This window comes from Galleria mellonella, unplaced genomic scaffold (genome assembly GCF_026898425.1).
Source record: "Galleria mellonella isolate WM207_F2 unplaced genomic scaffold, CSIRO_AGI_GalMel_v1 utg132, whole genome shotgun sequence".
In the NCBI taxonomy this organism is placed as follows: domain Eukaryota; kingdom Metazoa; phylum Arthropoda; class Insecta; order Lepidoptera; family Pyralidae; genus Galleria; species Galleria mellonella.
The window spans coordinates 654,394-726,482 of NW_026441989.1; the positions used below are offsets into that span (position 1 = coordinate 654,394).

General features: G+C 32.7%; 3 protein-coding genes across 16 annotated transcripts; 2 read left to right on the forward strand and 1 right to left on the reverse strand.

Moving 5' to 3' along the window:
* The first annotated feature begins 5,579 nt into the window (after nt 1-5,579).
* On the forward strand, nt 5,580-36,286 carry LOC113518500 (voltage-dependent calcium channel subunit alpha-2/delta-4). Its single transcript, XM_026903464.3, has 19 exons — nt 5,580-6,143; nt 10,163-10,244; nt 11,153-11,263; nt 11,704-11,989; nt 12,083-12,606; nt 13,331-13,556; nt 16,810-16,946; nt 17,435-17,473; nt 19,352-19,498; nt 21,860-21,934; nt 23,613-23,794; nt 26,542-26,745; nt 28,659-28,813; nt 29,610-29,886; nt 30,495-30,795; nt 32,369-32,611; nt 34,595-34,700; nt 34,946-35,376; nt 36,103-36,286. The coding sequence occupies exons 1-19, from the start codon at nt 6,067-6,069 to the stop codon at nt 36,211-36,213; spliced, it is 3,714 nt and encodes a 1,237-aa protein (XP_026759265.2). The 5' UTR covers nt 5,580-6,066; the 3' UTR covers nt 36,214-36,286.
* Nucleotides 36,287-36,929: 643 nt separating this feature from the next.
* Nucleotides 36,930-57,637, forward strand: LOC113518501 (voltage-dependent calcium channel subunit alpha-2/delta-3). Of its 14 annotated transcripts, none has more exons than XM_052902937.1 (29): nt 36,930-37,270; nt 37,680-37,761; nt 38,975-39,350; nt 39,439-39,570; nt 39,646-39,905; nt 40,008-40,154; nt 40,229-40,348; nt 40,939-41,121; nt 41,199-41,333; nt 41,883-41,975; nt 42,354-42,410; nt 43,090-43,116; nt 44,111-44,191; nt 44,322-44,396; nt 45,388-45,492; nt 46,084-46,155; nt 46,830-47,035; nt 47,441-47,598; nt 47,921-47,983; nt 48,586-48,679; nt 49,143-49,175; nt 50,594-50,698; nt 51,230-51,497; nt 52,221-52,343; nt 53,281-53,406; nt 53,508-53,619; nt 54,191-54,208; nt 54,903-55,306; nt 56,609-57,637. In XM_052902937.1, exons 1-29 carry the CDS (start codon nt 37,164-37,166, stop codon nt 56,708-56,710), a joined length of 3,864 nt encoding a protein of 1,287 aa, XP_052758897.1. In that variant the 5' UTR covers nt 36,930-37,163; the 3' UTR covers nt 56,711-57,637. The 14 variants fall into 14 exon arrangements, with proteins under 14 accessions (XP_052758897.1, XP_052758880.1, XP_052758885.1 ...); XM_052902920.1 differs by having other exon boundaries at nt 42,354-42,409; nt 43,062-43,116; XM_052902925.1 differs by having other exon boundaries at nt 40,229-40,342; nt 42,354-42,409; nt 43,062-43,116.
* Nucleotides 57,626-59,610, reverse strand: LOC113518502 (peptide chain release factor 1-like, mitochondrial). The gene is made up of 2 exons (XM_026903466.3): nt 58,534-59,610; nt 57,626-57,973 (listed from the first exon to the last, which is right to left on the reverse strand). The coding sequence occupies exons 1-2, from the start codon at nt 59,572-59,574 to the stop codon at nt 57,737-57,739; spliced, it is 1,278 nt and encodes a 425-aa protein (XP_026759267.1). The 5' UTR covers nt 59,575-59,610; the 3' UTR covers nt 57,626-57,736.
* Between the last annotated feature and the right edge of the window lie 12,479 nt (nt 59,611-72,089).

The following is a 72,089-nucleotide window of genomic DNA, read 5'->3' on the forward strand; positions in this document are numbered from 1 at the left end:
ATTCACAGTAAGCTGAGAAAGTTCCAGCTATATAGTATTAGTCTCGCCAAGGAGGCGCCTCATCCTGCGACACAATGACGCCGTACTCTTGGCCTTGGCAGGGCTGCTATTTGCTCTACTATTTCAAAATACTGAGTTTTAAGCGGGTTAAAAAATTAAGAGGTCATAAATTTCTGTTTAATTACTTACCTTATAATTTTTTTTTTGCGTCAATGTAAGGACTTGTGTACGATCGATAAGTAGGACAGTTTTTTTTTTAATCTGTGCGGTCCATTTAAAAATAAATATATAAAGGAATAAGCAGGGCATTTTTAAGGTGATTAATAATATTAGATATAATATTAAAAATATATATATAAATACTTAAAGATTATATCTTACACAATGTTATGGGAGTGGATACAAAAATATCTAAAATTTAAATTACCAGGGAACTAACTTCAGATATTTTGTTTGCATAAAGAAATGTAGTAGAAAGTTCTGTAAATGCGGCAACCCTTGCCTAGCAAGTTATTTCCATTAAACGCCATCGTAATGCCACGGTAATGGATGAAAATGTAATACTGGAAGCCAACGTAATAATATCGTTTTTACTAGAAGAGTTATTGCAATGTTTTATATACAAAGAATAATATTACATAGCAGTATATCGATCGGGTGAAATTGATTGTTGGAAATGGGGACTAGCAGTCCCACTGCTAGCAATATGTCTTCTTAGGTCGACCTCTTCCGGATCTACATTTGAGACTATCTGATAGGCCAGCTGACCCGTCGACATCCTCATCTGTAATCACTCACTGGAACCCAGTGCCTGCGTATATATTCATATATATTAATATATATATATATATATATTTTCATAAACAGTTCGTCTATGGTTCTATAAGTAGTTATGCTATTTTTATACTAAATTATTCTATCTTCTAATTGTTTAGTCAACGATGCTTGGTTAGTTACTTATGTATAAAATCTAACGTTACTTTTTTGATCTGATACGATGAGAAAGTTGTTTTATTCGTATTTTTACTAAAAGTTTAAAAAAAACTTTAATAATTCTATTATTTTAGCATAAGAGAGAAAAAGAAAATAAAATATATTGCTATACTGAAGTGGCAATGGGTGAGCCATATAGTTCTAGAAAATTGACAATTGACGAAGATAGGTTCTTCAAGGCTTCATCTCTCTATCGGACTTCAGATGTGTCGTAGTAATCCAATAGATTCAGATATGTCTCAGAATTGTTTCTTATAGCAACTACTATTGAAGTTTGTATTGATTATTAATGCCTGAAGTGTAATAATAGTAATTATTGTTCCTGCAATTATTTCATACAGGTCGTGTTAACATGGAAAACTTTTTTATAACGTAAACCAGCATCAAAAACCTGCAGAAAAACTGACCGTACAATTCGCGCTTAGCCACTTTTTATATCATAACGCTGGCTATAACGACCTTCCACGTCCCTTCGTTAACATCCCAAAGGAATAATTGGAGCGGCATTTCACCCGTGGAAAACTCACCCTATAGGACGAGTCTTTTCCTATAATATATTGGAAGAAATTTTGTTTACACATAAAATAATATTGGGTAAAAAATATTTGATTCTCTAAAGACTAGGTACTTCAAATATTTCACTATGAGTAAGCGCGTACTTTTCAAGTAAACCAAAGAGAGAACAAGAGAGAGAGAGAGAGAGAGAGAGAGAGGCTGTGCTGATGTCAGTACCATAATTTATTTATGAAGTAACCTCACGTGAACTGAAAAACTCTTCTGAACTGGAAAAATTTTGGATGTATGATTATCATGAATGACAACTGTATAAATGCGAGTATAAACCTAAGTATTTTAACGAACATATGAGTATGATGATCAAAGTTTTGACTGAGTTTAATGTGAATTTCCTCCTATTCTTTTATATTGATTATTTACAATAGGTTAGAAATTAGTTTTCATATGGAAAAAAAAGGGATGGAAGACTAATGCAATCTAGGAGACGTAATACATTCCGTAAATTAGAAATCCTATGATTTAGAGAGTGGTAGTTGAAAAATAATGTTTAATGTTTTTTTTTGTTTATTATTGTTAAGGAAGCAAACGAACACACGGCCCATCTGATGAAAAGCAGCTACTGTCACCTATGAACACCTGTAACACGAGAGGAGTTGTTTGAGCGTTGTCTGTCTTTTAGATGTTTGTAGGCACGTTTTTTAGAATTCCCTATTTTTTTCAATGGAACACTCTTCATTGTATAGCCGATAGAAAATTGATAAAAAGGCAACATTCCGCCTCAAATCCAAAACGCCCGTTAACATGGGATCGTCGACAACTCGTACCGTTCAACGCTGTATAGAGTCAAGTGGAAAAAGCTGATATTGGGATACTCCTGCCCAAAGATGTGAGCAGTTTTCTAAATGTATCTTATTAATCTATATCAAACTTTATAAAACATCTGTAGGTCGTACGAGTAGTTGCGATTAATGCTACAACATTTTTGTTTCAATCGTAGACATAGTAAATTTTCAGTAGCGATTTATCTTTTTGGGATGAGTTTTATTCAGATGAAATGCCAACTGAGGGGAAAATACGTTGAGCACTGTTAAATATTTATTATTGAATTATGGAGATACGTTTAGTATTATGAAGGTAGGTTTGTAGGTACTAATCTATTCAAAACTCGGGCGAGCGGCTCCGTCAACCGTCTGTGAAATATTGATACGCTTGAAATAAGTTTCAAACTGTATTATAATGTTGTAGGGCTCTGTAATTACTGCGTTTTGTTCTCATAGTATAATTAAGTAAAATATAAACTTACATAATTTTCAAGTTTTTTTTTTATACAACTTAGAATGGCAAACAAGCTGGCGGCCCACCTGATAGACAGTGGTAATCGTCGCCTATAAACATGAGCAGTACCATGGACATAACAGAGTATACCTACTGTTTCGCCCATGATACCCCCCATACGTTGCCATTCCTGAGGAATAACATCTGAGTGATGTTATTCCTCTGTACCCTGTAAATTCACGCCATATCCCACCCTTCAAACCGAACTGCACAGCCATGCAAACACAACCATTTCACGGTAGAAACACGAATGGGACAGAGGTACCCAAGCAATCGACTTTTGTGCAGTCTCCCTCTGGTGAGTCAAGTACATAAATTAAGGTTTTTGTATTGGAAGAAATATTAAATATTCAACTTACTATTAGTGTATGAGTAAATGAAAAACAAATTAAATTTATACTAATAATTTATTAAATTAATTAATTTTTTAGATGAGATTAATGTACACAATTGTCTGCTGTACTGAAATTGTTTAATAACATTTTTAAGTATTTACCAAAGTCGTTTGAAGAAAGGTCAGCAATTTGTGTGGGTCTTCTCCTCATTAAATCTCATAAATTCCTGCGTTGGGGAAAAGCGGGTGGGCACGCCCGATGCGGGAATCCGATAATTTTCCGCATAATCATGAAATGAATTGAATACCTAAAAGTGCACCACTGGAATTTGATATTTCATTTTTGTATTTCTTTGAATGTATATAGTATTCGTCGTCTATAGACATAAATAGATATATGTTTGCATGGCTGTGTTTCGGTTTAAAGGGTGGGGTATGGCAGTAAATTTTCAGGAAGACAGTACAGAGAAATAACAATGACAACGCATGGGAAGTATCACGGGCGAAACAGTATACTTTGTTATGTCCATGGTATTGCTTTTGTCTATATGAGACGGTTACCACTTTCGGTCAGGTGGGACGTCAGCTTGTTTGCCATTCTAAGTTGCATAAAAATAAATTACAATAGTATTTTCACTACCATATTTTACCGAAATATTTTTTTTTTAAAACGGAATATCATGAAAGCACAGAAGGTTGGCAGCAGAAAAATATTTTGTTTGCCATACATGAACACTACAATGATACTTGTATAAATAAATATGCAAGTACATTTAGTCCTAAACTAGATCAGAAAATTTCTTTATCTGCTATAAATCCAAGAAGGTATTTAATTTAATGATGATTATCGGATCCGTCGGATTTTAAGGCGTGTGGTCCCGACATAGAATGAGCTATCTCTTCTTTTCTCGTGGATGGCATAAGAGACGTCTAAGGAAACTTAGTCGAGGGATAGACTGCAGCGTCCCTGTTAAAACATCACCAAAAGCAAAACAGCGGTTGCCTACCCGTCTGCCAAGCATGGCAACTACTGGCAAAATCTTCCCAATGACAAACTGGCATAAGATACGACCTCGTTCCTTATAAGTCTATGGGGGAGACCTATGTTCAACAGTGGACAGTTAACGGCTGATATGATGATGATGATGAATGATTGGGTCAGAACATTTACGCTACCTTATATTACTCTTATATCTTGTAGATTCTATCTATCAGTTTTAATAGTGTTCCATGTTTTTTTTAATAGGTGAAAATGAAATGGTTACTCCACCCGCGTTATTGGTATACACCGGTGGGGCACCAGTGGAAGATGATAGGTGAGAATGAATGCAGATCAGTTAATCCACCATGATGAATTCGACAAGAATTAACCATGATGGTTTCCAGGGGGAACCGCGTGGAGGTCGACCTTACAGAGTAAATTGCTAACAATGAGGCTATTAGACTTCATTACTAATAATCCCTTTCACCCCAGTGTTCCATGGTTTTGATACTTATAATTTTGTATCTAATTGAGTTATACTCGGAAGACAGTTGTATGCAAATGTTTTATCGATTCTTCATCTCAATATGCTTAAAGCTAGATTCGTCATGTATTATATGTGTTTTACTGGCGGCGTGTCCTCTTAAGGCTCTCAATGACAAATTGTTTGCCTGCTTCCATTCTAGATACGTCAAAAGCAAATCAAAGCGCTATGGTATTATTAAATTATTGGAAAACTGAACTTGTTCTATGTACATACATTTTACGGTATGAATGAACGTTTTTAATTAAGTAGGCATGTTTACAAAAAATACTTTATTTACTCAACTACTTACTAGTGTTATCAATATAGAAGCGAGTTTGTTTATTTGTTTGTTACCTCTTGGTACCTTGAGTAGGAAATAGAATTTTTTTTATCCCAATCAAAAAATATATAAAATTAGTATAATAAAAAAAAAATAAAAAAAATATAGTATTAAATGTTAATGTCCTTCATCGTCCCTTTTCATTGAAATTTTTAGTACTATACTCTAAACATTTGAAAACTAAATCGTTGATATGCGTTAAGACGTATAGCAACTCATAGCAATTTTTAACTTTCACTTTCAAAGCAAAGTTTTATATTTTCAGATCCATCAGTTTCGTTTGTGTGTTGTTTAGTTAGTTTATAAACTTTCAATTTCAACTTTCAATGTGGAATACACAGTGTGTGTGTTAGTGTGTATACTGATTCTATATCAATTAATAATAGTTTATCGAAAAGAAGACGACGAGAAGAAATATAAACGTGACATTGTATATACAAATCCCGTAGGGCGGGCGAGCGCGGAGACGGACATGCAGCCGACCTAGTTCGGGTCCGCTCGATGGCGGCCGAGCGCGCCCGCCGCGCCGCCCGCCCAGACCAGAATAGACGCAGCACGTGCGTCCGCCGCGGCACACGTCGCCGTCGTCGCGCCGCCCGCCCGCACGCGGCACACACTACGCTACGTCGCGCTGACATGCACTGCAAAAACTCGCACAAAACTAACAATAAGTAATCGCGTTGTGACTTGTGAATGTTACGTGTTACTAGTTTCGCTAGTTATACTTCCGACTTGTAGATCAAAAGTACACCTAACTATTTATAGCGTCGTCTGAAAGTATTTAGTGACTATTTGTACCATTCGGTAGCGGCCTTGTGCGTTATCTTGTATCGTGCCGGTGAAAGCTTTCACGTTCCCCACCTTTTCAGTTTACGTTTATAATGTGATTGTTGTTGTAGTGTAATATCTCGATATAGTGTCGAGTGTAGCCTTATACGAGTAACAAAATACAGTAACGATGTGCCTTATCGTGTAATAATCACGTGTTCGTGGGAATATTGTGTCCGTTCGTTGTATGCGCGTGATTCACTGCTTGAACGATGCAATGTCTCAAGCTTGTGCTGCTATTCGCGCTTATTGTGTTCCCGGAACCCGCGCCCGCCTGGAGAGGTGACATGTAAGCATTTTTTTTAATACATACAAAACCTTCAGTAATTGAATAATATTTTAATTAATAGTGTATTTACTTTGTTCAAATTAGGAATTTATTTCAAGTGTAGGGGAGACTAAACTTTCTGTTTCTCCAAAAAGGGCGTTAAAAGTTATGGTTAATAGGTTTTTTCAGCGTCGGCAACGGGTACGTTTACCGTTTTCCATAAAGCGGACCACATGTCTAATTCCCACCATTGTTAGATGAATTCAATTTTCATATAGGTATATATCTACCTATTATTGAGAATCGCAAACAAGCTCATTTGAAGGAAAGACGAGAAAGCGAAAGGGAGACTTTGTACAAAAGTGCTTGGCCACCTCTGTCCCATCCGTGTTTCTACCATGAAGCAGTTGTGTCTGCATGGTTGTGTTTTGGTTCGAAGGGTGGGATATGACAGTGAATTTACAGGGTACAGAGTGACAGGGTACACCTGAGTCCTCAGGAATGGCAACGCATGGGGGTATCATGGGCGGAACAGTATACTCTGTTATGTCCACGGTACTGTTTATATCTATAGGCGATGGTTACCATTTTCCATCAGGTAGACCGTCAACTTGCTTGCCATTCTAAGTTGCATAAAAACAAAAAAAAGCTAAGATATGAACAGCACATAGAAACATCATTACGCTGTGATAACATCGTTTTTCTCTTATTAAGACTCCTTATATTAATTTCTTTAATATATTGTATGTAAAATATTTAAAATATCTAGCTACAATTTTATTATATATATAGATTTGTAACTGATGGTCAAAAACAGTTCGAAAAACGGTTGGCTAACGTAAGGTAATAATTTTAGCCAGGTCAGCGTCACTTCGAACAAAAATCACTTGCGTGTGAAATTTATGCAACTATGTTATTCACTAAAATTAATTTTTTTACATGATAAAGCAACTATCTTTACGATATCAATATTTTGGACAGAGGATGTTATAAATAGTTGCATCTAAAACACTATATTCATTTATTTAGTTAATAGGTACATCTTTATTCTGTGCTTTAAGTAGACACCTACTTTTTAAAAACAAAACGTCTCATTTCTTAATGTTGCAAGTAAATTGATCAAAAAATCATTATAGTTACTATTTCTTATATATATATATATATATATATATATATATATATATATATATATATATATATATATATATATATATATTTATTATTTATTATTATGAACGTATCATTTTCAAAATTTTATAAATTATTTTTATTTCTCGGAATAAACTCTAAATTACCAATTATTTATTAATTTATAATATTTTTTTTTAATCTTTGAGTTTCGGACCTCGGTATATTCAGCGTACTTTTGTCAAATCAATATAAATTTTTCGCGCCAAAACTATAATTCGATTTTTAAAAATAAAAAGTTTTAATGTCATATTTGAATTTTCTTAATAGAAAATATATTACTTAAGTATATAACTATAAATTAAGAAAGTGAATTTTATGTTATTCATAAATAAATAATTCAAAGTAAAAGTTGAATTTAAAAGAAGACGAAATGAGTACTCGAGATGTTGATAAGTATTTACTTTATTACGTTAATGAGTACTTACTCAATTAGATTAATTTAATAATTTCCAAGCAGATCAATCAAAGTACAAGTAAGTAGCAGAAAATATTACTTATTTTTAATATTTATTTGTATTTGTTATATTCCATATATTTTGCAAAAGGGTTCTTTTATATTTTCCATTCAAGGTAATTACGATTTCCAATCTGTTAGGTATCATTCACTTTAAACATTCATTCTTTCCTCGATGAAAGTATTATTTTACTTATCTAATTCCTGCTGTTTTGTTCGCATAAAACAGTATATTTTTTGTACATGTATTTTTTTTTTATCTTTTTTCATTTTGCATTTGTGTCTGTTGCTGTTTGTGTGCTGTAAGTAATGCAAATAAATTATTTATCTATCTATCTATATTGTGATTGACCTATAAACACACCACATCTGAACATATGAACATCTTTACAAACTTTCAAATTTTTTATATTTATTAATGAAATGTAGTCATGGAGTCAGTGAGCCTCGCTATGAACAGTGAGATTGCTACAGTGAATATTTAGATCCATAAGCAGGATATTATTTATAGAATCATATGTGTAATTATATAAATACAGATGAACTATAGTTAGTGATTTAACTCTCTTGTTTATTTTTGCCTTGCACTATTCCTAGAATATATTATTCATATTGAGAGCGTGTTAATTAAACTCTAATTTATTCCATTGAAATTTCCATTCAATGTTTGTATCGAAAAAAGTTTACAGGAATGATCAAAATAGCTAGAAAATAATAATATAAAGATAGTTTAGCAGGGCTCTGGCATACTAAACCTTTCGAAAATCGTTTATCTCTCATCATCATCATCATCACGTCAGCCCTTAATTGTCCACTGCTGAATATAAGCCTTCCCCTTGGGAGGTTTTGCCAATATTTGCCACGTTTGGGAGGTAGTTTGGCAATCGCAGTCAGGTTATAGAGATGTTTTAAGAGGGACGCTGCTGCCCATTTCTCGTTCTGCTTTAGTCAGCTCTTACGACATCCATGGGATAGGAAGGGGTGGTCTATTCTATGCCGGGACCACACGGTTATCTCTATTCTTAGGGAAATGGCCATGATAGGGATAATATTAGATACTTATTGGCATCCAAACTAAAACAGGATCAGGTTTCAGTTTCGTCTTAACACACGAGAAAGTGAAATGAAGCTCACTTACATGTATTAATCTTCTCGTATGTGTGTATATGGGATGGCTGTAAGGGTAAATTTTTAAGAAAGGCTTCAATTACTTATTGTGACATATATTAATACCGTGAGTAATTTTCTGTAAAACTATATGATCATATTATGTTATTTGTCGGTGCATTAAACTTGAAATATAATTATTAATGATTGGTAGCAAACATAAATTCTACCTTTATGTTTGCTTTACGAATATTTACTCATATGTAATACAGGTATATAATTATAACTACGTATACTAACTACTACTAAAAATATTATGATCCTCTCTTGCAAACGGTGTTTCCATTCCCCCATAAGTCCCGAGAGATATTTATATTTGATGCAACGGTTACCGAATACAAATGTTGACGTTCTTGGCATATACGCGGTACATTTACGTTAATTGTTCCTAACATGCAACATGTCACTTTTCAAGATCTAAGTAAGTTATTATTATTATTCTAACTAAACTTTAATATTGATCTCAGGATATAAATTGGTTTAATTTATGGGTCTCGACAGTAATCTGAAAGTTTGTAAAGATGTTTAAAACTTTAGATGTTTGTTACTCAATCATGCTTAAATAGCAGAATGAATTTGAATAAAATTTGGTATGCAGATAAGACAATTTACAATATACAATAGGTATATAGTATAGATTAATTTATACAAAAACTAAGTTGGACGTTACTAAACTCTTGGCCTTTGTGTTACCGATATAATTTATTGGTATCATACTCTCCGGAAAATGACATATTTTCATTAAAACTCTATCGGTTGTATGTATACATATATAGATACTCTTTATTATTTCTTCCAAAAGACTACAATAGTAAATTTATTATAGATAAAAATAATTACAAGAAATTATCACAGTGAGAAAACAATGGGCGGACTTATAGCTAAAAGCGATCTCTTCCACGCAACCTTTGGATGAAGAGCAGTAATTATAAACAGTTTGAAAATTCTATCCTCCTTTTTAAATAAGAAGATGTAATACATAAAATAATGTAAATATATATTTCTACTCATTATTATATATATATATTATATAATGAACTACGAATATTTATTCCTAAGTATATAATGTAGTATTTAGTTCTTCATACAGGAATGTATTTGTACAATAATTCTATGGCTTATTAAAGTTTGATAATTGAATGATACGACATTATTTACTCGAAATCAATTGATAAATAATGCCACGATAATAACAAATCATTAATTGGTCAAATTTACTTTGTTACAGAGTCAAAGCATGGGCAAGAACCTTGGGAAATGAGCTGTGGCGTCTTAGTGAAGCTTTGACCAAATCAGACCAAATAAGAATCGTAAGTCAATTATTATTTATTTATTTTATAATTGTACTTGACTTAAACATAATCTTAAGCACATCAAGTACATCATTTATACATCTTGTAACTAGATATTTCTGTATAAAAAGAGTTTGTTAACTAAGAATTGATGTTTTTTTAGTACAAGACCGTCTTGTATCAGTATGAATTGGTAGGCAGTGGTTGGTAATCAGCTACACAGTTTTCAAAATCCATAACGTGAATAGGATAGAACTTGTTTGCTCGCGTCTGTAGATAAATATACTTTACTAAGTAAAACATATTACATATACATTAATGAAAATTCCAAGTTTATCTGCCGCGTTTGGGATTAAAGTTATGAGTATGGGTATTACATATATTTTAAGCTTAATAATTGAGATTGTAAATGGTAATTAGAATCGTAATGGAATAACCTTGCTCGAATTATAATCCTTATATAATTCATATAATTATTCTTTATATAATTACCAGAGGGAGACTTTGTACAAAAGTGGTTTACTTGGGCACCTCTGTCCCATTCGTGCTTCTACCGTGAAGTAGTTGTGTTTGCATGGCTGTGTTTCGGTTTAAATGGTGGGATATGGCAGTGAATTTACAGGGTATAGAGGAATGACACCTGAGTCCTCAGGAATGGCAATGCATGGGGGGTAACATGGGTGAAACAGAATACTCTGTTATGTCCATAGTACTGCTCATGTCTATAGGCGACTTTGTGTTGTGATGGAACTTCATTATATCGACTATGTAATATATTTAAAATATATTACTTTCAGGAAAGTGGTTCAAAATATTTTATAGAGTATTACGTAGTCGATGTAATCTTTATATATTATCTATTTACTTTGTAGATTTAAAATAAATCACATTATATTCCCAGATATCCAATAAACAATTTCTTTCAGAAATACAAACAAATGAACGCGAGCGTGAAGAAAAAAGATGGAAAGCACATATTAGATTCTTCTTTGAGTTCCGTGAGCACGATGCTCACGAGAAAAATCAAAGCCGTAAAGGTAAATAACATTGTTATGAAATAAAGTTCATCTCTATGAAGTATTATTGTTGAAAATTTTTTTCTTCATTAATATTTTTGCATGTCTGTGTTTCGATTTGAAAAAGGAATTATGGAAGGAAAATTATTTAGCATGAGAAATATTTTTAGAGTTAGGTTTTAATACAAATAAGTAAACAGTCCATCTGTTGACAAAATCAATTCTGGCACTGCTGTTTTGTTTATTTTGTACTTGGTAAACAATTATATGGCAGTGAAATAACTGGGTATGGAGGCATAACACCGTAACTCTCAGAAATGTATATGCGATTCCATGGACAGTGATTTTGCGATGTCTGTGAATAGGTAAGGCAGGGTTTTAGCTTGTTTGACATTATAAGTTATATGAAAACCTTTACTTGTAATTTTTTGAATATGTAACTTAATTACCTTACATTACAGTGCATCCATGCAACGGCACAGAAATTAGCTAGAGAGTTTAACTACACCGTAGCTGAGGACGAAAATTATAATTTCTCGTACTGTTCGGCCAAATATTCTCAATTTAGGTACGAAGATGGTACAATCGTAGACGACAGTGACAAACCAGGGTCGTACATACCTAAATTTGCTGTAAATAATTCCAATTATATGGATGTATCATTAGAAAAAGATTCGCATTTTTATGATATTAGCGTCAATACAAATATAAGTTGTGTACATGTTCCAACAAATATATTTTATAAAGGTAAATTTATTTATTATTTGAATTTGAAATATAGTTAATTTATGTATATATCTTACGTCTTTCATGATGGTATTAAACAATGTTGTTTTGCAGAAAGTAAACCTCTAACCGCAATACTGTGGTCTAAGGATCTCAATGAAATTTTCACAAAAAATTATCAATCCGATCCATCCCTCTCGTGGCAATATTTTGGAAGCTCGCACGGTATATTAAGGTTTTATCCTGGAATGCCCTGGAATAAAAATGAAGTCGATACCTACGACTGCAGAGTAAAACCTTGGTACATTGAAGCTGCAACGTGTTCTAAAGACGTTATTATCCTGTTTGATGTATCAGGGTCAATGACAGGGTTCAAGAATTATGTAGCGAGGAGAACTTTACATTCTCTCTTGGATACATTATCTAACAACGATTATGTCAACGTATATACGTTTAAGAATACAACTGCAGAAGTAATAGCATGCTTTACATACTTGGTACAAGCAACTCCTGAAAATTTGAAGACGATCAAAGACATACTAGAGCCGACTGACGATGGAAAGACGCATAAAGTACCTCTAGAAGGCAACGCTAATCTAACTGAGGCTTACATTAAAGCTTTTACTACATTGAAAGAGGTAAATCGTATTTTCATGTCTACTTTAGAAAACATTTCTATATTTAGATAGTAGGTATGTTCTCGTTGAGAAGTATATTAAAGGTAAAAAATCAAATAGAATAAAATGTCGCGTTGCTATCTAGAGTGCAAAATTATGATTGATTTATTCGTTATAGGCATTGGCGTTAAGAGGGATCTATAAGTTTTGTGTTGCGAGAAAAAATTCAGTCTTATGAAAAATCGTAGTAAAAGATTATTCTTAAATGCATACACTTTCTTTTATTTATATAAAAAAAAGGTTTAAAGGTCTGGTTATATCAGTTGTTTATGATTTTCTCGTGTTTTATTCAGATTTATTCATAAGCTTAAATTTTAATCATATTATTAAATTTTATGATCTGATACTGCTTAGTAGTTTGTATTTATATAAATGTATTATTTATATAATTAAACTTTTTTAAAAAAGAAACCATTGCGTTCCGAAAAGGCGAAAATGACTATTCAAAAATGCTTAAATCTAAGTTTACTTGAATAAAAACATTTCTTTCTTTCTTTCAATCTATTTTTTCATAGAAAATGATTTACAAGACAATTAGGTACATAAAAAGATATTTCCTTAGACAACTAATATTTTTGTATGACATAAAAAATTTTGAAGCATTTATACAACAAATAAAAATCATAAAAAAATTACTATCAGTGTCTGTTCACCAAAAGAGTTAATGGAATTTTAACAATTACAGAGAAGAGATGAGATGAGATGCAATGTGAGCAGCACACAAGGCTGCAATCAACTGGTGATGGTGATCACTGATTATGTACCTGGAAATCTTACTGAAGTATTCGAAGAATATAACCGAGAGGTGGTCGGTGGAAACACCTATATACCTGTTCGGGTATTCACTTATCTTATCGGAAAGGAGGTCACAAATGTACGGGAGATACAATGGATGGCGTGTCTGAATAGAGGTGAGAAATTATGCTAATTTTACTAAAATTATTAATGTGAAATTAATGTCAAAATGTGAAAATTAATGTAAATTTGTTTTAAAAGATGTTTAAATGTATGTTTTTCAATCGTATTTAAATAACTGAGTAAATATCATCATCATCATCGTATTAACCTTTAACTGTCCACTGCTCAACTTAAGCCTTCCCCTTGGGGGGTTTTGCCAGTAGTTGCCACGCTTGGCAGGTGGATTGGCAACCGCAGTTAGGCTTTAGAAACTTTTAAGAGGGACGGTGCTGCCCATCCCTTGTAACCCCTTAATCGCCTCTTACGACACCCACTGAAAAAGAAGGGGTGGCCTATTCTATACCGGGACCACACAGCGAATAGCTGAGTAAACTTGAATTTAATTGCATACACAGATTTAATCTGTTATATATTTTTTTAATTACCTTAAGAAAATGTATAGTATAACTTAATATATTAATTATAAAATTAGTGAGAATTGTGGGCGTAAAATTTCTAATCATTTTAAAGCTGTTTCTATAATGTTATGTGTGGATCAAAGGATAAATTACTAAAGTGGGCAAGTCTCTTAAGGTTTTCGCCGAAGTTCTAACAACAAGAATAACTCAATTTGATATCAGACTAACGATAATGAAATAAACCATTAGCTAGCTGTAGTATATACATATTTTTATTGGGGCAAAATTTTTTTTTGTCTTTATATATACAACGATCTGTCTCCTTGCTGGGACAATAAATAATATTTTTGACGTATACTTTAATGGCGTGCTCAGTATGCGACTTGAGTCGCATCCTACTTTATTTTATAGAACCATGTCTTGGGGCATTTTGCGTTTCAGTCTGCGAGTTGTGTGATTTACGTCCATAAGATCTCTTGCCGGTCTTTTAGGGTGTTTTGTTATCCTCTCCTTGTAAGATTGTGTGTGTTGTAGTATTTCCTATCTAACAGTTTTAATTTTTAGGTCATGATGCAGTTGCTCGTTTGTGACAAACCAAGGAGCATTGGTTATATGGGGTATTAATATATTACTATTTTTACTAGGTATGCTGTTGAAACTAGTATAATTTACTGTAAATAGTTTTGATTTATTTAAATCACTATCTTATGATAGCAATGATTTGAATAAAGGCTTAGGATCATGAGCTTCTTTACTTATTTATTGAATAATATACCTTGATAGATAGATACTCTTTATTGTTTTCTTCAAAAGATTACAACAGTAAACTTATTATAAATACAAACATTATACGAAATAATTACAAGAAATAATCACACTGAGATAATAGTGGGTGACTTTATCACTAAAAGCAATCTCTTCCAGACAACCTTTGGACGGAAAGGACTAATTACATATAAACAGTTTGATCGGAGGTACGACGAAAATTCTATCATTTCTAAATATGGAGATGCAATAGATGTAATAACGTAAATATATTCTGTCCAATTCGTGTTTCAACCGTAAAGCAGTTGTGTTTGTATGGCTGTGTTTCGGTTTGAAGGGTGGGATATGGCGTGAATTTATAGAGTATAGAGGAATAACATCTGAGTTCTCAGGAATGGCAACGCATGGTATGGGTATCATGGGCGAAACAGTATACTCTGTTATATCCATGGTACTACTCACGTCTATAGGCGACGGTTACCACTATCCATCAGGTGGGCCGTTAGCTTGTTTGCCATTCTAAGTTGTATAAAAAAATATCAGATACTGAGCTAATATGTGATAACCTTATACGTAATAAATCATAATGGATTTACTAAGACAAAACCTAATGATTGGTATACATGAAATTGCACAACTTTCTTCTAGGAGCGTAGTCGAAACCTTGAAATAAATAGTAAACATTTGATACGAACTGCCGCACGGTTGCACGATCGATCATAGCCCAAATAACTCCATTCTATATGTTACTATTATACTATAATCATACACGGTTAACTATACCCCTGATTTATAATTGATATATCCATTATGACTAACTCTGTACCTATATAGGTTTAGATTAGTAACTAGACCGTGTCTATGAATGCACACGCACGCTAGGCAGGATTTGGTGTGGTGAATAATTTAGCTCATGGAACATTACGGAGTACGTTTCGCTGAGGTCTTATTCCTAAGGGAAAATGCCTCGCTTTATTATTAATAATTGGAAAATACATAAACTCACCGTGCGAAGGGTATCGCTGGCTTAGCAACTAGTTAGGTAGTTTAATTTTTAACCGACTTCAAATAAAGAGAAAGACACGAGGAGGTTCCCAATTCGGTTGTATTTTTCATGCTTGTTAATTCTAAACTTCGTCATTTAAAAACCAATTTGAAAATTCCTTCTTTTTATCCAAAGGGATATACATTTAGATTGGTCCCATAGATTTTTTTTTCAAAATCGATTTAATAGCTTAGTTTTTAAAGCAAAGTAACTGGTTTTGGCATAACTGAAATCAATTACTTTTATTTTTTGGTACAAAATTTACTTATATGATATCAAATTAGAATTTGCGATTTATGGCGTTAAACCACAATGCGTGAATCATTGTACCTATATTGTAATATGAATGATAACAAGAATGCCAGTGGGATTACTGATATAAGTCCTGAGGAGTGGCAACGCGAATGGAGTGAGAGAGGCGTCACCGTATAATTTCCGATATCCATAATGTTTTTATGGCAGTGGGTATGTAAGCGAAGGCTGCCGGTTTCGTTGATATATACCGCTAGCTCTTACGCCATTTTTTGTGGGAAAGAAATGTAGGGATAATTGATTTCTGTATTTGTAGATGGGAAGATATAAATTGTGGTGGAATTTTGTGTAAAGCGCCTGGCTTGATACCGTTTTATTTATTGAGCATTGTATAAACGAGTATATTTTACTATATTATTTTTTGTATTTAAAGTCAGTATTCACTATATCTTATCAGCATGTTTGTTATTCAAATAATAAGTATGAAAAAGAGTTATTATTGGAGAGATAATTTCTATGTACTATTGCATGGAGGACGCAAAAGTCGCTGAAACCGTGTGTATATATAAAAAGAGATGTGCGTAAAAAGTAAGGACATATATCTTTTGGTACTTTGTTTTTTCTATTTAACCCGTGACCTGAAATGAAAATGGTCGTTCTTGTATGAATGTTGTTAGATAAGTACATGTACGTCGTGCTTGTTTCCCATTGGGGTAGGCAGAAACAATGGAATATCGCAATGTTTTAGATACCTACACTATATTGATTTTAGTTTACCTTTACTAGGTTTCTTCGTACACATACACTCCGTGGAAGAGGTGCAACAGCAAGTACTAAAATACATCAATGTCATTGCTCGTCCGATGATCCTCGAAGGCGAGAAGCCACCACCTACCTGGACCCACGCTAATATTGACTATACGGTATTTATTCTTCTATCCTTCTATTTAATCTTTTTTGACATTCGTTTTTTTTTCTATATATAATATAAATGTGCTATTTATTATGGACTCATTGGTATAATTTCGGAAAATTTTGAAGTAAATAAAAAATCAAATAATTAAAAATTTCAAGTTTCCAATTCCCGTTCAGTTTGTGTGTTGGTATATTAGCACAGTATAAGTAATACTTCTTTTAGTTAATGTTAGAATTATTTAGTTTAGAATAGTATTTTTTTACTTAAAAAACAACTCACATAGGTCCTAGATAGGGTTTCAATTCGTACTACATGATATCTTATTCAACTCTTCCACTTTAATAATTTTGTTTGCAATTAACAGGATTTTTTTATAATTATTATGAAAGATTCAACGGGAAATTTTTATTCTTTATCACCATAATATGTAATGTTATTGTTTTTTTTTTTATTTTCGAAATAAATTTTGACTTATGCTGCTTATTTTTTTTACAGCGAACGACCAAATGGGACGTCAGCGATGATGCAGTCAAGGTAGAATTTATGTATTTTATTATTAATATGAATCATTATTATAAATTACATACCTACATGGTTAACGCATTGCAAATTTTCTTCACGCGATTGCATACTTACTTAAGTATTTATAAATATAGATAAATATCTATTTTTTTAATTTTCGAGTTATTCTTTTCGAAATGCGCTATTGTTTCATATCATTTTCATACAAAATATTTTATATACAAAATACGACTTTGCGATGCGTATTACAGTTAAGCTGAAATGTAACAATATAAAAAAGATCAAACAACACCATATATTAAACTATTATTAAGTGGGTATTAGAGTTTTTGTAAATAAAAAACTAGTGTTGTTACGGAGCGTTATTCCTGTTTTTATTTCAAAATTAATGAGACCGCTCTTTTGTGTGGTTACATAACTGCCTTTTAAAACGTTTCTGTTATTTTCATATTATACCTTTTCCTTTATTTTACGGATTTTGCGATGGTCGTGGGTGAAAAATTGTTTTGTGAGTTCATAATCCTCTAAAATATTATATATATGTATTTTTAATGTGCTATATATAAATAGAGATATTATAAAACAAAATATGTATAGTATAAAGTTCCAAATTGTTATTTGTAACTAGGTTGGTATCTACTTATAAGTTATGTTAAATTTAGCAAGTATTGACAAATATTTAGTTCAAGGATTAGACACCCTCTAGTAATTAGTAAACAAACAGTAGATATCGAATATCGATAATTCCTTGTTTTGCTTCAATGGGAAAGGTGTTTTTAAGTATTTTCCTATGATTTGAACTTACCATTAGTTCGTAGTTATATTTGTTAATGAATTGAGACTGTAATTATTGTAATAGTAGTGAAAAAAATGAGCATTAGGCTGTTCATGAGGCTGTGGGGTAGGCTGGCATTAACTGATATTGTTTTTTGTGAATATAAACTGCACTTATAAAAGCTGATTTATATGGAAATTATGTCGTGACGTGTCCCCGATGGGATTCAGAATCGATTTAAATTGATGGAGTTTTCATATAGGCACCCATGGTATTATTATCTACTCAGATTTTATTAATTTTTTTATTTAGTCGTACAATATTATGATATCTATAATATACGTAAATATAGTTAAATGCAAATAGTAAAATAAGTCATCAGGTTTAATTAAATCTTAATCAATTATTTAATTTTACGTAGCACGTTTTTACATTATAATAACAGAAAACAGCATTCTGATAATTTCATTATTAATAAAATTAAGTAGTTACACAGTTGAAGTCAAACGAACAATATATCACATATAAGTACGACATTTTTTTTTAATAGGTGAAAATGGATTAGTGAGTCTGGTTTTTTTTAATGGAATATAATGGAATGGTAACCGCGCCTGTGCTAACGATATACGCTGGCGGGGCACTAGTGAAGGATGATAGATAAGAATGAAAAAGGCAGGTTAGTTAGCCCATCGTGATGAATACACCTGGAATTCAGCACGATGATTTCCAAGGAGGATCACAGAGACGTCGATTTGGTTGCATATATTGCTAACAATAGGCCCCTTAGTTTCCGTTACTAACAATTCTTTCCCCCCCTGGTGACTCTGGTTATAAAAAAGTTTTTACAAAAAGGTTTTTTAACACAATCTATATACAGTACAAGTGCCGCTTCGTTTTAGTCATAGTCATGAGGCTATAGTACTGCCCATGTCTATGCGACGGTTAGTACTTTCCATCAGGTGGGTCGTTAGTTTGTTTGCCAATATGTTGCATACAAGAAAAGTCTACTATTGATATGGTACTGTATTATATGTCAAGTGGTATTAATTAATGTTATAATTAATAATAATGATCAATCAAGTGACCAAAACAATACATAAAAAATATAATTACAGCCAGACGAAGACAAGCTGGTAACATCGGTGGCGATACCAGCATTTGACTTCAAATACAATGAAGAGAATAATGACGCTATGCTGCTGGGGGTGGCCGGTACGGATGTGCCCATAGACAGTATCGCGAAACTAGCTCAGCCTCATCAGGTATGATTATTTTTAATCATCATCATCATATTAACTATTATCTCTCTACATCTGAATATAGACCTCCCCCATAGACTGTCATAGGGAACGGGACCGTTCCTTATGGCAGTTTACCATTGGGAAGATTTTGTCAATAGTCGCTATGCTTGGCAGATGGGTTGGCAACCGCGGTTTAGCTTTTCGTGATTGTTTAAGAGGGACATTGCTATCCATCCCTCCACTATTAAGTTCTTTTAGTCGTTTCTTACGACACATACGGGAAATAGAAGGGGTGGCCTATTCTATGTTAGGAACACACACAATATATTTTTCTCAAACATGCTTGGAAATGTGAACATTATTTATTATTCGTCATTGAACTTAAAAAGTAAAATCGTGTTTTAGATTTCCGCGCATTGTTTGAGAAAAGTACTATACAAGCCTTGGCTACAACTAGGCATTGATGGACTTACGTATATGTGCCTCGGCTACTCCTCGGCCCACATTTGCACGTTCGTCTATCAATGCCTCAGTCGCTGGCCGTTGCAGTAATGTACTATATTTATATTATATATATATCCTTGCTAGTTTTATTACTTTCTTGTGAGCTTTATGTGTGTAAATACTGTAACAAATTCACAACTAATCGTTGTGAATTTGTTACAGTATTGGTATACAAAAGTTATTTTAAATATACCTACGTTATTTACTCACCGTTGTTCTCTACTCAACCCTAATTAAAGTTATATATAGATAATTAAAGAGATAATAAACATAATGAATGGTGTAACTCACCGGTTTCATCTAAAACTGTCTTAAAAGTCGTAGCGATTTTAAATACAGTAGGAAATTTGAATAAAGGGCTTTCCTTCCTCATTAATTACACGAGACAGTAAGGAGCAAAAGGTTTAAATAAAATTATCTGTATTATGAAAAGGATCTGTAGCTACCTACTTAGTACGTCTGCAGCTAGAATAGGAAATTGGATTTAAGAGGAATGAAAATGAATTGAATTTACATAATTGAATGAAATGTTTTCCACGTGAATAAGTTACCAGCATATTGTGTATCCCAAACTCAGCGAGATGAAATATGAACGAACAATGGAATTTTGAATTAGTGTGTGCCTGTATTGCGAATAACTCGGTAGAGCAGTGATTACATACGTTGCTTTGCATAATGACTTGCCGGGTTCGAAGCCCGATTGGGCGAGTGGGAAATAAAATCTTCTCTATTGATAAAAACTTAATAGGCAATGGATAAATTAGTCCACATTTATCCTAGATAATGATACCCTTAGGTAATAAAAAAAAAAACAAGTAAAAGGTTTTGGTTAAAGAATTGTGTGGTCAAATGTGATATATAATTTATAAAGGAATTCTGTAAGTACTGAAAGTTGCTATTATTTTTATATTTGTTTTCTTTTTATTAATCAATAATACATATCACGAAGATCGTTAGCTATTGATATTATTGGAAAACCATTTGTACTTTTTCACAAAATTTATAATAAATACCTGACCGGGTTCATAATTTAGGACAGTTTCAAAGGGTTTTTTTTTTTATAATACTTATTTTATTTTTAGAATACTTATTGATTGTCAGTAATTTTGGCCCCCATGCTAGGAAAGTCCTGTGTTAGTCTACTGTACATTAAATTTTTAATTTTATGTAAGTTTAAAGAATGTTTAATAAAAATAATTACAGAATTAAAGGTTAAATTGTAAAGGAAATAACAATAATACTAGCATTAAATAATAAATTTACTGCCTTTATTTATATATTGTTAAATGTTAATTTTACACTAGTTTTATCCCGTGCAATCAATTGAAAGATGATCGATTTGTTAGCTATACTATTATTTACTTCGTTGTTAATTATAATATTTAGTTGATTCTTTTAAAATATACGAAATAAGAATTTGGGAAGAAATAATATTATAATTTTAATCATTTAAGAATTAACTCCAGTGGGAAAAGAAAATAATTAATTTCTTTTATTGTAGATGTTCTAACTTTAATCCAATATTAATTTATTATAAACGCCGTCTCACTTAGATATTATTCGTAGGTACTTCGAGCTTGAAATCTATACTCCTATAGCTACTATTGTTTTTTTTCTACAGGATAATCTTTCAATATAGATTAGATATTCGTTTACGTATATATTTAAAGAATAATTATTACTAATATTATTATATGTATATATATATATATATATATATAGCCCGATAGCGCAGGCGGGGTTACCATTCCATTATCAACTATTAAAAAAAAACCTAGTTATACTATTATTATTCAATTAGAGCATTATTTATTGTATTCGTGTATACATTACGATTTTAATTGGTTCTGCTTATAAATAAATTTTACATTGTTCCAGCTTGGCGTCAATGGATATTCCTTCATTGTGAGCAACAATGGTTATTTACTCCTACATCCATTATTGAAAACAACTGTAAGTACCGTTTATCTATTTTTACTTACTGTAAAAGCACGTACATTGGTAAATAAAATTAGGTTTAATTAGTAAATCTCAACCTCAGAATTTACCAACAGCAATTGATAAATGTAAAGATTTTATAAAAAAAAAACATCATTTTTGGGGCTTTTGCCGAGTCAAACCTAGGTTAAGTCTACCTATCTACCTTTATATCTTACTGTTTTGTCTACAACGTCTATCACGCACTAAATATGTCTAAATATAATTGTCTATTTTTGATATTTACCACGTCTCTAGGGTAAATAAGTATGATCATAAAATATTTCGAACATTTAATATTAAAAGTTAGTAAATCTTAAAATTTACTAGTAAAACCTAATATTTATTTATTTATAGGAACACATGATGACACATAGAACAATAAGAATTAAAATTAATATTAAAAGATATATATATATATATATATATATATATATATATATATATATATATATATATATATATATATATATATATATATATATAATATATCTAAAGGATATGTTTATAAAAGATATTTATATAACAGGTAGATATTCTTTTATATGGGCACGGGGGTGGTTAGGAGGAAGGGGGTGAGGGTGTGTACCTACTGTCCAACATAGTAAGTTAGTCGGTTTCTACGATCATCAGATTTATTGTGCTCGGAAGCTTGCGGTAATCGATAAAGTGACTGCGTGTTCTCTAGATAACGTACTTATCTATGTGTGTCTCTCTGTGTGTTACAACACAGTGCGGCTAGAGGATGGGATTGTTAGTAATGCGGATTAATATACTCTGTCAAGTCGACCTCCACGTGGTCCCCTCTGGATATCATCGTGCTGAATTCCAGGTGTATTTATCACGATGGGTTAACTGATCCCTCTTTTCATTCTCACTTATCATCCCTCACTGGTGCCCCCACAGCGTATACCGTTAGTGCAGGCGGTGTAACCAAATTACAGTCATTAAGCACAGTTACTTCACGGCAAGAAGACGAGTGGGACAGACGTACCTAAATAGATGACTTTTGTACAATGTCCATAATTGAGGGAAAATATAATAAAAGAAATACACAACATTTACATGCAAAAAATATGAATAATGTAAAGAACTTTAAGCTATCTAACTGTAATAAATTGCACAAAAAAAAAAAACTTTGTAGGCGTAGGAGGATTGGGTCGCGTATTGTGAAAAAGTTTTGAAAGAGTTCGTCAAGTCCGGTACTCGAGGCGTCGACGAGATATTTATTTCCGAAGCCACTTGTTTTCCGATCGGTTACTTCGCAGGTCACGTTTCCTTTGCGATTTGTTTGGGATTTCTAAGAGTAAACCGATAATGATTGGAAAAACAAAATATTTTTCTAAATGTATTTTTTGTAGCCCGTTGATAAACAAAAGCTACGTGTTTAATGTGTTAAAATTGTGAACATTCTCAGTTCAGACTCGTATTAAAGGCATTGTATACTCTGTATAAAAAAAAAAGGATATATATATATATATATATATATATATATATATATATATATATATATATATATATATATATATATATATATATATATATATATATATATATATATTCTTCTATCTCTAACTATTCCACTAAGGTTTACAATATTTATTTTTGTTTTACGGTAGGTAATACTTGTAGTATTGTATTGTAAAACCAACAGATAAATGACGAGTTACAAGATAACTACAACAGCGTAGATTTCGTGGAGGTGGAGCAGGTGGACGACGGGAAGGGGGCCCGGGAGCTCGGCGACGAGATCAAAACGTTGAGGGAGAGCCTAGTGGATGGCGTCAGCGGTGACATGAGGGAAGTCAAAGTGCTTTTCCACTATGACGACATGAGGTAATGATAGCTTTTTATTATTTGATTATGTGTGTGTGTATGTGTATCTGTATTTATGAGAAAAATTGAATGAAATATTATGAGCCCAGTGAAGCAGTAGCTTAACTGGTAAGAATATTAATTCCTTGTCGAAGGAGGGTTCGAACTCCACTTCTACATTTTTTTTTGTTAATAGGTACATAAATTTTCTGTTTTACGGTGTTCGTTCATTTTAATCTTCGAAAGTGCTCAACCGATTTTAATGAATTTTTGAAAACGTGTATTGTAAATTGAGAGATATGATAATCCTTATTCCAATAAGAAAAAACGAACCCGATAGGTGGTGGTAAAAATAACGTTTACCGAGCCAACTAGTCTCACAATAATTATTGGGATATAATTTTTATCTAATATATAAAATTCTCGTGTCGCGGTGTTTGTTACCAAACTCCTCCGAAACGGCTTTACCGATATTTATGAAATTTTGTGTGCATATTGGGTAGGTCTGAGAATCGGCCAACATCTATTTTTCATACCCGTCAGTGATAAGGGTGACCCACCACAAAAATTTTTTTATTTATTTTTTTGACCAATTTTTTATTTTAATTTTATTATAATTTAGCATTGAAAAATACATACAACTTAAAATTTTCATCGTTTTACGACCAACCCCTGTATTTTAATCGCGATTTTTATATTTCGCAATAAGTGGTAAAACAACGCTTACGGGGTCAGCTAGTATTTTACTAAATTGGCAATTGTCTAGTCATATATAAATGTTTAATATGTGTTACTTCGATTATCTGGAGTCCATTTAGTTAAACTATAAGTAGTACAGAACTACGAAATTATACGACCACTACGAAGAATTATGGTGATTTCCCTAAAGGCTTTATATATTTTTTCTGGAAAGTTTCCAAAAATAATTTATATAAGTTTAAATGTTTTTCTCTCGTTTCTGTTGTTTTTACTATTCTTTGAAAGTCTTTGAGAGCCTTTTCTAGAATAAGAATTCATTTATTTGCTAGAATAAGATACATTTACAGATGTTACATTAGAAGACATGTCCATGGCACTGCTCATGTCTATAGGCGACGGTTACCACTTTCCATCAGGTGGGCCGTCAGCTTGTTTGCCATTTTAAGTTGTATAAAAAAAAGACAATTATAGTCAAATCTTATTCTGCCATAATATAGGCATGCAAATATTAAAATTTATGACACAAGAAATTAAAAATAATTAACTCATCGGAATTTAATACATATATATTGCAATAATATTTTGTTTCTTTTTGTGTATTTATTGCTTATCTAGTCATGGTTGCCAATTCATTAATAATATAAATTCAATATTAAAAATACCACTTAATTAATTATAAAAACTGCAACATAATGAACACGTGTACCAATTTATGTATTTATCATTTATCAATTACAAAGAAAAATATCATATTTTATATGCATAAGGTTTTTTTTTATCATCATATCATGGATTCGTTTCATCAGCACTTAGTTATGGTTTGATTATTTGGGGGAATTCGCCTGACATAGAAAGAGTCCTCAAAGCGCAAAAAAAATGTATAAGGGCTATTAGCAATGTGGGGTGCCAGGAATCTTGTAGGCCATTATTAAAAAAATTAGGAATCCTTCCCCTGACTTGCATGTATATATTTGCTATATGTACTTTTATTAAGCAACACCCTGAATTATTTAATACATGTGGACAACTCAAAGAAGGCATTAGATCACACAGAAAAAACAAACTTGTGATACCAAAAAGTAATTTGACCTTGTACCAAAAAAATGTTTCATTTATGGCCCAAAAAATATATAATAAACTTCCTTCAGATCTTTTAGACCTTCCCCTGAAAATATTTAAGAAACGGCTTCATCTATGGCTTCTGGATAAGGTCTTTTACAGTATGGGAGAATATTATGCCTACACATCCCAAAAATAGTTAACATAATTATTAATAATATAAATCCTTAAGACTTGACATAAATTTGCTATTGACATAACATATGGAATGTAATTTGTATTTAATTAATAATAATAATGTAATTGTTAATTTTATTTGACGATATTGAATATGTAATTTGACTTGATAATTGTTTGAGCATTGTTTTCTTTTTTTTTCTTTTTTTTTTATTATTCTATGATCATAATAATGTATTAGTATAAATTAAATTTGTAATCTTATTTAAGGAATAAATTAGATTTGCATGCCTACAATTTTAAGGCAATTAGACAGATGCCAAAAAGTTGTGTCACATGGCCCTTATAATGTCAAATGTCTGTTTAAAGCAAATAAATATTTCATTTCATTTCATTTCATTTCATTTCATTTCATTTCATTTCATTTCATTTCGTTTCATTTCATTTCATTTCATTTCATTTCATGTCATTTCATTTCATTTCATTTCATTTCATTTCATTTCATTTCATTTCATTTCATTTCATTTCATTTCATTTTCATTTAAGAGTTTCCTTTTATCGGTGCAACTAATTCACATAAGATTCAATAAATAATAAATATATAATGAATGTTTTTTTTTTTATTCTGAATACTTCAAATATTTCAACAGTAATCTTCAATATTAACAGACATTTTTATAATTAGTAAAATGATTTATTTTCAAGTCGTAACTCAGTTACGATAACGGAATATTGCCCTTTTAAGAATAAGTCAACAATAATTCAATTAAGCGAAAAAACCTGTTAAATCTGGCAAAAATCAACATTATCTACTAATGGATATTATTTCTCAGGAGGATTGCTCGAGTGAAACATGATTACTTCTTCAACAAATTGGAAGGTACACCTTTTTCTATGGGCATTTCTTTACCAAAAGGGTATGGGGATACGGAACTTTTGCTCAAGGATAACCCCCTAGAGGCGAAACAGGGGAAGGAACTGACGGGCATCAACGTCACGGATTACTTCAGATTTAGCTACAGAGTACATCCCGATTGGTAAGTTTTATCTGTTTGTATTTGTAACATCTATATCATTAAAAAAAAAATTTATATGTTAAATAACTTTTCAAAAAAAAATTTGAGTATTTGCCAACGGATATGTAGCGTGTTTGAGATTATTTTTAGGGGAGTCTGGCCCTTTAAAAAGATTAATATGTACTCTTAAACATGTCTTTGTGAATCTTAACTCGCTTCCTGGTGTTAACACCATTTTTGGGGTTTTTTTTTGATGGGTGGAAGTGGAATGGTAACCTGCGCTAACGGGATATGCTGGCGGAGCATCAGTGAAGGGTGATCGATGAGAATGAAAACAGGCCAGTTAGCCCATCATGATGAATTCATCAGGAATTAAACATGATAGTTTCCAGGGGAAACCGCGAGGAGCTCGACCTGGTTGGGTATATTGCTAGCAATGGGATTCTCAGTCTCCATTACTAACAATCCCTTTCCCCCCTACCATTTCTGGGTAGGTACGGTCCACACGGTATTCACTAAATATATAAATACATTTATGCTTCCGATAGCTGGATTCTCATATTAGTATTACATTGATTAGAACTCATATCTTTTTGTTATCCGGGTTGAGTGTATTCCCAATTACACTACGAAAGGAATATTATCAATTGGCAAGTATTCCAATCGTCCATTTAAACGTCATTACGTTTAACGTTTTTCAACTTATTATTTAGTATTTCCATTTGCAATGTTACTTCTACGCCTTTATAAAATCTCAAATATTGGAAAGTTTGTTTTAATTACTGAGTAGTAAGTAAAATAATTTTGGTTTTTATTTTGAAAAAAAAAATAACAGTTGGTCCCATATTACTTTTGTCAAGATATGGCAAATAAGGGTAAATCTTGGACTGCAAAAAGTAATATTATAATATTACTTTTTGCAGTCCAAGATTTACTTAAGATTGCGTACTTAAAAAACTATTAAGTTTGGCAAAATCTGTTATTTTGATTTAAAAACTAAAGTACTAAATCCATTTTGATAAAATTTCTGTGGGACCTATTTGAAAATATATCCTTTCTGATAAAGATAGTTTTCTGAATCGGTTTAAAAATGACGGATTTAAGCGATAACAGACAAACATAAAAAAATACATCTGAATTGAGAACCTTTAACGTTTTTGAAGTCGGTTGAAAGATCCCATTTAGAATCACCAAAGATATCACTAAATATAGACACAAAAATACAGGTAAACGGAGAAGTCTTTCTTTTTGAAATTCTTTCAAAATATAAAACGTGGTAATAAAGACAGATTTTTTTTTATTAATGTTTCCAATTTATATAAAGAGTCTTCTTATTACTTTAATACATACATTCTTGTAAATTGTTTAATTGTCCTTAAAAATTCAGTCTGCTTGTTTAATAACCGTAATTATTTTCATTGTTTTGGACCTTTGTATACGGACAATAATGGATGATCAAAAGGAAAAAAAAAAATAGCATGAGAAGTCATTAAATTCACGCGAAAGATTTTAATAATGTATTATGTTTGCGATAATAAATACGTAAGAAATAAGGTACATTGAGCATGTGGGTATGTCGTAAGTACCTCACATTACTCAATTCATCATCATCATCATATTAGCCATTATTTGTTCACTACTGTATATAGGCCTCCCCCATAGACTCCCATAAGGAACGGTCCTGAGCTACCTGCATCTATTGATTCCCTGCAATGCATTTGAGATCGACACTCCATCAAGTCCTACATTGCATTTGCCCATATGGAGTCGCCACTCAAGAACCTTTCTTCCGTATCGCTTGTTGGTTCTTCGAGCTATGTGTCCAGCCCATTGCCACTTCAACTTGCTTATCCTTCGGGCTATGACATATTACTTTACAATACATTACACAATTAGAATCATTTTAATCTGCAAAACTTAATTTATTATTTTAGGGTATACTGCAAGTATCATTATTTAGAAGGCCACGAATCGAAAAATCCCGAGGAAGAGATTTGGAAGTTTCTGGTAAATTTGTCGAAGAATCAAATTGATATTACAAAGAAGCAGTATATAGAAGAGGCGGAGACTGATGATTTTGATGTCGAAAGTAAGTATACAGGAATATGACACTTTTAATGTGATCAATCACTTATCTCGCCGCGCGAGTTGATGGAGATGACTAAGGGAATTTTCTGATAGCATCACACCCACACGCAAATAAGTGGCTGACATAAAAGAAAGAAAATAAAAGAAAAAAAAATGACGAGGGTGTGTGCACGGGATATTTGATAATGTAATTGAAAATTCATCGGATGCTTTTCAGCGGGTTACGCGAAAATTGATTTAACGGCAGGTTTTATATTTACTTTATTATGTAAAATATTTTAAAACTCACCTCGTCAAAAGAATTGGTTATGACATTCCTTTTTTGATGTCGGAAGCTAATAAACAGGAACATGTGGCGCGTATGAAAAGATATGAGACCATCTTTATTTTATAAATTTATGAAATATTCTCTTTACTTTTAAATACAATTTATACTTTTCTTGACATTCTACGTAATTTTACTTATATATTTTATTACGTGACTACAATGGCATATTGCTTTGCGAAAATGAGATCGCAGGATTGATTTTCAATCAAGGCAATTTATGAAATAAAATTTCTTATGTTGGCTTGGATATGGTTATTATAGGCTGTGTTCATTATTTCAGATCAATGTTCACATAATCTCTTAGTTTGAGGTAGAGGCGATTGCCATTATGGTACGGTTCTGAATCTCCTCGGGTCTGAATATTTAGGATTGTGCTAGATATTCATTCTTTGGTTTTTCAACACAGGGAAACCTAGCTTAAGGTCCAGATGGTTGGAGCAATGTGGTAATTAATTAATTACTTCAACAGCTCATTGCGGAAACGCTACAACGCAACTTGGCAAAGATGATTATTACTGCAACGAAGACTTGGTCAAGCAATTGGTATTCGATGCTAAGTTGACAACTCCCTATTTCAACACATGGAGTAGGAGTGACGAGGAATTGGAACTCGCGAGGAAGTACAATGTCAGCGTCCGTTTCATTGCTACGTCAAGTGGTTTGACTAGATGGCATTATATTTTTGATTCAGATAAAAACGAAGTAGTCGACGATTTCGGAAACAGATTGAAAAATTCTACCAAAAAGTAAGTGAAGGCAAATATTTTATAGAAATTTAATTTTACAATAACAGATTGCAGACAAGTGATGATACTGTAGCACATTTTGCATATTATGTAGATCTAGACACTTCAATGTTTCCGACAAGTTTCGTATTCTCAGACAACAATCTTACGTACATATCTAATTTCACATAGCATGTTACCTCTGTTTATGGATCTGACATAAGTTGTGATTCACTTCTGTTTGTATTCATAGCTTTATACAATAGAGTTTGGTAAAGAAAATTTGTATATATAATTATATAAATATAGTGTCTCCATAGAAATGCCTCGAGAAAAACAGGTCAATTATTTCATACAATTTTGCGTGATAGTTATGGGTGTTTCCTTTATAACCCTATATTTATTTTGCATTATAATTTCTGCATATTTTTAATGCGTAAACATTCATTTTATTTATTAAATAATACGTGAGGATACATTTTATGAGTAATTATAAGTAAGAACACTGATTAAAGCAATTTGATTTGACAATTAGCTGACAAAAAGTTGACCTGTTTTTGAGGTTCGATGCTCCATCTATATAATGTAAGGTATATATAATAATACAAAACAATTTTATATATTTTCAGAGTTTTTGGAGACAAAAATAAACTTGCTATCGAAGAGACCTGGTACAAAGCAGCAGTACTACAGCATATGATAAACAAGGAATCCGTAGTTATAGCCACGCCTTTACCTATTTTGGACGAGAGTATCAAAAAGAGACCATCTGTGCTAAACAAAGATGGAGATATAACAGTGACGTCCAGTTATGCAATTTTCTACAAAGACGGCGAATCTGAGACTCCAGCATCAGTTGTCGGCTTCCAATATTCATATTTGAAATTTCAAGAGAGATTCCAAGAAATAACAAATGAAACATCGGAAAAGGTATAAATATTATATTCACATTTTATACTCATTCGAATACCTTAATCGTCCAGTAGTCACATTGCTTTCCGTAAATGGGATCCCGGATTCGATTCTCGGTCGATTCTAGGAAATATACTTTTCGAAATTAGTTTTGGTTTGACTGTTCTAATAAATGATATTAAATGTTTGATGTATGATTTTACTTGGGACGGGGTATCCTAGTTTAATAACAACAACTACTTGCTACTACTAGTTATTTATTCTTACTATTATTTATGTATTAAAGACATTCCGAGCATAATCTTAAACAGGTATCTTAAATTCGAATAATCTTTAATGCTCGTAAATTTAAATTTGGCAGACACCAAAAGAATTAGTCATTGTGTTCTCGTAGAGCATATGTTAATGGATGAAAATTGAATGGTAACCATATTTGCGCTAATGATTTATCCTAGCGGAGTACCAGGGAGGTAATAGGTGAGGATGAAGTCAATTGACCCACTGAGTATTAAATACGATAGTTTCCAGGGTATATTGCTGGTATTAGGATCGCCAGTTCCCGCCACTTTCAATCTCCTCCCACTGTGTCAGAGTATTATTACCAGAGGGAAACTTTGTACAAAAGTCGATTGCTTGGATACCTCTGTCCCACTCGTGTTTCAACTGTGAAGCAGTTGTGTTTGCATAACTGTGTTTCAGTTTGAAGGGTGGGATATGGCGTGAATTTACTGGGTACAAAGGAATAACACCTGAGTCCTCAGGAATGGCAACGCATGGGGGGTATCATGGGCGAAACAGTATACTCGGTTATGTCCATGGTACTGCTCATGTCTATAGGCGATGGTTACCACTTTCCATCAGGTGGGCCGTCAGCTTGTTTGCCATTCCAAGTTGTATAAAAAAAATAATTAAATAAGTATGCCCACGAGGCTTTTCATATAAATGGGAAGCCTTACGAACATTATAAATGTAAAAGTCAGTTTGTATGTTAACATCTCTTCGCACTTTAACGGCTTTATCAGTCGTCATGAAAATTGTTATGAATTATATACATATATTTGCTGTATCGTACCGTAAAAGAGTGGGCCATCCCTTCATTTACTGTAGGTGTCGTAACAGGCGACTTAATGAGGAAGAAGGAGATGGCCTAAGGGAATTTAATGGTCGAGAAATGGGCAGCAGTATCCCTTTTAAAATATCACTAAAGCCTGATTACCGTTGCTAACCCGCTTGCCCAGCGTGACAACTATTGGCCAAACCCTCCTTATGGGGGAGGCCTATGTTCAACAGTGGACATTTAACCGCTGATGTGATGATGATATATATGGGATGGAAAAGTATATGGGTTACTATTTATGTCGGCCAATCAACATATCCCGGTCTCACGGACGACATTGCGAGTAAAAGCTAAATAAATAATGTAATTTTAAGAATAACCAAACTGACCTACGTTTATTTTTATCGTGAATGCCTGATTAGTTTCGTGACCGACTGGGACCCTTAATCACGAGTAACTACATATGCGAGCACGAGTTTGGCTCTTAAAATAAAAATATAACTTATTTATAACTGCTCCCTTTCTTTGTTACAGGAGTTTACATGCAACGGAGATAATTACGACTGCTATGTCATAGACAGTTCTGGTTACGTCGTATTATCAAGGCAAAAAGAACAAATAGGCCAGTTCTTCGGAGTCATAGACTCGAACACGAGACACGTGCTACAGTCGTTTATAGACAAATCGATATTTGAACATGTGGAGGTGTTCAACTATCAGGCTTTATGTCCTTACTATATGTTAAAACAGCCGAACAGTGCCTGGACAGTAGCGACGGTTAGTACAAATATGAAGTTACTAGCTCTAATTCGCGGCATTCCTGGGTTAGAATAAACTGTAAACCATGATAATCTGGGCTACGTTTAGGTTAAGATATATTTTCTGTCTGTTTGTATGTTTGTCCCAGTATCAGGTAAAAATTACTGCACCAAAGTGGATGTGGTTTTTCAAATTAAAAATTTTTGTATGTTTTATCTTGATATTGTCACACAGATGTGATTTATTTTTGTTTTCCTATTTATAAAATCCACGGAAATATAATCGCGGGGAAAAGTTAGTATTTTATATTAACATTCTTCACCAGGAAGTCGTATTCATAAGAGATTACGGGATCAAGCATAATACCTATCTTTTTAACTGAAACAGATAACGCATTGCTGCTTTAATGTTACTGTTTCATAGCTGCAGCCTTAGTCTATCTGGATTCCTTGGAGCGGTGGGTCAGTGCCGCCCAATTCGTGGATCAATCGTGACCCAATCGGTAAATCAGTATAATGATACTGATCTACCGATTTTCCTTTTATTAGCTCCCTCCTTCTAAGGCTAGCATGTACAGGATATAGCCTGGTAAGCTGACCAGGCGGTCAGCAGTACAGTCAGGGGGAAAGGGATTGTTAGCAATGGAGTTTGACAGCCCCATTGCTAGCAATATGCCCTATTAGGTCGACCTCCACGTGGTTTCCCCTGGAAACCATCGTGAACAATTCTTGTTGAATTCGTCACGATGGGCTAACTGACCTGTTTCATCCTCACCTATCATCCTTCACTGGTGCTCCGCCGGTATATACCGAAAGCGCGGGTGGGGTTACCATTACATTATCATACATAAAAAAAAGCAGTGCATTCACATGATATAGGATTAATTTCGTGTATTCCTTGTCTTGTGCAGGTGTATTAGACTTATTTTAATTGCCTCTTATAACATCCTAAGGATGTAAAGGAGGAGTGACGCTGATTCTAACATATCTCGTCATTAATTGGAATGTTTATGTATGTTCATAATTGATGTGGCTCTTTTGCGATGAAAAATTTTAATGAATGTAGCAAGAGATATGTATAAAGATAGATAGATGCCTTAGATATTTGGTTTCTTTTTTAATTGCCTTATAAACGATCTGGTATTTCAAAGAAACATTACAGTATTATGTATTCTTATCACAAAAATCGATATTGCAAATCAGTGTTATCAGTAGTACCACAAATAAAGTTTTGTGATAGGAAAGTTTTATAATTCCGTTGTTCAAATTTACATTTGAACTATTCTTTTTTTTTTGTTTTAAGACAAATAAGATACACTGTTGAACAAAAACTGCGTAGCAAAATATTATAAACTCAATATTGTGCATTCTGTATATGTTTTTTCATTTAAGAGTTTCCTCTTGTCGGTGCAACTAATTGCGTTCTATATACGAGTACAATTATTTCTAGTTATTAGATTAGATTGCCGTGTGGTCCCGGCTTAGAATAAGACACCCCTTTTTTCCGTGGGTGTCGTAAGAAGCGATTAAGAGAGGACGAGGGATAGATAGCAGCGTCCTCCTTTCCAACGCCTAACTGCGGTTGCCAATCCGCCTGCCAAGCGTGGCAACTACTGGCAAAACCTCCTTACATTCAGCAGTGGACGGTTAAAGGCTAATATGATGATGATGATCAGATTAGAATTCTAATTATTTTTAATCTTATCTGTTTACGAAATAACTCGTTTGATTGAAAATCGATGAGTTCAAATCTGACAAATCATTGCGTGCATACCAAATGTATGTGATGTTTTGTCAGAACTGAATATAGCAAAAAAAATTATACTTGTAACTAAGTAGGTTTCAAACGAATTTCAAATTGAAAGAATATGATATCAAATTATTATTTACTTTCACACGGAGAGCTGTTCGTTTTTATTATTTTATTTTTAATTAATTATAAATTTGATATTTAATGACATATATTCTATTTTGTTTTTTAAATGAATTTATTTATTTTCAGCCTTTTAGTACAGCTACGAATTTCTTCCGTTGGTTATTAGCAGAGGCTATGTTGATTTTATCCGATGTTACAAATTGGAATTGGAAAGTGTTCGCTTTGGATGACGGTAAGAGATCACACTATACATTATAATAATTATAATATGATTATATTAGTATATATATACTCATATGTTATATTTTTTAAAGTATTTTCATAACAGTAATTTCGATTTGTTATTATAATTAAATGATATATATATATATATATATATATATATATATATATATATATATATATATATATATATATATATATATATATAATACCTTTAATATTTCCGCTTTGAATAACCGCATGGTTGTCTCGCAGACTATAGCGATCTAATCAACCAAGAGCCCACAGAGGAGCCCACGACAACCAATCCACCGCCGTCGGAAAACGAAACCATACCAGCCCAAGAGGAAGAGGACAAACCGTTCTCTTGTGATCACCGCATCAGTCTATACATTTTGAAACAAGAATATATCTTAGAAACTATGGGAGCATCGCCAGTGGTCTATGAGGACCGACCCGGTGCTTGTCATCCGGCGTATTGGGCGTCTCACGTGTCTAAAACAAACTTGCTACTGGTTGTGGTGGAAAGCGGGATGAGGGAATATGGGAGGAACTGCAGCATACCCCCAGACACGAAGCCGCAGCCAACTGTCGATTCCACGACTAGTCGGGAGCCGTGCCACAAGTTGGACTTGGGACATCTGAAACGCCGTCGGCTGGAAGGATGTTTTACCTACCATATAGGGGTATTTTTTCAAATTTCCTTTTAGATTTAAGTAAAATACGGATCCTTTAAACGTAGCGTGAAAAAGTACTTAATGAGCCGGCATAGTGCGGTCAGCCGTTGAGAGTAGTTTCTCTCTTCGCTCGATCGCTTTCATGGATCATGTTGTCTCTGTATTTGACTCTATATAAAAAAAAGATACGTAAAATTCTGAAGATATAATATCCACCATCATTACGTATATAGATGACTAGTTATTTAGTATTATTTTGTTTATGGTCTAACGCATAATTAAACAATTTAAATATTTAATGAAATAACCGATAATATTCCTGTTGAATTGACTTGGATGAAATTGGCAAAAACATAGTTTGAAGACATATCAAAGATAGACACATAATATAGGTACTATCTTTACATAGTAAATTGTCGTAGAAAAATTAGGATGTATTGTAAAATTCATGGAAATATCAAAGAGTCATATATTTAATTAAATCAACAAAGATTTATTTTAATAAGCTTGTTTTGATAAAATACTAATTTGTAACAATAATTGTTCAAATTATTGTCTCCCTTTTTACCGATAAGCTGACCCGAATTGCCAATCTGGGCGTTCGCGTTGCTAGAAGACGGTAACCATTTATCATCATGTGGGCCGTTTGTTATTTCAAGTTTAATAAGTTAATAAAATAATATTTGAATTACTACTATATGTTTTTAAATAAATATTCAAATTGTTACCTTACAGGAAAGAAATATAACAGCTTGCGGTATCGGTAGTACGACTAAGATGGACAAACTGGTGTTGGTTAGCACAGTTCTAGTCGCGGCGCTGACCTATCTCAAGCACTCCCGATGACCACTCCTCGATGATCACATAAAATACATATTTGTACCTTTGTTACTTTCGCAATAAAATTGTTGCACCTTTAGTTTGAACTTTTATTTTTATTTAAATTCTCTGTGCGAGTGATAGAGCAGAATAACATAATAGGCTTTTTTATATCTAAGAGTATTATGTTGTAAGAGGCAACTAGAGGAACAAAGCAAGAGAATAAAAAGAGAGTGAAAAACTTACCAATTTTTTTTTTGTTATAATGCATTAAATTGAAATAAACATTATGTTTCAAAATAATTTAATAGTTTTAGTGGTATAATTAATACAAGGTAAATTCAATAGTTACAGAGTAATTTTAAAAACAGGTCATCGTAGAAGTTTATCTAAATTTCATTTATCAGTTTATAACGTTATTGAGAAGGAAAAGATTGCAATACAATTATTGATACTTTTTAACAACTTCATTCTAACTCTCCGGTTATTGTAAACATCGTTAACAGATCTGATTAATCTAAAAACAGCAGTGCGCTCACCCTCTGAAATGTTGTATTCTCTAATATTGATAGAAACATCTAAATATTAAACTACTCACGAACTGAAAACAAGAGGGTAGATAGTGTTCTAGCGACATCCTGACCTACTGATAGTAGGGTACAAATCGATGCGTTCTGCAGGTAAACGTGTGAATCCACTTGTTATACCTACTTGTGGAGTACACTGAAATAAAGAGCTCAAAGCAAAGCAGTAAAGCCGCGCAAGGGGAGCAGTGCGCATGTCTACAGCCCAGGCCTGCGCTCCACATTTTTAATTCGCTGTTATCAGTGTGCAGTGTACATTATAAAATCTGAAATAATAACTAGATTATTATTATTATCCGCAATTGATAAGTAACATGTTTGTCAATACGAATAGGAACTCAATTTTTAGATAAATCATATAACGTTAGGGGCCAAATTAGATTAAGTGTTCTGATGTGCAAGCGTATTGGGAAATCCGTATTACTGCTGCTTCTCCTGTCTTTGGACTCGAGGGATTGTGTTGCGAGTCCTAACAATGAAGGAAAAATACTACTTAATTCGTAAGTACTATAGTTCTAAATATTTTTTTAGATTGTGTGTAATCTCTAAACTTAACGGAATTCGTAAATATTTCTAGATAAAACTAGGCTGTGTTCCTCTATCAATGTAGGAAATGAAATTTAATGCAATTATGGATTTTGAATGCTTATTAACGATATAAATATAAAAATGAGTTTGTTTATTTGTACGATACGTTTTAGCGCCTTAATAGCTTAACCAGTAGTCATGAAATTTGGTATACATATTATATTGGATGGTCAATTGTCATATTCCGGTCACGCTGACAAAGTCGCGGGAAAAAGTTAGTTCAATATAAACTTAAACTAAAAACACAAGTGCTATCTAATATTTATTAATGTATTTACTAAGTTATTTTGAGTATTAGAGTAAGAAAATATTTATTTGTAGCGTTCAAGCGTGGGCAGTTAAACTCGGCACTGAATTGTATCATTTTGGGGAATTCATCACCAGGAAGAAAGAGGTACAAGAAGTAAGTATATACTCGAAAGGTGACGAAATATTTTTTTTTTTTTTTTTTATACCACTGAGGTGGCAAACAAGCATACGGCCCACCTGATGGTAAGCGGTTACCGTAGCCTATGAACGCCTGCAATACCAGAGGTATTACGCGCGCGTTGCCGACCCTGAAGAAACCTCTTTACCCCCCTTTTGAAGAACCCCATGCTGTAGTCTCTCGGGAAAACCTCGGCAGGGAGCTCATTCCATAACCTGAGTGTTCGTGGGAGAAAGCATCTCTGAAACCGCGTTGTACGCGACCATTTAGGCTGTAAGGTATGAGGGTGAACTCCCTGCCGATGGCGAGCCGTACGATGATAGAAAGTTAAGATACACATTATTTTAATATGAATTATACTAAGTAGGTAATCGAAGTTAACATTTTACTAGCAGTTTATTACCACTTTCTATGTTAGTTATCATAATTTTGAAAACAAATGTTGGAACAATAAAAATAATAAATAAATTTATACTTAGTTGTCATTGCACATTTGAATATTTAGCGGATTTTAAAAGATTGGACCTAACGATTGCAAGGATAACTTTTTTTTATTAAAGTGTAAATTAAATATAGAAAAAAAGGTTATAAAGAGATATTTCTTACATCTGTTTTAAACATTCAATAGATTAGCTTTAACGAGATGGTTTGAGTTTATTCTTTCATTTTTGTGATTTCAAAAAGGAAGAAATATTTTTGTTTAATTTTGTTCTGAACGTATTACCCTTATTTTTAACTATTGCATGGATGTTCTTATTCAAAGTATACCCGGTATAAAATTACCGGAAATTATTAGGGCAGTTAAAATGAGAAGAAATGGGTTATGTACGATTGACTACTTCTATAGGAAAGAGGAAGAGACAGCGAGAAAAGGTGGAAGGAATTAATAGGTTTCGGGTCGATAAATCCAGAAAAATATGTTAGATACCGTTTTTTTAAATGAAATATTTTTCGCACCTGTTGTGATGTTATCTTTAATTTATGTAATTATTTTTAAAATCGATAGTGTTTTCTTTCGTTTTAGTTCTATGATAATTTCAATTTTTTTTTTAATTTTTTCTCAATTGAAGTAGCTGTCTTCTTTTAACAACAAAATCATTTGCTGGATCCGTTGAATGCACCCGTATGCATATACTTAATAATTTGCTAACATATTAATATTTAAATAACTATTTGTTTATTTATCCAGAGCTTCAAATCAGCTCAGATAGAATCAAGAGATGGAGAAAAGTTAGTTCAAAGTATGGCAGATGATATACGGGCTATGATGGAACTCAAAATTAGTGCTGTTAAAAGAATAGTAGAAGCAGCAGAAAATATGGCATTTGATAAGCAAAATGAGCCGGTACCTGAAGACTTTCAATTTTATAATAGTAAAGAAATGGAAGAACCTTATGATGAAGTTTCGATCACAACTACTCCAGAAACAGATTTCGCTCTTGAAAATTGGATAGCGCGACCACCAACGAAAAATGCTTATCTCTATCAGAACCCCCATTTTTCAAACATTCCAGTAAATATAAATTTTAGTAGTGTACATGTGCCGACGAATGTATATGCCTGGGGTAAGTCCAGAATTTGATGATGAAAATTACAAAGACGTTAAATACAAAATTACGTGGACACCTAACATATATAATTAAAATGTTGCAGCACCTGAAGTTATCAAAGGTATACATTGGTCAGAAGGTTTAGATACACATTTTATAAATAATTACCAAAGTGACCCAACACTTTCATGGCAATATTTTGGCAGTTCCACTGGATTTATGCGACATTATCCAGGTAATGGGCATTTTATAATATTAATATAAAATTATTTCCAAAAGTTTATAACTGACACTGAAAACTATTTTATAGCTATGAAATGGAGAGCAGATCCTGTCGATATTTATGACTGTCGAACAAGAGCTTGGTACATGGAGGCAGCCGCGAGTCCTAAAGATGTAATAATTCTTGTTGATCGTAGTGGGTCAATGACTGGTCAGAGAAGGGATATAGCTAAGCACGTGGTGACTAATATTTTAGACACGCTGGGGAATAATGATTTTGTTAATGTAATGACTTTTGCTGATACTGTAGAGGAAATTGTACCTTGTTTTGAAGATTCACTAGTACAGGTAGGAAATCTAATTGATATTTTACTTTTTCTATATAACTATTTATATTTTTCTATTTTTGGGACAAAAATTCTATAATAATAAAGAAATTTCACATTTTAGGCAACTTTAGGAAATCTACGTGAGCTAAAATTAGGTTTAGATAATTTTGAAACTATGGAGATAGCAAATTTCTCAGCAGCACTGACACGGGCTTTTGAACTTCTAGAAATCTATAGAAATAATAGCGGCGGGGCCAACTGTAACCAGGTATTTTGAATTACTATTGATGACTTCTAATACGTACACTGTTTACAGAAAATCTCAACTTTTTTTTGTTATAGGCAATAATGCTGGTAACAGATGGCGTTCCATATAATTATAAAGAGATCTTTGAGAAATATAATTGGAAATATGATACTCCAGTGAGGGTGTTCACATACCTGATAGGGCGAGAGGTAAAGGTAGTACCACTCCAGGTATTACTGTGTGTTGTAGTCATTGTGCAACCTGCATAATGCCTTTCCTTCGTATTTACCTACCAGTACACCTAGAATGTGGTACTCTCTTCTGTCTCTATAACATATTTGTGACTTGTCAACAACGGTAACCGATGCATGTGACATTGTGATCGTTGACATTGTCTTATAACTTTTCTTCCATCTTCATGACGCTTTTGCTTAATAGTGCTTAGTTTTGTGTTTATGTTAGAATAAGAGCATGTATCTAAAAATATAATTATAGATAGATGGGTTTGCGTTTGTTTCTGTCCAAGTAGATACAATTATCACTTTTCTTATATTAATTTATTGTATTTGTTTGTATGGAAAATGATAGTATATTTTGTCCTGATCTTAAATGCGCTATAATAGTTATATTTTAATATTAATTTAAATGAGCTATTTCTACTCACAAAGCTGCTGAAGAACATTTAGACACTATGTAGGTATAACATACACAAGGCACTACCATTATGATCTACTCGTATTTAGAAATCATCGTACATATGACCAATGATGTTAGTATTACGTAATATCAGTTAGATGGGCTTTAGGTGGCGGATGTGAGGGAGGTGAAGTGGATGGCGTGTGCTAATCGAGGCTACTATGTCCATCTGAGTACGTTGGCTGAAGTCCGGGAGCGAGTGCTGGAGCATGTAAATGTCTTAGCTCGTCCACTCGTATTACAGAGAGAGAAACATCCTGTTGTATGGACACCCGTTTATGCAAATGTCACGGTAAGTGAATTGTTGATAAAATATGTAACTAACTATTTGTTATTTTATCAAATAATACATATATATATTTTGAATAGGATCCAAAAGTTGCGGACTATCTCTGGGAACAACGTGAAAGAGCAGAGCAAAAAGAACGTTTTATGAGTCAGCGAAGAGACAAAGCTCTTTTTAATTCCGAAAAAGAACAAGATCGTCGATGGCGAATTACTCAGGTATTTATTCTTACTAATATTATAAATATTATTATTATGCGTGGTCCCGGTATAGAATAGGCCATCCCTTCCTATCCCGTGCATGTCGTAAGAGCCGACTAAGGGAGGGCGAGGGACGGGGAGCAGCATCCCTCTTAAAACATCTCTAAAGCCTGACTGCGGTTGCTAATCCGTCTGATGTGGCAACTACTAATAAAACCCACTGACCGGGAAGTTTATGTTTAGCAGTGGACAGTTAAAGGCTGATATGATAATGATGAACATTATAAATGTGAAAGTGAGTTTGTTACCTTATAGCGCTTAATGGCTTAATCGATCACTATGCAATTTAGTGTACGCGTACTACGAGTATACGATATGATATGGGATGTAGAAGGATGTAGGATATTTTTATCCTAGTCAGTAAACATATCCTGGTCACACAGACTAAGTCGTGGCTAAAAGCCAGTAGTATATTTTGAGAGTTTCGCAAACGAATATTGAACATTAAATTGTTTTTAATTAATAAGGCTTTATAGACTGTACCTATAGGATTTTACTTTTTTTTAGATGAAACAAGGACAGTATAGTGAACTTGGAAACTCTCAATATCAACTAATGACGTCTGTATCTATGCCAGTCTATGACCTTCGACACAACGAGGTATGTTACACTTTTAATATAAATATATTTTTATTATTGAATCTCCCCCCAAATATATAAATGTTTCAAGTTTTTTGAGAACAATATCTAAATTTGCTATCTCCTTATAAAACGTAGTTTTTATATTTGAATATTTTCAGAAAACTTGATTAATATAAAAAATTATTAAGCTGAAATTATTTCCAAAATTCTAAATCTGTAACTGTGCATGTGAAAAAGATTGCCTTTGTCAAGATTGTGTTTACAGATTGGTTTAACATTTCCTACTAATTGGACGTAAGCCCTCTCTTTACTATTTTAATCTATACTATCTAATCTTTTGCTTACTTGTGAATATTTTTTAATAATATTCCGTTTTGTTTGATGGTTTCCCCTCAGAACATCACAGAGAATGTACTGATAAATGAAGCTTATTGGGTATCAGTTACAAAAGAGGTACTACACTTAGAAAATTTTGATGATTTAATGTAAAGTTTTTGCAAGATACAAGAGAGTTTTATGATTTAGTTTTTTGGATTTCAGTAACGGTAAAGTCTTATTTGGCCCCGTTAGCGATGCATCTGTCCTCGATAGATGTTGACTGCGCCCAGCGGCGGCGCGCTCCTCACTCTGCCGATTGATCAATGTGTTGTTCAACCCTTATGGCTTACTGTAGTGTTGTAGTTTTCTCATAGATTGTAGGTGTAGACCACTAGGGTGTTCAACTTTTCTATCAATTATCAAATTAATTTTTCTATGCAAGAGTTATTAACTATTCCACTACACACACTATCTAATAAAATACAAAGTATTTTTGCCTGAATTTAGTGATGTCTTCGTAGAGACATTTTTAAAGATTGATATGTTATTACAAGAAGAAAATGTAAATATTTTAATAAGAGTATCGTGCAGCCCGAGATGTGACTCGTTTGGGGCTTTTGCTACTTGAGCATCTATTGAGTTTGAAGTACTATCTTCTTCAGAATGATAACATTTTTAATATATACATTTTATTATTCATGACGTTTTCTCTCCGAGAGAGGAAACATTTTGTTTTCTAGTGGAAGTTATTACAATGCATTTATCTATATGTTATTACGTTTTATTGCATTCGTACGTCCACAACCAATCGCAGTCCGTAGAGGAGAACGGCCAGAAGGAGGTAGGCTCACGAACTTATAGAATACTTAACACATGTGGTGATGGATAATTGGTGATGAACGAGTTCGCCTGCGCTGTGACACTGCAATCATCCACAGTAAAACAATAATTGAAATCAATTATGCACATAATTATATAAAAGATTTATTTCCATTATTTGGAAATATACCTATTGCTACAATATATTTTAACAGTCAGCATGATGAAGAGCTTCGTATATTGGCAAAATTATTACAATATCATCTGGTTTTACTAGCAATCAAAAGTTAAACTGAAACACATAACATTTTCACATCATGTCTTTGTTTTTAATAAATATAATGTTAACAGATTGATACAAGGATCCCTTGCAAAGGTTAAGAGGCCTAGCTACAACAGAAACGGTAGTCGGTTTCTAGAATTTAAAGTGTAGTACTATAATTTAATACCATTAAAATATGTAATCTTTTGTAGATTTGCTAGAACCTGTAAATGTGAATAATATAAATTAGAATCCTTATAAAACGTAGTTCTATATATGATATATAGAACTTCGCCTAACGGGGCGTAGATGCTAAACAAAAAGTAATTATTGCTATACGACTAAGCAAAGTTTTACATAATTATAATTAGTCTAGTATACGATGGCTACTACAGTGCCAATTTGAACGAGTAGTTAGTTTAATTGTTGACTGTTTAATCAATAATCATAATTAATGATAAGTATATTTTTATATTGTCATGATCATTTTATAATATATTTTAGATTAGAATTCATATCGTTTGATGTAGTTAATAGATTTATTCATTAAGTATATTTAAATATAATTTAAAATATAGTTTTCATAGTGAAACAATGTCTGAGAATATAACTTATTTGTGTTAGCATTATATCATCATAGTCGTAGAATACTGACGGATCTGACGAATATTACATATAAAGATCCATCAGTATTCTATGACTATGACGATATGTGAAGTGCTGTATCAATTGTAATAAATTTCAATGTTTTCAGATGCGTATAGCTAGGTTATTAGGTGTAGCTGGAACTGACGTGCCATTATCGGAGATACAAGCTCTAATGACACCTTATAAGGTAAAAGTATATATTAATACATATAATTAATGTTTTATTTTTTTGGTGTTAATTATCTATTAATTTATTTAATTCTTTATTGCATCTTATTATTACTGTTTAACTAAAATATAATGTTTATTGTTTTTAGATCGGAGTAAATGGATATGCCTTTATAGTTACCAATAATGGATATATATTAATACATCCAGATCTGAGGCCCGTGGTATGTATGTTTATGGTTTTATATATGTTTAGGTAGATATTTATAAGTAGTAGGATTACCCAATTTATAGATTACCATAACATTGCAATAATAATGTCTGTCCTAACATAAATAAGAGCTGTGATCACTTAACGACCCCACTCGGAATTATTCGACAAATATTAACCTGCTAGTACTACCAGAATGTGTATGTTTGTTTTTTCTGTAAATAAATATAGACAGAAAATATAAGAGTATATAACAAAGTTACCGATTTTTTTTTGTTGACGGGTGAAAATGGAATGGTAACCCCGCTTGCGTTATTGGGATACGCTGGCGGAGCACCAGTGAAGGGTGATAGATGAGAATGAAAACAGGCCAGTTAGCCCATCATGATGAATTCATCAGGAATTAACCATGATCGTTTCCAGGGGGAGCCGCGAGGAGGTCGACCTGGTTGGGTATATTGCTAGCAATGGGATTCTTAGTCTCCATTACTAACAATCCCTTGCTCCCCTGCCGATTTATTAAGCGTTAGGGACACGGCGACTGCTACAGGGTCAAAAGGTTAAATAGACGATAATAGGTGGTAAGATTCGTTATCCTTGGATCTAAATAGATCTATAGACCCGCCATAAACTAAAATTTCATCCCAACCATCTGGACAAGTGGCGGTCCTCCACCATGCGTTTTTCAAGGCACTTTCTCCCACGCACAACCACTCTTTGGAATCAACTTCCAGCAGCAGTATTTCCGAACCGATACGACAACATAACCTTCAAGAAAAGAGCATATTCCTTTTTAAAAGGCCGGCAGCACACCTGCAATGCCGTAGGTGTTGTGGGTGACCATGGGCGGCGGTAGTCACTTACCATCAGGTGAGCCGCATGCTCGTTTGCCCCCTGTTGTAAAAAAAAAAATCTAAAAATAGTGCAGTACATTAGTGACTTTATGTTAGAAATTCATAATACTATACAACGCTTATCTACATTAATAGATATTTTTTTTACAGTTTCAACAAATTCTGAAGCCGAGTTACAACAGTGTAGATATGATAGAAGTCGAATTATTTGATGACGATCGGGGGCCCAGGAATTTCAGCAAGGAACTAACAGCGGTAAGACGAAGTCAAATTAAACATAAATAGATACTTAATAACCCAAAATAAATATATAGAATACTCGTATATTCTTGAAAATAATTGTTACTACAATTATAAAATATATATTTGTCGTGCGGTCCCGGCAGAATGGGTCGCCCCTTCCTACGTGGGTGTCGTAAGAGGCACCTGGGGGAACTTAATGGTCGGGGACCTCTTAAAATATCACCAGGGCCTAACTGCGGTTGTCAGCCCACCTTCCACTGGCAAAACCTCTCAATAGGGGCAGGCCTACGTTCGCCAGTGGACAGTTAAGGCTGATATAACTATGATAAAGAAAATTATAAAACTACTCCTTCGAAAATTTCTGACAACTCTAATTATCTTAAAAACGCATTGATGTACTTACTTGATTGACCAATGCACGTACATTTAGTTGCGGCTTCTAAACATGATTCTTCCTCCAAAAACTAAGTTAGTTTAATCTTTTTTTATTCGTTAAATATCTTTATGCTCTTCCGGATCATTGGTTATTTGATTATTATTATTTACTTTAAATTCATTATTATATTAACTCTAAAATGAGTCTCGGATTGTTTCTTTTTTCAGCTTCGCAAAGAAATTATAGATCAGAAAACAGGAAATAAAATTATGAATGTGAAATATCACATGGATGACATGGTAAGCACGAATACAACTTTTTCGTTATTATAGACAGCAAAATACAAAATTTTCATTAATTAATTAGATTACTTATCATCAATTATAATGTTTCCATTGATATTATTTTCATTATGGAAATTGGATGGAACTTTATGCAATTTAACTTAAGGGACATTTTTATTTATTTATTCATTAAAATAATTATAACATTACAACAATAAACACCAAATTAATGTTATAATCCTAGTGTAAAATTATAATAAACATACAAAATTATAATAAAGATATTTAACCCGACTCAAGATATTTCTGAGCCGCATCTTATATCTTTAGCAGGCTACTACTGAAAACATGATGTTTATAATATTATTTGATAACTGTGCGCGAGTTAAGGGAGCGTGCTGAAGTAGGTTAGTCCTGACTGGCGGGATATTAAACGTAACCGGAAGACGGCGCGTATTTTACATAACCATTCGGTATTCGCAGTTGGGACTGTCTCTAGCACTTGTGGGTGATGCACCCATCCGCGTAACACACAATATATTTTACGAGAGCGAGATCTCTCCTCACCGCCATTTTTATAAATTTTGTATTACTCTTAGGTGTTACCCCTTAATAAACTGCTGCAGATATTTTATTTCATTCTGTAACTTTTGCCGGTCAGATAATTTTTTTTTTTTGTATATACACAGAAAAGGGTGTCTCGTGCCAAAAAGCATTACTTTTGGACTGGCATCAGCGACTCGCCATTCACCCTCGTGGTCACCATCCCGGAGAACTATGGTCGCCACCGAATAACACCGCCACCTACCGACGACATCCATCGACTTTCGCTCACGTCCAAAAACATATCGGCTCGCCAGTATTTGTCTGACAAATGGAGCGTACACCCTGATTGGTAAGTATATCTTATATAGATATAGGTTATTTGAGAGATTCTTTGATGAGAATTGTTCACATTTAACAAAAATTTATGTTCTTTTATTTATACTCGTAGTAAACTATTGTATTGTATATTAAATTATTTATTCAATGTGAATTATGTACAATAAAGATTTTACAATACAAAACTAGCTACCTGACTGGGCTTCAGACAGATGCATTGAATTAATCTATTAAAATTTAATAAGGATCTATAGTAGATACAAATTTGTCGGAAAATACAATATTATAGACAGTTTTATAGACAGCTAAAGCCGATTCATGCGCGATTTTTAAAAAAGTGACTTTCTCTTACATTATTTAAAGATTTCTTAAAAGTTTTATTTTGTAAACCATTGACTTAGATATCTACTAATTACAGGTTATATTGCCGCCACTATGAGCGCACATTCTCTACGCCTGAAGAAGAGTTATTGTATTTCTTGGAAAGGGTCGCAAAGCCTGGTTGGCGGTGGCCGGCGAAGCCTAGACCTCCAGAACACCATAAAAATAAGCCTGGACATGAGAGGCACAACAATGGTAACGTATAAATATTATTAAGGAGCTAATTATATAAAAAACATATCTACATATATACAGCATACAGATATTTATACAATATAGGCGTTTTGTGCAAAAAATTTTTTTTCACCGCATAATTACATTTCTGTTTCGCCAAAGGTTGACTGGGAGAGAATGTTATATTGTGTTAAGTCCGCCTTTTGTAGCAAACATTTTTTATGATGTGGTAAATAAAGAATAAATAAATAGGTATGCCTACACAAATTTATCAAATAATTCTTTATATCAATTATTATCAAATAATAATTGAGTGTATTATAAATGTTTTATTATTTAATAGGAACTCCAGAAAATAAAGAGCGAAATAAAGTTTCAAACAGTACTCCAAGGAATGAATATTATTGTAAGTATAACCATAGATAAAGGATTCTTTTAACTATCATCATTATTTTTACAATACACGTATATCTTTATAGTATCTCTAAGTATATGACATTAAAATTATTAACTATATTTTTTTAATTAACAATTATGTGATAATTCGCTTTTAATTGGCATGTGTGATAAAAATCTGTAGCATATATTTGCTAAAGAATTTTGTTTGAAGTCAACTTACTGACTTCTACTACAATTAAACATTTTGATCATTCCGCGAATATCGTTCAATGTTCCTATCGTATTACTTATGGCATCCTTTAATTATCTTTAAATAACTGTCGAGTGCCATGCCAAATAAATGCCGTGTGGTCCCGGTATAGAATGAGCCATCCCTTCTTTTTCCGTGGGTTTCGTAAGAGACGACTAAGGGAAGGTGAGATATGGCTCCCTTTTAAAACATATCCAAAGCCTAACTGCGGTTGCCAAGCGTAGCATCTGTTGGCAAAACGCCCCTATGGTGAGGCTTATGTTCAGTGGTAGACAGTTAAGGGCAGATATGATGATGATGATGATGATTTATACAGTTTGATAACTTTAAAATAATGCAGTGTTTATTACGGATAATAGGTGATCACGGGTTGATGCAAGCACTGGTATATGATGCCAGAAACACAGCCTGGTTCAACAAAAGCATATCAGACTCGGCTTCTGAGGAAAAGGCGTAAGTTGTTTATTATTATTCTCATTTTATTAATTAAATATGAGTAGGATTTTCTAAACGGCAGTCCTTAATTTGCATATATATGTTTAATACGGATTTTTTGGCAATGGCAAATATCAATTCTAGAAGTACTCTTCGTTATATATCGTATTCGACATTATAGGTAAATTTTGCTGTGAATTGACTTCCGTTTATAAAAATGTCAAACTTTCCATAGGAGAAAATAAAAAAAAAAATAGAATTTAGTCCACTTGTTAGTAGGCATAGTGAATACCAGAGCAAATAGGTAAAATAGAAATACTTTATCATAATAAGGTTACCACTTTGAAATGAACCGTTGTTTGTCATTATAAGTTCAAAAAAAAATATTTATTTTATTAATATTAAGCCATATTAGTATTTTTGTTTCTTTATGCACTAATTGATCTTGCACGTTCGTTTCATTTTACTTTGGCCTGGATAGCCCATTGACAAAAGTGATTGGATTATTGCCGAGGTAAAGTACTTCATTTACGAAGGAACCTTTGATAAATATATGTAATAAAAAAAGTAAAATTTTTATTGTGTGATGTGGTTAAAAAAAGAATGTCAGAAATGTTTAAAATACATATGTAATTACTGGTGTACATAGGTAGCAGGTACTTACAATTTTATAGGCTGCGGTAACCACTTACCATCAGGTGGACCGTATGCTTGTTTGCCACCTCAGTGGTATAAAAAATATATATATAAATTCAGAAATGTATTCATAAATTCTATGTAATAAATATTATTCAGTATTTTTTATTGCTCTAATTCTATACAATAAATTTAAAATATATAAGTTAGTATTAAGTAATGTATCGGAGTTTTGTTAATATTCAAATTAACAATGTTAATGTTACTTTAAATAGTATTACCATATATCTTTTTATATAAACTTACACGCTTAACCTAAATTTATTGTGTATTTTCTTATTGTAAATAAATAATAATTTGAAGCAATCCAGGACCGTAAGTATGTTATTTAAAATTATAATATTTTGCTGCCAATGGAAGTGTAAGTTTATTATATTGTAATATCCGAATATGTAATCCAATACATACATACATACATATCTGTCACGCCTGTCTCCCATTAGGGTAGGCAGAAACAATGGAACGCCAAAAGCTTCGATTCAAACAAACCTCTTTCGCTTCTTCCACATTCATCAATCTTTTCATACATGCTCGCCGATTACGGGTACTTTTAATTTGGCCCTTCTTCAGCACGTCGCCTATTTGGTCGACATACGTCCGTCTAGGGCGACAATCCAATGTATGTGTAATATAGATAGATAGATAGATACTCTTTATTGGTTCGTCCAAAAGATTACAATAGTAAACTTATTATAGATACAAACAATTACAAGATAACAATTACATTAAATTCTATTTAAGTACATGTATTTACAGTTAATTCACGTGGTCACTGCGCGAATTATAATAAAGAGTATCCATTGTATTAATCTAGGATACCTAATAGTCTGGGTCTACCATAGTTGTTATTTAAGCGTGCTTGAGTATCAATTGTCTACAGACTTTGATATTATAGTTAAGTATAGTTTATATATTTTTCATATTAACATAGGATAGATACTTTTGGCGTACATGGGAATAGCCATGGGTTACAGTAATCTAAATAAACATTGAGTTTTGTAGTAGTCTCTACAAAATTAACTTAGTACTTGGTAACCTAGAAGAAATTTAGTTTTATCCACAAATATACTGATCAGTATACCCAAACTTTACATACATGACTAAAGACCATTTTGAATGAATACTTGCATCAGAATGGTTTGGGATCACAGTGTCCATTAAACAAACGTGGTGTTTATATCAAATTAGTCTTTTGTTTATTCAGATTTTAAAATCTTCCGTTTTTGTCGTCTACAGAGCGGAGTTTATTCAGCGCTTTGGGTACATCGTCGCATTCCTGTCCACTCACAGTGGGCTCACACGTTGGCAGACCCATCCACCGAAGGAGCATGATAATGACAGGTTCGATATAGTTTTATACCTACCTCTAATAGTAAAGAATGTATAAAATTTATAAAATGCACATATATATACAAATGTGCTTACCAATGTTGCATAGTTAGACAAACGAGTGAAAATCTATTTCTTAAATAATATTAGAATCCCCTCGTCATTTTTCTACTATCAAAACATTTATCTATACCAGACTTACCAGAGGGAGACTTTGTACAAGTCGTTTGCTTGGGCACCTCTACCCATTCGTGTTTCTACCGTGAAGGAGTTGTGTTTGCATGGCTGTGTTTCGATTTGAAGGGTGAGCATGTGGCAGTGAATTTACAAGGCGCAGAGGAATAACACCCGAGTCCTCAGGAATAGCAACGCATGGGCGGTATCATGGACGAAACAGTATACTTTGTTATGTTCATGGTACTGGTTATATCTATAGGCGACGGTTACCACTTTCCATCAAGTGGGCCGTCAGCTTGTTGAAGCTGAAGCAATAAATCGATTACGAGAAGTTTAAGCTAATCATACTCTTTTTTAATTATCCAGACCAGAATTCGGAAAACAATGGCCAAAATCCATAGACGAGGTATGGTACCGTCGCGCTGTAGAGCAGCACTATGTGGATCCCTTGAGTTATGTATACAGCGTGGAATTGAGCACAGAGAAGTTTCCGTTGAATGTGAGCACGGCGGTGGTGACCGCGTCACACGCAGTGTTCCACAGTGACGGGCATAGGAAGGCTCCTGCCGCTGTTGTAGGCTTTCAGTTCAAACACGAGCGGCTCAGTGAATGGTTCGAGAATATAACATCATCGGTAAGTAGATATTTTGAAATAATTATTAAAATACTAGCTTCCACCCGTGACTTCGTTCGTATAATCGAGATATGTTCACTGATTGGGCTAAAACGTAGCCTGTCTTTCTTTATCGCCTATAATTATACAAATTTAATTTAACAGCTTAACCAATGAAATTTGTATAAAACAGTGATGTATTGAGCCGCTAAGATGCTACGTGGTAAGAAACAAAGAAATTTACTTTAATATTCATATATATATATATATATATATATATATATATATATATATATATATATATATATATATATATATATATATGTATATATGTATAATAAATATGTTTATTATTATTTAATATTTTGTAATATGTTACACACATGAGGGAGACTTTGTACAAAAGTCATCTGTTTGGGTACCTTGCATTTCGGTTTGATATTTTATTTCTTAGGCAGAATATTTTAGTTCTCAAGAAAGCCAACGCATGATGGGTATCATGGGCGATACAATATACTCTGTTGTGTCCATGTTACTATTTGTGTCTGTAGGCGACGGTTACCGCTTCGCCGAGCATCAGCTTGTTTGCCATTCTAAGTCGCATAAAAAATATTAATAAGGATTTATTTAACACTCGCAATGTTAAATATAATGATGTGTGGGCATATCTATTCTTTCTCCGCTTCGCCTTATCACACTTCGTGTGTATATATTATTATAACACCCAATATTTTTCAATTTCAGTGTGAACACAATAAAGAGTGTGTGACGTGTTTATCTGATTCGTGGGATTGTTACTTGGTGGATAATAACGGATGGATCATAGTCAGTGAAGACTCCAATCAAACTGGACAATTTTTTGGCAAGGTCAGTTTTGTTTATTATAATATAAAGAAAAGGAAAATGAAAGAAACTAATATGAAGTATACAGAAAAGTGGTTGTATCCTGAGTATAGCAGTAAACAGTTAATTAGCAGAAGAAAGGAATAACCAATATGGCCCACTAATGGTCTACCTTGACTCCGCATTTTTTTATGAACAAAAATGTATATAACCTTACTGGCTTATATTGTAGCTTTCTATATTCAATGTGAAAGAATAATTCAAATCGGTTAGTTTTTGAGTTTCTCTATTACAAGCAAATATATGTATAAAAAATGAAATCTTTCCTTCATATATTAGTTTAGATAGACATAGAAGTTTTTTTATTTTTTTCATCTATTATTTTATATTTTTTAAAAATTCAGTCGCTTACGACTTACGCGGTGTCGTATTCTAAATTAGCTCGACAAAGATACCAGCCTTGGACAATAATTACGCAAAACGTATTATATCAAACATAGCATTAAGATGTTATCAATTTTCGTAATTCCAATTTTCTAAAATTTTTTGTATCAGTCGTTTTTTTTTAATGGATGATAATGGAATGGTAAGCCCACCCGCGCTATCGATATATACCGGGGGGTCCCAGTGAAGGATGATAGGTGAGGATGAAGTAGGTCAGTTAGCCGATCGTGACGAATTCAACAAGAATTGTTCACGATGGTTTCCAGGGGGAACCACGTGAAGGTCGACCTAATAAGGCATATTGCTAGCAATGGGGCTGTCAAACTTCATTGCTAACAATCCCTTTCCCCTTGTATCAGCCATGGCCTATTCTATGCCGGGACCTACACAATGTACAATATCAAAGTTGAATACAATTTTCTAAATATTCTTGGTATATTCCTATTCATTATAAAATTAGTAATGTAGATATAGATGCAAATTCTTTTATTTATATAAAAATTGCATGTTATTTCAGATACGACCAGACATCATGACGGCGCTGATAGAGGATGACGTCTATAAACCGGTACATTTAGTGGACTATCAGGCAGTTTGTTTTAGGGAGAAAAAGACTACAAATCCAGCAAGCATGTTACTAACGGTTAGCATTAAATTCTAGTCATTTTAAATTCAAGTCATTTATTGACGTAGATTTTTTTAAGTCCTTGTACATGGTGTTATTGATGAATCTTTATTTGGCAGCCATTAGAGAATTTGCGCTTGGTAATGGCATGGTTCTTAGCGACGACAGTTTGGTTCTACAACTCTATTGCAACTGGATTGGCGCAGGCGTCGAGTTATTCTTTTGACGATGGTAAGTCTACGTACATGTATGTAATGTTTAAAAACAAGAACATGTTTAATTAAAGAAGAATATGGATTAGTTTATTTATAATGTGCAATGTAAACTATGATATACGCATTCGATGTTGCACACAACGTTGTCAGCATGATCTGTTTATAATGATTAACCAAATTAAATACAGTGCTGTTAGAAAAAAAAAATGTGTCAGAAAAATCAATGTTTTTGTGCATGCTGCAAAAATTAATAAAAAAAACACATAATTATTTAGGGAATTATTAATTAACGAAAGTATTAAAGCTAAATCAATGTTATTGGGTATATATCTATAAATGTGTGTCAACATAGATATGTGTCTATATTAATCAAAGTAGACTTACTGTTAACAGGTAAACTTATATATTTATATAATTAAGAATTTATTACACTAACACTAATGGGTGCATGCGACAGCCCCACACAAGCGAACGACACACAAAATTACTTAGATGACCACCAGTAGTGACGCAAATTTGAACTATGGAGTCCACAATTGGTCGTAGTGACTGTTTGAACTGTAGTAACGACTCCATCTTGTTTTCAGAGTTTGTTACAACCACCGGTGAGTTCTATAACGAGCACAGTAGTAAACCCCGTGATAATTGCAAAATTGCAATTACGTGTAGATTGTTCCTTTTACCTCACATTTCTACTAAAACAGTCTGCATAAATTTGATAAGCATGATTTATATACTTATATATTATATACTCGTATTTCGATCGTTACTAGTAACTTGTGTAAACCCTGTATTAGTTAGAACGTGTTATAAAATGAATTTGCATGTAGTTTCCATAGGTACTTTTAATACCAAATAATCCATATAAGAAATCTTGCTTATTTTTGCTTCTAATCAAAATCAACGTTTGTACTATGTAAAGTTTACGTTTCCATTTTTTCCTATGGCAATTGTGATGACAAACGTAATTATTAGATATATTAGATTCTTTTTTTAAAAATAGTGTAAAAAATGTCGAAAAAATAAATCTGCTCCAAAAATCCAATCCAATCTCACTTCTGACACAAGTTATCAGTACTGACTACACGTTGATGAGATTTGGAATGCAATAACATCGGCGCACTTAAAACTAGAAACTGTAGTAATAAATCCACACTTTATTCAACTTTTCTGCATGCTTTTCTTTTGCAATTATACCTTTGAATCTGTGTGTAGGGTAGGTACATTTCTTTTAGTCAACATATTTGCATGTTAAACTATATCCCATAATGTTGTTCTAAACATTGATTTTGTATACAGTATCACCTTTATTGGACGAGGAAGGTGATGAAGGTGATGAAGACTCGTACATGTCCAAACCAACTACAAAGAACGCTGAACGGGACTTCGAAAAATTAGTACTTATTAATAGAACTCGACCTACACCGTGCGACAGAGAGATGTACCTATACCAACTGGACTACAATAATTTGGACGATAAACTTAATAAACCTATGATGAATTGCTCAAGGCCATTCTATGCTCAGTTGGTGAATTATACAAATATGCTAATGGTAGTGGTGAATGGATTGTGTCCCAAAGAGGAAGTATCCATATCAGTGGATCCGACTGAGGTGCAATACAATGAATCGCTACCGTGTCTGAAGCATATGCATCCTCTGTATAGAAAGCAACCTACGTCGTGCATTAGGAACCACACTGAGGTTTGTATATAAATATAAAAAAAAGTAAAAGACAAATTCTATTTTTTTTCCTATAGGGTTTACATATATGTTCTCAGGACAGGATGATAGGTAAATATTAGAACTGAGAGTCATAAGGGAACATAAATATCTTGCAACATTCATATTTATGTCTCATACATACAGACCTTGATTTCTTCGTGAGATAACATACAATATAAGAAATTCAAAATTCAAAATTCAAAAATCATTTATTCATGTAGGACATTTTAGCCGCTTATGAACGTCAAATTTTTACATTATAATTTTTTTTTTGTCCCTGCCGTCCAGTTCGGTATATAGATCCAATTGAGAAGAACTGGCAAGAAACTCAATTGAATTACTTTTTTTTTTAAAGCCAATTTATTTACAATGTATATTTATATAGGTGTCTATGTCTAACATTAAATGAAAATTCAGTGCATGAACAACTATTGCCATGCACACTCGTCATTCAAGTAATCGTTAAGTGAGTAATAGGCTTTGCTCAGTAAATATGATTTAACAGATGTTTTGAATTTATTTAAGGGTAATTCCAACATATCCTTTGGTATCTTATTGCAAATTTTTATACCTATTCCCATAAAAGACCTATTAACTTTTTCTAAACGATACTTGGGGACAGCAAGTTTGTCTTTAAATCTAGTATTAATATTATGAATATTGCTGTTTTTTTGGAAATAAGTCAAGATTTTTATGAACATATAGGATATTTGAATATATAAATTGAGAAGCAACGGTGAGAATATTTGCCTCTTTGAATTTCTCTCTTAATGAGTCACGACTCTTCATACAGTAGATCGCTCGAACGGCACGTTTTTGTAATATGAATATATTCTTAATATCTGCCGCTTTTCCCCATAGTAATATTCCAAAAGAGAGTAAACTATGAAAATAACTAAAATAGACTAATCTAGCAGTATCAGTATCAGTGTACTGTCTAACCTTACGCACGGCAAAAGCTGCTGAACTTAGTTTCGCTGCAAGGATTCCTAGAAAAACAGTAGATTTTATAAATTCGAGAGATTCGTCATTTAATTTAAGATGCGAGGAAATAATTTGTGTCAATATATCGCGTACATACTTTCGCTATGAAGCACTTTTTCCGCACAGTATTTATTTTGCTATATTTGTAATAGCAAAATAAACAAGTTGTGCTCAAGAATTGTTTACATTTCATTCAATGAATACTATTTATGTCTGTAATATTTTTCCTTTTGATGTTTTTTTTTTTTTATTTTAAAACAGTGGAAAATTTTACTTTATTATTGATTTTGTCAACAGGAAAGCAATATCGACATGTGCGGACGCGGCAGTCTCCCTCATAAGAACTTCTATTGGACACCTTTGAGCATCGTGCTACTTCTTCGGTATCTTAACATATAAAATAGCAATCAGGATATCAATATTATGTTATAAATTTTAAATATGATTTTCTAGTCATAAATACAAGTAGGATTTTTGAAAAACAAAGAGAGCAAATTACATAATCAAACTCTGGTACATTTTATTGTTTATATGTTTATAAAATAAAAATATATTTCTTTGAAAAAATATGTTCAATTGAATAGGAACATTTTATTTATATATTGTTTACTATTATAGGTATATAGATTACAAATATAGCAAATTACATGTCATATCCACATATCATTATATCTTATTTATTGAAGAAAGATTCATTTATATTTTATAGTGTTGTTAAGTAATCACTAATAAGTATGCTTTCAGAGTGCCACACGTACGAGGCATTGGGTTCATATCAAAGTTGGGCTATAATTGACAATTTTAGCATTAAATCTATAAAAGAGATGATTCTTGTATAATTATTCACCTATAGGTATACATTAAAATTGTTGTTATAATTCTGGAGTGTATAATGAAAAAGTAACAACAGAAATAATTTATTTAGGATAATTCTAGCTTTTCTAAACAAATAGGCTTTGACAGTGATTACAGATCTCAATTACCTGTTAATTAAGTTGGCAAAACTTTAATTGTATTATTTTAATTCCAGATAATTTAGTATATAAATTTATACATATATATGCGCCGTCCTAGCAATTTTTTAAGCATTTTGGACTGGAGTGATACTTTATATTCCTGTGTGGCAGGTGTTATATTAAATAAAGAAAGATGATAAATTTATGTTATTTATTTTAAATTATATAGTTGTCATATTGGTAATGAAATTCTAGTATTTAGTGATTTGAATCTCTGTCATTTATGTAAGTAGATGTGAATTATTTATATTCAATTGAAATGTGATTATTCATTTGGTACAAATAAATACATATTGAAATTACCAAGGAAGAGTTGTTTTAATCTTTTTAATACTACAATATTATAATACTACAAAACAGTAATTCGAATAAATATAAATATGTACAGAATTTTACTCACAAAGTTATTTTAGCTTTTGTTAGCTGTTTCAGCTTGATACTTCTTGACGAAATCATTAATTTCTTGCATAAGCACCTGGTACCGTTGATGCCTTAATAGTCCTTCTTGGAGTTGTTCCAATTGCTCACCACCCTCCATGAAGGTTTTAAGACTGTGCAAGGTTCCACCACCTTCACGGTGTTCAGTAATACGGTCTTGAGGATAGTTATATGTTCTTATTTTTTCATTTCTGTTACATGACCCAATCTGAAATATTTTTAATTATACATGAAAATATATTATGTACTATAATATGATTATTATGGTTTTCAGCTAATAAAATAAAATCCTGTTTTTAATTGTGCCTCAAGGATTTTTGTAGAGAGCTGACACAGAAAAGGCCTTTCATTGTTTTCCAAATCAAAGATATTAAGATTTATTTTATACTTAATTATAATCTATCTTAATTTTTAGATGTGTAAATTTCTATTTACAAATAAATCTTTATTTTTAATCACAAAAATGTTTATTTAATTTCAGAAATATGTATTTAATAAACTAATAGAAACTCTGAAATTGGTGGTCTGATAATTGAACTATAGAATACAAGCTACAAATTTCAGATTAACAGTGCCTAAATTTTATATTGAAAAAGTACTTTTTTATTATATTTTATTATGTGATGTGCATTGCTGCGAATGTCTATAGATGACAGATATCAATTTCCATCAGGCAGGTTATCAGTTTGATTGCCATTGAAAGAAGTATAAAAGTGAATAGCAATTTGTAAATTGGGTGTAAAGAAAAAATTAAAATTATTTATATACCTGAGATTTCCTCTCGCTATTCATTTTTGAAATTTGTTCATCCTGCTGTGTCTGTAATAAAAGAGTTCTTAGTTTCTGCAGAGCTATCTCTTTGTTTTTTATCTGTGATCGACCTTCTTGGCATTCAACCACTGTACCAGTAGGTATATGTGTAATGCGCACTGCACTATCTGTTGTGTTTACATGTTGTCCGCCCGCTCCACTCGCCCTCTTTGTTTCTATGCTTATGTCTCGATCAGATATATTTAATTCGATTTCAGTTGGTTGGGGCAATACTGCTACAGACACAGTGCTTGTATGTATGCGTCCTCCCTTCTCCGTAGCAGGAATTCTCTGAACACGATGAACACCTGCCTCTATTTTCATTTGTTCAGGCACCCCCAAACCTGTTATCAACATTGATGCCTTTCTAATACCTCCAATATCTGACTTCTCAATAGAAGCAATATCCACTTCCCAATCCTTGTATTTTGCAAATGATTCATACAGTTCAAATAGTTCTCTGGCGAATAACATCGCTTCTTGACCGCCAGCACCAGCCGTTACCTCCAACAAGACTCCACCTTCTGTGAGAATGGGTTCTAGTAATATTGACTGTAATTCGCTATCGATCTCCTTTAGTCTCATTAAATATACTTGAGCTTCTTCTTTGATCATTTTCTTCATTTCGCTGTCATCATTCTCTTTTTTATTTAGTTCTTTCAAAGATTCTATACTGTCGTATAATGTAATACGTTGTTCCAATGCACTCACGATGGGCTTTATTTCGAAAAGTCGCTTCGATTCCTCATGACTTCGGCGTGTTTTCGTATACAGGTTATCATGCTCCATCATCAGATATTTTAAGTAATTCTGCACTGCAGGATCAGATAAATTTACAGTATTCTGTGAATTCCATCGGCGAAATATATGACAGTTTTTACTTATGTTGTTTATCGTACGAAGAAAAGATAATCTTGTAAATGACATGGTGTTACATTTATTTTCGATAAGAATATAAGTAAATAATGTGTAATCAATGAAAAAGAAAACAATAAGCATGAAAATTTCAAGAGACTAGAAGAATGTCAGATTATCAGCTGTTCTGTCAGTGTCAGAAGTGTCAAATAATGTCATTAAGAGAATATGGTGTAGCCAGAAAAAACACCATTCAATAAAAAAATATTTCAAAATATTGCTGTTGGTGATTATCATATAAATAATTATAAATAATATTCTTTAATTAAAGTTAAAAAGTATAATTTGTGAACTGTCGATTTAATTTTATTTCTTATATTACGACGATATTGCCATCTATTATGAAATATAATAAACGCTTTTTTAACGCCATCTGATGTTGAATGGCAATTATTAAGTTGTGTTTAAAAATTAGATGGTGTTAGTTACTTATAGTAAAAATAATTTCACTAAGATTTACATATTTCGAATACTTACATGTAATAATAATTTAATGAAATGAAAATAGATTGAATTAATTTACTATTAAAAGTTTCTGTATATATAGTCACAATACCTGTGTTCCCATATTGTGACGTCCATGATGTCTCAGATCAATATTGCTGTACCTTTCGTATGCTAGCGGCAATATGTGAATGAATATACGACATAATGAATGAGGGCATCAGTATATTCAGTGGTGTTAATAATGTTATTTGTTTTTACAGGCGATATATCCGATTTTCTATAAAGTAAGCCGATAATGTTTTTGCTACGTCACTTAATATAAAAATTAAAACACTTGCATATGAAGTATTATATAGTAAGAGCCTGTAAACGGTAGCTTCCAGTAAATAGTAAGTAGATACTAGTCGCAATCTTCCAAATTGACCTAAGCGGAATTCATTCCAGTTCAAATATTACTTTTACCGAACTGGGTTTCAGGAATGTAAACAGAGTCACACATATATAATATACTAATAAGAAAGCCTATTTTTACGCACTAAGGGCGGTGAAACTAAAACAAAATACTGATAAGGATTGATGCCTTTCGTAATATTCGAAGTGTATGTAGTCTCACTAAAATGACCCGATTCTTCGCCATGCTTGTACAGGTCTTACTCACCGTTTTACCTACATAATTGGTCCAACGCATGAATTATCTCCCCATTTTCCTCCGGCCAGTTCTTGGTCTCCACTCTGCGATCTTAAGGCTCAACGATCACCCTCACGTCTGCTCATGTGGCCTGCCATTTCAACTCAGAAATTACTAAGGCAATGTCTTCCAGTGCGTTTTCGGATTTTTATATTTGGAATGTGGTCAATGAGCGAGATACCTAACATAGCTCGTTCAATTGCTCTTTGCACAACTTGGAGTTTAGCACAGTTTAGTTAAACATAATATTTTTTCACTAAAAATCACAGATTGTGTATCTATTTATATTAAGGACTATAGACATTACCATTATCTTCATATCAGCCGTTAACTGTCCACTGCTAAAGCCTCCCCTTGGGAGGTTTTGCTAGTAGTTGCGACGTTTGGGAGGCGAGTTGACAACCGCAGTTAGGCTTTTAGAGATGTTTTAAGAGGGACGCTGCTGCCCATCCCTCTACTATTAAGTTCCTTTAGTCGCCTCTTACGACACCCACGGGAGAGGTAGGGATGGGCTATTCTTTATTGTACACAAAAGGTTATTGAAATGTAAAAACAAACATAATAGTGCACAAAGGCGAGCTTATCTCCAAAAGAGATTTCTTCCAGCAAACCTAATATGAGAAAACTGACAGTTCATTAGTAGTTACAGTCATACATGTGTACCAATCGACTTAAATGTTATAGTAAAAATAAATAAATAAAATGTATTCTATGCCATGTCTACACGGCAATATATCTATGTATATAGAGTTTGGAAAAACAATATCACAATATTTTTACCTTCATCATGACCTTGTTTATTCTCTTCTTATATTCAAAAATTAAAAAGTTTTATTAACAAAAAGTAAAAAAGTCTAATCATAGTGGGGGAAAGGGATTGCTAGTGACGAGTTCTAATAGCCCCATTGCAAGCCATATTTCCTATCAAGTCAATCTCTACGCGGTTCCCCCTGGAAACTAGGGCGGGTAATTCTTGTGGAATTGTTCACGATGGGCTGACTGACCTGCCTTCATTTTAATAAATCATCTATCATGCACAATCGATATACGCTGTTACCAATCTATTTTTATCCATTAAAAAAACCTTGAAATAGTAGGTTACTTACCGAGTTTACTATTGTATGTGTTCCAAGTCTAGCAAATTACCTGCCTATTGTACATAACGTATAAAAATATTTATTACATGTCGGTCGTTAGACGCGTCATTTGTTAACAATTGAGGTCAATATTTTTTTCCACCTTTTCTTAGACTATAAATTACCAGAGGGAGACTTTGTACAAAAGTCGATTGCTTGGGTACCTCTGTCCCATTCATGTTTCTACCGTGAAGCAGTTGTGTTTGCATGGCTGTTTCGGTTTGAAGGATGGGATATGGCGTGAACTTATAGGGTACAGAGGAATAACACCTGAGTCCTCAGGAATGGCAACGCATGGGGTGTATCATGGGCGAAACAATATACTATGTTATATCCATGGTACTGCTCATGTCTATAGGCGACGGTTACCATTTTCCATCAGGTGGGCCGTCAGTTTGTTTGCTATTCTAAGTTGTATAAAAAAAAAATACTTGACACTTTCTTGTTGGTATTTTTAAATACATATATTAGTAACTTATCTACTTATACATTGGATGATATAAGATGTCTATGTAGAAGGAAATAATTTTTAAAACACTGTAAATTTATCTTCTTGATATGTTGATAATAAATTAGGATATGTTTTGTAGAATATTTACAAAAACTAATTACATTTATTGATTGTATCTTCAACCTCCGCATACATATCGGTTTTAGTGCAAATGGCTTCTCACTCGTTAACGCAGGAACCTTAGGACTATCTGCACACTTTGTACTCTCCTTCGAAACCCGCAGTCTCCTACTTAAGCAGCAAATTCCAGTACCTTTTTCACACTCCCCATCGTAACCTATGTTCCTGTGATACTCTCCAACTCTCTATCCTCTCTCACCGTACTGATTTCAACAAACACTTTTGTACACTTTGGTACAAATTCTTTTGTCTTATATTCATCACATAATTTTTCACGGCTCTAGAACGCACTTCCTGATATCATCAAAAGACTTTACACTAGATTCTAGATTAATTAAAAAATAATGTTTCTGTTAATTTTTTTTTATGTTTTACCGAGCAATAAGTGTTTTATTATTTTCATCTTCGTATATAATATAGTATATGTAAGTTATATATATCTATTTGTTTATATATATATGAATTTTATTATGGATGTATATCAATTATTACTAGTATTCTTAATTCGAGTATTCTGATACTTTGCTAAGGTTGACTGGGAGAGAATTCTTTAAGCCTTTGGTCCGCCTTGTATACATACATATACTAATGAATAAATATATATAGTAAATATGTACACAAATATACCGATAAGTATCTAACACATTTAGATAAAAATCTTTATGTCAAAATTTATGTATGTAATATATAAATTTTGACATAAAGGTTATATATATACATATATTAGATTGTGACTAACATCTCAGTATACCATTCAGTTATTTTGTTCGATGTTATTTATGATATATTGTGTAGATATATTAAAAAGGTAATTATTACGGTATATTAATCCAATTAAAAGCCAGTAAGATAAAAGATAAAACGAGTATAACATTTATTATTCTATTAGTAACTATACCTATCTACAATGTATTAATTTAGAAGACATAAAAGTTTGATATTTGAAGAGATAAAATTAGTGAGTAGGTACATTTTTCCATAAAATTTAATGTTTATTGAAAAAATCTATTGGTTATAAACAAAAAAATTAGCTTGCAAAACTCAACCGCACTAATTGCACAGTCTAAGCTAAATCGTCTTCCGGTACACATTGTAACAGTTAAGTGAAATGACAGAATTCCAAACATTTTCTTTAGATGTGCGATTACCACATTAACCGCAACGATGTGCCTATTGATAGAATTATTAGGGTTTCACAAAGAGAGTTTCCTCTGTGCAACCGCAAGGACGTCACTTTAGCGTTATTCTACATTCTTGCAGCTTGTATGGAGTTATTAGTGCTAATGACGATGGACAGACGGACAGGTTATTGTGTCTCCGCGCCGCCAGACCACACCGCTTCCTCTTCTCGTGACACGGCCCAAGTCGTAAGCGTTCTCAGTTTTATATAGTACGTAATATAATATATACTTACGAATACAAGAAATTATGAAGTATGTAACAAAAGATTTATTTATTTAATCATCTAAATAATTTAAAATAAAATGCATTTGAAAAAAAATATAATTTAAAAATGGCTAAATAGATTTCGTTATTTCAATAATGCTCGTATGTATGCAATTGTTCATACGTAATTTACACGAAACCTTTCGTAATATAACAGATTTTATGAAAAATATATTATATATGTAAAAGTGTGACGTGTGGTAGAAACATTTAGATTTTTTAATAGTATTAGATATTAATTACATACTTTGGCTTCGCACTTTATTCTTATAAATAAAATACAGCTCATATATGCTCGCTTATAATGTAGATGTAGTATTCTTGTTTTAAATATTTAAGTATTTTTTAAAGTTTGTTTCATTTTGAAACAAATCTTTTCTCTTTACATTATTAGTTTACATTTGTTCAACGTCATAGTTCATTAAAATGGGACCAAATTTATAATAATAGATATGTATTTAGATACTTGTATTTATTAAAACTTTTGTAAGTAATCCTTAATATCGCTATCTCTTGTAATTTGAACTGTATAGTCCATAGCGAATATACAAGTGGTATGCAATTCTATAACTGACCGCGATTCTATTATATTCTTTAGCGAAAAATTAAATAGATGAGATCCTGTTCTTTGTGTGAGCGTGAGAGATTAAATGTTACTCACGAAACGTTGCCTTTATTAAAAAATATGCAACTTTACTTAAATAAAATAGAAAGGTAATTGCTAAACGACTTAAAAATTATACCAAATAAACTTATTTCGTGACAAGCTTACTCTTCTGCTGTGTGTGCCCTAAATGTGTCACTACTTCCTTTCCCGTGGGTGTCGTAAGAGGCGACTAAGTGAGGGCGAGAAATGGACAGTAATGTCCCTCTTAAAATATCTCTAAAAGCCTAACTACGGTTGCGAACCCGCCTATCAAGCGTGGCAAGCACTGGTAAAACTCCCCTTATGGGGAAGGCTTAAGTCTACCAGAGGGAGACTTTATACAAAAGCCGTTTGCTTGGGCACCTCTGCCCCATTCGAGTTTCTACCGTGAAGCAATTGTGTTTGCATCGCTTAGTTTCGGTTTGAAGAGTGGGATATGGCAGTGAATTTACAGGGTACAGAGGAATAACACCTGAATCCTCAGGAATGGCAACGCATGGAGGGTATCATGGGCGAAACAGTATACCTACTCTGTTATGCTCATGTATATAGGCGACGGTTACCACTTTCCATCAGGTGGGCCGTCAGCTGTTTTGTCATTCTAAGTTGCATAAAAAAAAAGAAGTGAAATAAAAAGAACTTACACTTGATTTAATCGAATCTACTGCTAATGGCAAATTTGTACCGCACTTGTTAAACGCCATTATTAGGAATTATGTTAGAATGTGGAAATCGTGTGTATTGGCGAGTTATACTAATATGTATCTGTTAATGTTACGACTAGAGTAGATACCAAATAATCTATATAGTTATTATATCTAATGTATGATAACCAATATGTCGCCAGTGTTACAATTAGAGTATGCGAAACATCACAATTACAATATAGATTTATTGAAATTTATTTTTAAAGCAACTTTAGAGGTCAAATATTACATAATAATTTAAATTTTTCATTTACTTGGTCACACAAAAGTGTTGTGTATTACTAGGTTTATTTCCTCGATAGTGGATAAGTGATAATATATATATATATATATATATATATATATATATATATATATATATATATATATATATATATATATATATATATATATATATATATATTTACTGTACAGAGGAATAACACCTGAGTCCTATGACAACACTATCATAGTATACAGCGAAACTGTATACTCTGTTATGTCCATGGTACTGCTCATGTCTATAGGCGACGGTTACCACTTTCCATCAGGTGGGCCGTCAGCTTGTTTGCCATTCTATGTTGTATAAAAATAAAAATATATATATATATATATATATATATATATATATATATATATATATATATATATATATATATATATATATCTTTGTGTAACTGTCACAATATTATTAAACTTCATTTAGAAGGTAACAACGCATGTAAATCATGTTAAATATACATTTACTCTATCGGCTACTTGAAAGTGGTGCAGGCTTTGCACTATCTATGCACCTAGTGTAGTTAATTTGCAATCTGCACTGCGCGCTGCATTCAAACGGCATTGAATTAAATTGATAGCAAGTCGTAAGCGATAATAGAAGACATTACAATGTAATACAACATAATTATAGCCAAGTGAAGCCGTAATATCGGTAGCGAGGGCTCATTCATTAAATTAATGAATAAACATGTCGTGCACGCGAAGTGAGACGTTGTAATTAGAAATGTATGTATGACTATATGAGTAATGTGCGACAGTCGATTACTAAGCTTAGAAAGAAAATCTATTATATGTTTTTCAACTTTATATATATTTAACAAACAATATTATACACACACACATACACGCTTTCTCATACACACACACACACACACGCGCGCGCGCGCGCACACACACGCGCACACACATATCATAACCTATGTCATATAAATCTACTGGGAATAAAATTTATATACATCGATCTAATATCAAGTTATATATTATGTAAACAAATGTAACTAGATAGGTTAACAAGAAATTACGCCTTTTGTACTATATATATGCTTATTGAAATTTTTTTCAATAAGCATAGTATAGTACAAAAGACGTAATTGCTTATTTTCAACAAGTCATGTTATATTGGTGCAATAAAGCGGTTAGTAAATAAATAAATAATAATTATAAAAATGAGAACAGATATTTTTTCTGTGAAAAATCAAAACAGAACAAAAAATTTTTTGTTTAAAATTAATTCCATTGAGTTTCCGACGCGATGCCTCTAATAGCCAGCATTGTAACTTAAGGAACTAGTCAATTATTCACTGTTGATTCTAACACAGTATCAATGCAAAAAGTGACTTGAAAATTATATACAAGTCCAATAAATATGGCGTGATTCTAGACTCTTATTATGCACTTTGTGAATAATGACTTGTGCATTTCACATCCGTTCGTCAATTGCATATGCGTAGGAAAGGGTATGGTGAGATTTCAATTTGACTCCTTAATTATACATACTCTAAGTATTTTATAACTGAAGGATTTGATTGGCAACTATATCTCTATAAAGTTCCGGGTGTATGATACCAACTATGTATATTTAATAATATTTATAATAAAATTATTTATTCTCCATGAATTATTAATTAAAATATTATTCTTTTATGGTCGCAGAAAATTATAATAAAAATTGATTATAATTTGTAAAAAAATATCGCTTACTACATATATTTTAGTAAGCGATTTACTACATATTTGAATACATATATGTATTCAAAATAAAACAATAGAGTTGCGTTGTTCCTCCACTTGAAATCAGTCAATAAAAGTCGCTTATACTTCATCTAATGTAACCGAGTAGTTCCAAAGTAGACTAATTCGCCCGACGAGAGCTCAAAACGGTTCCGGGTAATATCCCGGGCACTATTGGAAACACTTACTCGCTCCCGGTAAATATTGGTTCACTCAAATCCCCAGTATGAGCTCGTAAAATCTGAACTGTAAGTGGTTTTAGAGATTACCGTGCGTTTTTATTCAAGTCTTTGTACACGGGGGACATTTAGTTAGTATTTATTACATTTAGCAACTAAATTTATTCGAGTAACTCTTTAAATTTGTAGTATACTCGTTGGTAATTAAAATTATTTTGTACTTATTTTGTTAGATAAAAATGCTAGTTAAAAATTATACATCATTTGCAAAATGTATTCAAATATATTTATTTATTATTACAGGAACCTTATTTCTAGCGTATAGTAATTTTGGTAGACGACAAATGTATTTCAAATGTATTCAAAATAATATGAAGTACTTATTTAGCACTCAGGATGGCCACTTAAGGATCTCTTCATCTTCTGAGAATTTTCTTTCTGTTCTAATTTTAATATTTTAATTAGTTTTACAAAATATTAACCGATGACAGATAGGCTTTTACAAAATAATATATAGCCTACGTTATTTGGTAATTATGTAATTTTCTACAAATGTATTTTTAAAATCAGTTGAGTATTTTTTTAGTTTATCTATTACAAACAAATTATCAAGTCTTTTATATTTATAATATTAGTATAGATGGAAATTATGTCGACCACGGTTTAGCAGTTTAACACATTACCTCACTTTTCCATGGTTGCGAGTTCTATTCCTAGATAATGCAATATTTTATTTATATAGTTCTCTTTCCTATTACATATACAAAACATGTATGTAGTACATAAGACTACATACATGTATTTACAAATATATTTCAGCGTGATTTATCCAGGGCTACTATTTTTTTTTTTTTATTAAGGGCACCGTTATCGGTCGTTCTTAAAAATAAATTTTTTGTTTGGTATTAATAATAATAATAAATTATTAATAGGTTTAAAATATAAAAATATAGCGACAGAATTATCATAAATTTACTTTTAACTCAATTGTTAACAAGCAGAGTAGTTTTTTGCAGAATAAATGAAAGGTGATGCATTTGGGCGGGCGGGAGGCAACATTAGTTTTGGGCCATTTCCTTGGGGAGTGCGTTTGCCTTGTCCGCGGCCGGCCACTTAGTGCCTTTTAAATAAATACCGCACGTTTGCACGATATAACCGCTACAACGCTCCACACTTTACTTCTAGTCCTAACAAATTTATAGCCCTACTATAAATCTGTTCAATTTACGTTCCCTGCCGTGTCTGTTTTCTTCTTTCCTTTGATTTGATAAAGCTTAGTTATGTGTTATTTTTTAAATTAATTTGTAGATGTATTTGATTACAGCCTATTTAATAAGCTATTATACTAAATAATACATTTTGATGGATACAGAGGGAGACTGTACAAAAGTCGATTGCTTGGATACCTCTGTCCCATTCGTGTTTCAACCGTGAAGCAGTTGTGTTTGCATGGCTGTGTTTCGATTTAAAGGGTGGGATATGGCGTGAATTTACTGGGTACAGAGGAATAACATCTGAGTCCTCAGGAATGGCAACGCATCGGGGGTATCATGGGCGAAACAGTATACTCTGTTATGTCCATGGTATTGCTCATGTCTATAGGCGACGGTTACCACTTTCCATCAGGTAGGCCGTCAGCTTGTTTGCCATTCTAAGTTGCATAAAAAAAGGGTTTTTTTTTATAATACAGGGTATATCTGCTTTATAATATCTGATAGTAAGTAACTACCGCCGCCCATGAGTACCCGCAACACTTACTAATAGAACTAGCTTTTTTACTTCGTTCTCTTTTTCTAGTAGAACTAAATTATAGAATTATACGAATATAATTAACACCGGATGAGTTGCCGGTCCTTTAAAAAGGAATATGTTCTTTTCTAGAAGGTTAAGATGTCGTATCGATTCAGAAATACTACTGCTAGAAGTTCATACCAAAGTGTGGTTGTGCGTGGAAGAAAGTACCTTGACAACTGCACGATGGAGGACCGCCACTCATCCAGATAGTTGGCATGGAACTATAGGGCAGTATACAAAAGAATAGAAAAAAACATTTATTAAATTTGATTCTTAGTTCATGCAATATAGTAGATATATTAGAAGACGTGTGAACATAGTAAGGACTAAAAAATGATTAAATGAAACAGTCCTGGTATTCTGCCAGGTGACTAGGATCGTTAGAAACACATATTATACGTTTGAGACTAATAAAATTAAACGTGTAGTAACTATATAATTATGCATTGAAATTATGAAAAGAAATTAAATGATTAAATGAAAGTCATTGGTCGCCTCAAAGATCAAATCCATCATCAAATTAATATTTAACTGCCCACTGCTGAACATAAGTCACCCCCTTGGGGGGTTTCGCCAGTAGTTGCCACGCTTGACAAGCGGATTGGCAATCGCAGTTTGGTTTAGGAGATGATAGGGAAGTATACTTCAATAAAATACCTACGTACATATAAAACGTACATAAAAAGAAAAATATAGTAATTATGGTAAAGAGACATTACAATTTCTTACAGGTAGTCCTATTCGAATTTGCAATAATATTTACAATATAAATAATAGATTTTAGGTAGGTATATAACTCGTTGTATGGTCCCGACATAGAATGTCATCCCTTACTTTCCCATGGGTGTCCTCAGAGGCGATTAAGGAAATTTCATTGTTGAGAGATAGACAGCAATGTCCATCTTAAAAACATCACCAAAGCCTAACTGGGATTGTTAACCCGCCTGGCAATCGCAGTCACTATTGGCAAACCACCCAGTAGGGGGAGGCCTATACCTATTCAGCAGCGGTCAGTTAATAGCGAATATGATGATTGTATATTGGGATGGGACCCACTGACCTGACTTTATCCTCAGCTATCATTCCTCACTATAGAACAGGCAGGGTTACTATTTTCGTAACGAATTTATTTATTTATTTACACATACACTGCTCAAACTAAAATAAATACCAAAACTAAAATAATATCATTCATATATTCAATCTCTTTTTAAGAAAATATAAATTATACATGTTACTTATGACAAAACAACATAAAAATTAAGATTACACAATTATACATATAATAACATTATTATTTTATTTTAAAATTTCAATAAAAGAAGAAAAATAAAAAACAAAATGAATGTAGCAGTGTTTGTGCAAAGGACCTAACTCAGCACATGTCGCAGTTTCATATCTGAAGATACGACACTGATTTTCAGTACGCCCTAAATATTCCATTAAATAAGGCATTTCATTATCATCCATTAAAAAAAACTAGATATGTTTAAGCTTTCGAACTAGAAGCTTATCCGAGGATTGCGTGACTTGGTACGTGTTAGCATTGCTCACTCGGCGAGTTAATCAGCCATCAGTTTGACTCGAGCAAATAGGCAGATTGTTTTTTGTCGTGACTACGACGGCTCGGTCTTGTTCGTTCATACTGCACTCAAATGCATATAATTCTAACAACACTATCATTATGAAGTATTATTTTAATGGTAAACGTTATAATAAATGATAATATTCACTCGCTTATATTATTTTTAATAGAATATGAACTTTTGCGCCCTTTACGTTATTGCTTATGTATGTGTATATGTTAATAATAATGATTTATTCCTAACGATAATATTAGCTATTTACATATTACTAGGACGTATAATATGATGTCCATTTAAAATAAATTCATACGCTTATTTTTTTCTATTTTTTCGTAGGTTTCTTACAAGATAGGCAGAGATAATAAAAACAATTTATGTCGAACTAGTTGTAACCCGCTGTTTGCAAAAGTAATTTAGTGTGAATTACGCCGTGTGGTCCGGCATAGAATAGGTTACCTCTTTCTTTTTCCGTGGATGTCGAAGAAGCGACTAAAGGGATGGGCAGCAGTATCCCTCTTAAAACACCTCCTACGCCTACCTGTGGTTGCCAAGCCGCCTGCCAAGCATGGCATAGCCTCCTAATAGAAGGAGGCCTATGTTCAACTGTGGTTATACTGAATATTGATCTTTGTGTGAATTTTCGTAAATAAAAAACTATTGCCAAATATCTGTAAATGCACCAATTCAGATCGGCTGCACTTATTTGGCTAATTCATTTTTTTGATTGTCTTTGTTGTAGTCAATACTAGGTTTGTATGAAAGAAAATGTTTCAAAAATTTTATGGAAACATGTTTGTTAAAAGCAAACCTTATTATTTCATTTACTTCATTAGTATACTCGTGCTTAGCCGAGGTGGACAGCTAAATTCATATTAACTGTTTACCATAATTTAGTAATAAAGTTTCAAACATATTTACTTATTTTCACTGTAAGTTTTAATATTTGTTTGGCCTGTACTATCCGAGTTAGATTGATGAATTAAGAATTCTGGATTATTTAACATAATATACACCTTTTATCATGCTAATGAGATGGGTGTGTGTATTAGGTACTCATTAAAAGCGTAGTTTCAGAGGAATTACTTCTTTAGAATTGCATATTCAGGTGTTAGAGCGTCCATTCTGCCGAAGTATTTCCTAAAGATTATAAGTAAAGATTCTTAAAAAAGTATACAGAAATTTAAAAAAAGATGCAATCTGGTAACCCAAGCAAAATATTAGCGCATATAGCAGGAATTGATTGTAAGTAACTGCTACCGCTAAGCTACGGTAACCACTTACAGGTATGTTGAGTTATGCTCATTTGCCACCTTCATAGTAAGTAGCTGTTAAAAAAATCGAATGCTC

Excerpts from the sequence above, each read along its gene's own strand:
- LOC113518500 (XM_026903464.3), top strand. The coding sequence starts at position 6,067 with ATGCAATGTCTCAAGCTTGTGCTGCTATTCGCGCTTATTGTGTTCCCG. Across the intron at positions 11,264-11,703 it reads GAAAAATCAAAGCCGTAAAG|TGCATCCATGCAACGGCACA; the intron begins GTAAATAACATT and ends CTTACATTACAG. Across the intron at positions 12,607-13,330 it reads CTTTTACTACATTGAAAGAG|AGAAGAGATGAGATGAGATG; the intron begins GTAAATCGTATT and ends TAACAATTACAG.
- LOC113518501 (XM_052902920.1), top strand. The coding sequence starts at position 37,164 with ATGTGCAAGCGTATTGGGAAATCCGTATTACTGCTGCTTCTCCTGTCT. Across the intron at positions 43,117-44,110 it reads AGGAGAACGGCCAGAAGGAG|ATGCGTATAGCTAGGTTATT; the intron begins GTAGGCTCACGA and ends CAATGTTTTCAG. Across the intron at positions 47,599-47,920 it reads ACATGAGAGGCACAACAATG|GAACTCCAGAAAATAAAGAG; the intron begins GTAACGTATAAA and ends ATTATTTAATAG.
- LOC113518502 (XM_026903466.3), bottom strand. The coding sequence starts at position 59,574 with ATGCTTATTGTTTTCTTTTTCATTGATTACACATTATTTACTTATATT. Across the intron at positions 57,974-58,533 it reads ATAGCGAGAGGAAATCTCAG|ATTGGGTCATGTAACAGAAA; the intron begins GTATATAAATAA and ends AAAATATTTCAG.